The sequence below is a fragment of the Salvelinus alpinus genome, chromosome 6 (genome assembly GCF_045679555.1).
Source record: "Salvelinus alpinus chromosome 6, SLU_Salpinus.1, whole genome shotgun sequence".
In the NCBI taxonomy this organism is placed as follows: Eukaryota; Metazoa; Chordata; class Actinopteri; order Salmoniformes; family Salmonidae; genus Salvelinus; species Salvelinus alpinus.
This window is the reverse complement of record NC_092091.1, coordinates 68,887,981-68,949,682: the sequence shown is the minus strand read 5'-3', so window position 1 is coordinate 68,949,682 and position 61,702 is coordinate 68,887,981. Positions and strand designations below refer to the sequence as shown.

Genomic DNA, 61,702 nt, shown 5'->3' with positions numbered 1-61,702 from the left:
CCTCCGAGGCGTTTAGTTCTTTGGGGGGGAAATGAGTCCCTCTAACCTCTGGTAGACTAATGGTGCTTTCTGGTGCTGACATTCAGGTAAATACTCTTTAATTGTTTAGGTTATAAGCGCTTGTTGTATATAACCATCATTCATATTGTTTTTTTCAACCTTTTTTTAAACCAGGTAAGTCAGTGAGATTGACTTCTCTTTTTCAAGTTAAGAAAAGCAGCAATTCATATGAACGAATCATAATAATAATTATACTTCATTCATAACCATTCCTTCAACCATCATTTGTTAACTACGAAGAACCCAAAGCCCAGAATGGAACTTCAACTAAAAATCCCTGCTAGAAAAACAACCTCCCTGCCTTTCACCACCTGAGCGCACAATCAGATGAAATGGAGTGTTGAGGAGAAAGTGGTTTTACTTGTTAGTGACGGGTGATGTATTGATATGGCTTTGTCCCTGAGCTTTCAGTGATTACATTACTGTGGGTGCTCACTCATGTGTTACAGTGCAGCTGTCCAGGATCTACAGCAGTGAGTGACTTTGAGAACAATACAATATATCCCCAACAGCATAGGAGGGCCTACACACTACCCAGTACCATATTCATCAACTGCAATCTGGAATCAAATCCATTTCATTCATGTAGGTGAATCAAGTGAATGAAAAATTCTCCTTTCTCCATCTGCAGCTGATGTTAAAGAATTGGACCGGTGTAAATAAATTCCCAGCAGCACCCATTCCTAAGTGGCTTCTACCGTGCCTGTGTTGTCAGATCAATACAGGTGAGGGAGAGGAAGCCACTTTAGACTATTGAGATGCACCCCTAAGGGCCGGTTTCCCGGACACACATTAAACCTTGACTAAAAAGCATTTTCAATGGAAACTCTCAATTGAAATATTGTAGCTTTTTAGTCTAGGACTAGGCTTAATCGGTGTCTGAGAATCTGGACACTAATCTAATTAAGCATCGGATGTCACTGCCCTGGTCAGAAGGTAAACAAGGTCATGCCAGTCTGTTTGACCCACAGTGATGATGTAACACGAATGAGGAGGACTTATCAGGTGACATATGAGCCGAGGTGTCCTCCATTGAACCAAACATACTTGACTTGGCAGAGTTTCTATAAATATCGGGGTAAATCCTAACTTGTTCTTTCACTTAGTCAAGCATTGAGATCAATGGGCGACTAAGTTTTTAAAAAATGTACTGAAGAGGATGTTAGGATTCACCCCCCAGGTGAATATTATGAATATTGTGCGTCTTGCACTCCGTTGAGAACAACAATGCCCAGAGATTCCTGTGAAAGCTATCCTACAGTATGTCATGCTGCTATGCCCTGGGGTCCTGTGAGTCAATTGTGTGTACTTTTACCTATTCTGTGTGCTCACTGTGTGATGTCCTATCCACAACACTGCAGTCACTAGTGACGTCACTGCTTGCACCTCCGCGTAACTGCTTCAAGGCCACTATTCGCATAACTGACAGCATTAAGTCATTGGCTCTCGTGTTCATTTCAGGCTTTTTTCACATTTACTGTCATGATCTTGTCCAGGGAGTAGAACTGAATGATTTCCCCTTAGATAGGCCAGCTGCAATGTCAAAATTGGCTAAAATTGGCTTAGAAATCTGATTTTAAGCCTACCTCTAATCTTAACACATTGCTAACCCTAAATTGAGACTAAAAAGCATTTAGTTTTCATTTCCTGGTGTTCTTACTGTATGTCGCCCACCCCAGCATGCCCTCTCGTTTCCTCTAATTCTCTGTTCCTCTATTTTCTCTGTTCTCCATCTCTGTATCTCTTTTTATACTGCTAACACTACCTATTTTTATTTTGTCTCTCCCCCTTTCTCCTTTCTCTCTAATTATACCTTGTCTTTCTCTTCCTCTCACTCTCTCTCTCATTCACCTCTGCTCTCAGCGGCACTCCAGCCATCCCCTATCCTTGCCAAGTGCTATCTTGGGTCAGGACCACTTGCACACCATCCTCCATTTTGTCTCTGTCCTGCAGCAGACACTCAATTCTACAGTGTAGATCAGGAAAGTAGTGAAGGGGACACAAGCAGACAGTAAACACAGTTTCTCCAGCCCACTGACATAGAAACATTACACTCAAAGCGACTCATCCTGTGTCTCCTTAGAGAAGCAATGGGTTCCCATTGGTTCTGCGTGATTTAGTCGCTTTTCATCTAATTAGGTTCTGACGGCCGGACTTCCTGCTTTGCCGGGCAGAGCCGCTATTGTGCCAGTCACTGTTAGCTAAAGCTATGCTCCATTTCACGTGTCTCCTCTCCCCTGCATCTTATTCAGAAACACTTCATGAGGTGTGTTTGGACACCATCACCATCGCCGTATGCCTATCTCTATAAAGCATCTGTCAATGTGCACTCCCAATGTGCACTCCCAATGTGTGCTTCACTGATATTTCAATCAACGGGATGTTTCTATCCAGGGGAACATTTGATTATCTGCTTTTTGTGTGTGTGTGTGTGTGTGTGTGTGTGTGTGTGTGTGTGTGTGTGTGTGTGTGTGTGTGTGTGTGTGTGTGTGTGTGTGTGTGTGTGTGTGTGTGTGTGTGTGTGTGTGTGTGTGTGTGTGTGTGTGTGTGTGTGTGTGTGTGTGTGTGTGTGTGTGTGTGTGTGTCCAGCAGGGGAAGCGATGAAGGCTGCAATGTGCAGTCATGGGTAGTCACAGCACTGGGGTGGCAGACAATCCATACACACACCATATCTGTATCCCATCTTGTGATACCTCTCAATACGGTACATGATGTAGTTAAGGAGGAATGCATTAAGATACAGAGTTACTTCACCTATTTATAGTCCTGTGGAGAAATGCAAGTGGCATCTCTCTCGCTCTCTTTCTGTCTCTCACTTTCTCTTTCTTTCTTTCACTCTGCCGAAAACAACTTTTCTATCTTAAAAGCCCTAAACTCCAATAGATTTACAAAATCTATGACAAGGGTCGGCCAATGTTGTTCTGACCATGATTGAATTGGTGATGTTCTGGGAATCGTGTTGTAGGATTGTCCTTGTAGTAATGAAATATGAGATTGGTACATGATGTCTGTCTGGCCTGACGCACACACGCAGGCACACACACACACACACACACACACACACACACACACACACACACACACACACACAAATGCCCTGTTATGGAAGGCTTAATGTTCTGATGCCCGCCCTGTCTGTACCCTACTCTCAGCCTCCGTGATGTGACACACTGCCGCATATTATTACATATCATTGACCTCCATCTTAGGACTCACAGCGTCACTGGGCTGTCATCACTGTCAGCATCACTGTCCTCTATCCAGAGATGATGATGACACAACCGCACTGCGAAAGAGTCAGAGGCTCTCTCTCTCTTTCTCTCTTCCTCCCTCCCTGTCTCTCCTGGGTTTGGCCTTTGATCGTTGTGGATGTGTCTGGTATTCCAGGGAGTAGCAGCGGGAGAGGAAAAGGGAGTGGGGGAAGGAGTGAGGGAGGGAGGGAGATGGGGGAGAGATTTGGGAGCAGGAGACACATAGCCAACGAGCCGAACCAGGCAGGTGCCTGGTCTCCATGGCAACAACCGGCAACTGTTTCACGGAGGATTTAAAGATTTCTGAGTGACGTTAAGCAGAAACTGATGACAGGAGAAGGTCTTTGCTCTCTTTGTGTGTGTTCTCTGCATAGCGGGAGGAATTTAGTGTTGTTTTCACCATCTCATCATGAGTAGGATAAAAGCTGATTTTTAGAGCCCTTGTGCCTACAATGAATTAGGTCCTTACGTAATACAAGTCATATCACCGTCTCTCTCTAGTAATCTTTCTCTCTTGTTAGTCATTTTCCATCTTGTATGATACAATCTCAAAGGAGCACTGCAAATTCCCACTCTCCCTAAACAAGCTTGCTCACATCAATTGATCCTTCAGTCACAAAATTGACTTCTCCTTAATTTCCTCTCATCTCTCATCCTGCCCTCTGTGAGCTGCTCGTCTGGCCTGGATGTGTCAGATTGTAGGCCTCCTGGGCACCAGGTTACGTCACAGGCTGTGGTTGTGGTGACTGAGTTTATATCACAAAGCCTTGAATAAGACAGCTCCTCTAACCAGATGGCCTTTTTGTGTGTGTGTGTGTGTGTGTGTGTGTGTGTGTGTGTGTGTGTGTGTGTGTGTGTGTGTGTGTGTGTGTGTGTGTGTGTGTGTGTGTGTGTGTGTGTGTGTGTGTGTGTGTGTGTGTGTGTGTGTGTGTGTGTGTGAATTGCAAACTGACAAGGTTAATCTGATATGTCTCTCTTTGTGATGTCATCATCTTAATTAGAATATGAACAGGGGTCACAACCTTAGTGTTAGTGTACACTGATGACAGAGCAGACATGAGGCAGTAACAACATGCAAGACACTGGCTCATATAGACGCAACACAAAACAACAGGAGGGGAATAACCAGGAGGGTAATAACTGTAGCTAGGAGAACGATTTCTGTTAAAATAGTTCAATGTCTGGACTTTATTCACTGCATGTTTCGAGAGTCTGGCTGATTACAAATATAGCTGAAATTGAAATTAATAAGCTTTTTTCCAGCACTTGAATAAAAAGACTTGATTCATAATTAAATTAGTTGTGAATTGAATTGTACACCCTGGGGATTTTTCCATTTCAGTGTCCAACGTGGAAGCTATATTGACTGAAATAAAAATGAATTTGCCGTATATTCTGGTTTTGGTATCTTTGACATTTGATTCTACCTTTTACATTCACCTATCGTTTTTCTTGAGGTGAAAAAAGCTTTTAAATGTTATTAACCTTGACATGTCTTTGTGTCTTCTTGCAGAGGGTGAGCGAGAAGGTTGGGGGAGCAGAGGGGACTAAACATGATGATGACTTCACTGAAATGGAAAAGGCAAGAATTCTCTCTTTCTCTCTAAGAATCCTGTCTTTATTTCTCTAAGAATCCTCTCTTTCTACTTCTCTAAGAATCCTCTCTTTCTATTTCTCTAAGAATCCTCTCGTTCTATTTCTCTAAGAATCCTCTCGTTCTATTTCTCTAAGAATCCTCTCGTTCTACTTCTCTAAGAATCCTGTCTTTCTACTTCTCTAAGAATCCTGTCTTTATTTCTCTAAGAATCCTCTCTTTCTATTTCTCTAAGAATCCTCTCTTTCTATTTCTCTAAGAATCCTCTCTTTCTATTTCTCTAAGAATCCTCTCTTTCTATTTCTCTAAGAATCCTCTCTTTCTATTTCTCTAATAATTCTCTCTTTCTCTCTAAGAATCCTGTCTTTATTTCTCTAAGAATCCTCTCTTTCTACTTCTCTAAGAATCCTCTCTTTCTACTTCTCTAAGAATCCTCTCTTTCTATTTCTCTAAGAATCCTCTCTTTCTATTTCTCTAAGAATCCTCTCTTTCTATTTCTCTAAGAATCCTCTCTTTCTATTTCTCTAAGAATCCTCTCTTTCTATTTCTCTAATAATTCTCTCTTTCTCTCTAAGAATCCTGTCTTTATTTCTCTAAGAATCCTCTCTTTCTATTTCTCTAATAATTCTCTCTTTCTCTCTAAGAATCCTGTCTTTATTTCTCTAAGAATCCTCTCTTTCTACTTCTCTAAGAATCCTCTCTTTCTATTTCTCTAAGAATCCTCTCTTTCTATTTCTCTAAGAATCCTCTCTTTCTATTTCTCTAATAATTCTCTCTTTCTCTCTAAGAATCCTGTCTTTATTTCTCTAAGAATCCTCTCTTTCTACTTCTCTAAGAATCCTCTCTTTCTATTTCTCTAAGAATCCTCTCTTTCTATTTCTCTAAGAATCCTCTCTTTCTATTTCTCTAAGAATCCTCTCGTTCTATTTCTCTAAGAATCCTCTCTTTCTACTTCTCTAAGAATCCTCTCGTTCTACTTCTCTAAGAATCCTCTCTTTCTATTTCTCTAAGAATCCTCTCGTTCTATTTCTCTAAGAATCCTCTCTTTCTACTTCTCTAAGAATCCTCTCTTCTACTTCTCTAAGAATCCTCTCTTTCTACTTCTCTAAGAATCCTCTCTTTCTATTTCTCTAAGAATCCTCTCGTTCTATTTCTCTAAGAATCCTCTCGTTCTACTTCTCTAAGAATCCTCTCTTTCTATTTCTCTAAGAATCCTCTCGTTCTATTTCTCTAAGAATCCTCTCGTTCTATTTCTCTAAGAATCCTCTCGTTCTACTTCTCTAAGAATCCTCTCTTTCTACTTCTCTAAGAATCCTCTCTTTCTATTTCTCTAAGAATCCTCTCGTTCTATTTCTCTAAGAATCCTCTCTTTCTACTTCTCTAAGAATCCTCTCTTCTACTTCTCTAAGAATCCTCTCTTTCTATTTCTCTAAGAATCCTCTCGTTCTATTTCTCTAAGAATCCTCTCTTTCTATTTCTCTAAGAATCCTCTCTTTCTATTTCTCTAAGAATCCTCTCTTTCTATTTCTCTAAGAATCCTCTCTTTCTATTTCTCTAAGAATCCTCTCTTTCTATTTCTCTAATAATTCTCTCTTTCTCTCTAAGAATCCTGTCTTTATTTCTCTAAGAATCCTCTCTTTCTATTTCTCTAATAATTCTCTCTTTCTCTCTAAGAATCCTGTCTTTATTTCTCTAAGAATCCTCTCTTTCTACTTCTCTAAGAATCCTCTCTTTCTATTTCTCTAAGAATCCTCTCTTTCTATTTCTCTAAGAATCCTCTCTTTCTATTTCTCTAAGAATTCTCTCTTTCTATTTCTCTAATAATTCTCTCTTTCTCTCTAAGAATCCTGTCTTTCTACTTCTCTAAGAATCCTCTCTTTCTATTTCTCTAAGAATCCTCTCTTTCTATTTCTCTAAGAATCCTCTCTTTCTATTTCTCTAAGAATCCTCTCGTTCTATTTCTCTAAGAATCCTCTCGTTCTACTTCTCTAAGAATCCTCTCTTTCTACTTCTCTAAGAATCCTCTCTTTCTATTTCTCTAAGAATCCTCTCGTTCTATTTCTCTAAGAATCCTCTCTTTCTACTTCTCTAAGAATCCTCTCTTCTACTTCTCTAAGAATCCTCTCTTTCTACTTCTCTAAGAATCCTCTCTTTCTATTTCTCTAAGATTCCTCTCGTTCTATTTCTCTAAGAATCCTCTCGTTCTACTTCTCTAAGAATCCTCTCTTTCTATTTCTCTAAGAATCCTCTCGTTCTATTTCTCTAAGAATCCTCTCGTTCTATTTCTCTAAGAATCCTCTCGTTCTACTTCTCTAAGAATCCTCTCTTTCTACTTCTCTAAGAATCCTCTCTTTCTATTTCTCTAAGAATCCTCTCGTTCTATTTCTCTAAGAATCCTCTCTTTCTACTTCTCTAAGAATCCTCTCTTCTACTTCTCTAAGAATCCTCTCTTTCTACTTCTCTAAGAATCCTCTCTTTCTATTTCTCTAAGAATCCTCTCGTTCTATTTCTCTAAGAATCCTCTCGTTCTACTTCTCTAAGAATCCTCTCTTTCTACTTCTCTAAGAATCCTCTCTTTCTATTTCTCTAAGAATCCTCTCTTTCTACTTCTCTAAGAATCCTCTCTTTCTATTTCTCTAAGAATCCTCTCGTTCTACTTCTCTAAGAATCCTCTCTTTCTATTTCTCTAAGAATCCTCTCTTTCTATTTCTCTAAGAATCCTCTCGTTCTATTTCTCTAAGAATCCTCTCTTTCTACTTCTCTAAGAATCCTCTCTTCTACTTCTCTAAGAATCCTCTCGTTCTATTTCTCTAAGAATCCTCTCTTTCTACTTCTCTAAGAATCCTCTCTTCTACTTCTCTAAGAATCCTCTCTTTCTACTTCTCTAAGAATCCTCTCTTTCTATTTCTCTAAGAATCCTCTCGTTCTATTTCTCTAAGAATCCTCTCTTTCTACTTCTCTAAGAATCCTCTCTTCTACTTCTCTAAGAATCCTCTCTTTCTACTTCTCTAAGAATCCTCTCGTTCTATTTCTCTAAGAATCCTCTCTTTCTTCTTCTTCAATATTACAATGTTGTGATGAATGAGCCCATTCTCTCAAGCCTTGTTCATTTGTGTTAGAAACGATATCCTCACCACTCCATCTTCTATTCACTCCAAGGGGTTATCCCGTAGTCCTATTGTATTACATTATGCTGTGCACTGCACATGGACTTTTTTTTCCATAAAAGAGAGAAGTTTTTCTCAATTTAAATTAAAAATTCTTATGAAATTGCTTCTAGAAAGTGGGAAAATTAAGTGTGCGTGCATTGTGATTGGGGAGGGACCAAGCCATCATTCTGTAGTGTAGTCTCTTATTCTAGACAGCTGGGGAGGCTGCGTGGTGTATAGCAGAGCCATGTATTTAAATATAGGGCTCTGGTGTATAGTAGTGTGAGGTCTGTGTTGAAGAAGGCAGAGAACTGGCATATCTGACCAGCATCAATTGGGAACACAAAAGCAATCTTCACCAGCTGTCAGCTTTGCATGTTGTCTCTCCCTCCACCTCCACACTACAGAGTAAAGCCCCTTCATGTTCTGTCCAGGCATGTTGTCTCTCCCTCCACCACCACACTACAGAGTAAAGCCCCTTCATGTTCTGTCCAGGCATGTTGTCTCTCCCTCCACCTCCACACTACAGAGTAAAGCCCCTTCATGTTCTGTCCAGGCATGTTGTCTCTCCCTCCACCTCTACACTACAGAGTAAAGCCCCTTCATGTTCTGTCCAGGCATGTTGTCTCTCCCTCCACCACCACACTCCAGAGTAAAGCCCCTTCATGTTCTGTCCAGGCATGTTGTCTCTCCCTCCACCTCCACACTACAGAGTAAAGCCCCTTCATGTTCTGTCCAGGCATGTTGTCTCTCCCTCCACCTCCACACTACAGAGTAAAGCCCCTTCATGTTCTGTCCAGGCATGTTGTCTCTCCCTCCACCTCTACACTACAGAGTAAAGCCCCTTCATGTTCTGTCCAGGCATGTTGTCTCTCCCTCCACCTCCACACTACAGAGTAAAGCCCCTTCATGTTCTGTCCAGGCATGTTGTCTCTCCCTCCACCTCCACACTACAGAGTAAAGCCCCTTCATGTTCTGTCCAGGCATGTTGTCTCTCCCTCCACCACCACACTCCAGAGTAAAGCCCCTTCATGTTCTGTCCAGGCATGTTGTCTCTCCCTCCACCACCACACTACAGAGTAAAGCCCCTTCATATTTTGTCCAGGCATGTTGTCTCTCCCTCCACCACCACACTCCAGAGTAAAGCCCCTTCATGTTCTGTCCAGGCATGTTGTCTCTCCCTCCACCACCACACTACAGAGTAAAGCCCCTTCATGTTCTGTCCAGGCATGTTGTCTCTCCCTCCACCTCCACACTCCAGAGTAAAGCCCCTTCATGTTCTGTCCAGGCATGTTGTCTCTCCCTCCACCACCACACTACAGAGTAATGCCCCTTCATGTTCTGTCCAGGCATGTTGTCTCTCCCTCCACCACCACACTACAGAGTAAAGCCCCTTCATGTTCTGTCCAGGCATGTTGTCTCTCCCTCCACCACCACACTCCAGAGTAAAGCCCCTTCATGTTCTGTCCAGGCATGTTGTCTCTCCCTCCACCTCCACACTACAGAGTAAAGCCCCTTCATGTTCTGTCCAGGCATGTTGTCTCTCCCTCCACCACCACACTACAGAGTAAAGCCCCTTCATGTTCTGTCCAGGCATGTTGTCTCTCCCTCCACCTCCACACTACAGAGTAAAGCCCCTTCATGTTCTGTCCAGGCATGTTGTCTCTCCCTCCACCACCACACTACAGAGTAAAGCCCCTTCATGTTCTGTCCAGGCATGTTGTACAACATGACAGCCTCAAAGGAACCAAAGCCTTCCTCCTCCTTCTGTGTTTTCTTTCATTCTCTCCATCTTTTCTCCTTCTCTCTTCCTCCCCTACACCCCCCTCTCTCTTTTGTCTTTCTGTCTTAATCTCTCACTTCTCTCTCTCCTCCCTCTCTTTTCTGTCTTAATCTCTTTCTTCCCTCCCCCCCTCTCTTTTCTGTCTTTGTCATAATCTCTCTCTCCTTCTTTAAATTAAAAAAATTATATATATCTCTCTCTCTGTGTGGGTTGATAGAAGGTGGACACCACCAGTAGGGCGGTGATGGACATTATGACCAAGACCACAGAGTATCTGCAGCCCAACCCAGGTGAGAGACATGTACCTGGTCTCCGATGGCACCCTATCCCCTATATAGTGCACTACATTTGAACTGAGCCCTATGGACCCTGCTGAAAATAAATGCACTGTTTTGGTCAACCCTTTTTATAAATGTTTATTTAATTTAATCAATTATACACATGACAATACACCATAATCAAGCGCATGTTTAAAAAGTTAATTTGTATAACAAGTTTGATTGATTGAGTGATTCATGAATGAATTGTTTGCGTGTACAGCCTCCAGAGCCAAGATGACCATGATCAACTCCATGTCTAAGATGCGTGGCCAGGAGAAGGGTCTGGGCTACATCCAGACCGAGACCGTCCTGGGAGAGTCCATGCAGAAGTTTGGCAGGGAGCTCGGGGAAGAGTCCAACTTTGGTAAGTCACTATGGCCGTGTCAGAATACCGTACTTGCCTTCTAAATAGTAGGCTTTTGGGTATATGAAAATATAACGTTGTATAGGATGTGACATTTCTAAAATGTTGTATGGTTTAAATGCCAGGATGTTATACTCATTTATTCTTTTCATCAAGTAGAATTCACTGCACACTATTGAAGAGAATCATCTTGTTGCACCTGTTTGAACATGTTTGACAACAGCGCATTATCAGAATAGGGGACTCGCTCTACAAAAATGTACGAATGACGGGGAACAAACGCGATTGCGCATTTCATGCCTTCTCAGTATGGATGAGTAGTATGTTGAAATGATACTTGTTGCTTACTGCATACCTTTCTACTAAACAGTATGTAGTACTATTAGTACCCAGTATGTAGTTTTAGTTAGTAGTAGGCAAGACCGATTTCGATCACCGCCATTGTCTATTTATAATGGTGCTGATTGCTAGCCTGCCCCCACATTTGTTTGTGCGGTCTTGCCGACTCATAAGACCAAACAAACAATGGAGCGGGCTAGCTTAGCGCTCATAAACAACATCAATGTGCAAACTCCTCAACCTTTCTGGAGGAGATGGAGGAGTACATGTTGTTATATTCTGCCCCTGTGTGTTCCAGGCCTGGCTCTGATCGATGCTGGGGAGTCCATGCGTGAGCTGGGGGAGGTGAAGGACGCTCTAGACATGGAGGTCAAGCAGAACTTCCTGGACCCGCTGCAGACCCTCCACGACAAAGACCTCAAGGAGATTGCGGTGAGACTGGATTTATTCATTTTATTTGATATTTTATGCAACATTGAGACCCAGACAGGGGTGAAAGTAAGGCCGTCTGGTAATACAACATGCCCCAAAACTATAGGCTACTACACCACTATTTAACATTGCTGCAAGTCAGCCGTGAATTGACTGGAAACCGGGTGGTTTACGCTCCATATTGCTTTGTGGTTTGAGGAGAACACTTAAATTTTGTCAAGGCGGAGATGAGTGGCCGAGACCGAGGTGTGCATGGACAACAGTGGATTAATCAATTCAGGCTACAAGTGTAGGCCAAATGACAATGGCAGAACGTCATTACAATACACATAAGTGTTTTTGTAACAGATGTTTCTTTCAATTCATCAAATTGCGGGTGCACAGAGCACTGTTGGGGTTTGGATGCTGAAATAATTTTCTGAGTGGACGAATGTGCGCTGGTAGGCTACAGGAGCGCCTTGGTTAAGTGATTGTTTGACAATCAGATGAAAACATCATGACTGGTTGTGTTTATGCCACAATTAGAAGGCATATGCGGCGTGTCCATAAGGCTAGGGGAAGGTTTCCCTAAAGTAGCTTCTTTAAAAAAATAAGCTGTAGATTGTTTGAAATCGCATAGCCCACAGTCGAAGGGACCGCAATTTGGGCAAATACCAAATAGATGATTGTTGAGTTGCGACTATCAGTGAGAAGAAGAGAGACCCAGCCAGGCATATCGCAATATTTAAAAATGCAATTGCAGAAAAACTGATTGGAAAGCAAATGGCTATTGCTGTAAAGAGATGACAATGAAAATACTCAGCTGTCTTTTAGTTCGCTCAATTAAGTTATGAATTTTGATAACAGTAGCGGAGAACATCAGCCATATCCCCGGTGAGTCTGTATATTCACTGTCTTTGTCATTGGGTCAGTACCACTTTTGTTTGTTTTTGGACAAACATTTCTTCTTTCAGGTTGTATTTGTGTCTCCCCTTCCCATAGGGCGATTAGATGGATCAGAAAACATGGTTTTTATTGATCTGTTTGTCAGTGTCAGCAGAGTAGGCTACCCTGTCATTTTTGTAGTAGAAGTGTCTCGTACCCGGTAAGAAATAAAATCTACTTTCACCCCTGGACCCAGGAGTACTGCATAAAAAAAAAAGCCCTACGTACTAAATACAAGGATAACAAGAACAGTGCACTCGCATGACATCACAAGACAGACATAATAACAAAACTGCAAAACAGACATAACACAATAACAACACGGCAAGCTAGACACACCACCGTAATAACAACATGGCAAGCTAGACACAACACCCGAATAACAGCACGGCAAGCTAGACACAACACCCTAATAACAACATGGCAAGCTAGACACAACACCCTAATAACAGCACGGCAAGCTAGACACAACACCCTAATAACAGCACGGCAAGCTAGACACAACACCCTAATAACAACACGGTAAGCTAGACACAACACCCTAATAACAACACGGCAAGCTAGACACAACACCCTAATAACAACACGGTAAGCTAGACACAACACCCTAATAACAACACGGTAAGCTAGACACAACACCCTAATAACAACACGGCAAGCTAGACACAACACCCTAATAACAACACGGCAAGCTAGACACACCACCATAATAACAACACGGTAAGCTAGACACAACACCCTAATAACAACACGGCAAGCTAGACACACCACCATAATAACAACACGGTAAGCTAGACACAACACCCTAATAACAACACGGCAAGCTAGACACAACACTATAATAACAGCACGGCAAGCTAGACACACCACCATAATAACAACACGGCAAGCTAGACACAACACCCTAATAACAACACGGCAAGCTAGACACAACACCCTAATAACAGCACGGCAAGCTAGACACAACACCCTAATAACAACACGGCAAGCTAGACACAACACCCTAATAACAGCACGGCAAGCTAGACACAACACCCTAATAACAGCACGGCAAGCTAGACACAACACCCTAATAACAACACGGCAAGCTAGACACAACACTATAATAACAACACGGCAAGCTAGACACAACACCATAATAACAACACGGCAAGCTAGACACACCACCCTAATAACAACACGGCAAGCTAGACACACCACCCTAATAACAACACGGCAAGCTAGACACAACACCCTAATAACAACACGGCAAGCTAGACACAACACTATAATAACAACACGGCAAGCTAGACACAACACCATAATAACAACACGGCAAGCTAGACACAACACCCTAATAACAGCACGGCAAGCTAGACACAACACCCTAATAACAGCACGGCAAGCTAGACACAACACTATAATAACAACACGACAAGCTAGACACAACACCATAATAACAACACGGCAAGCTAGACACACCACCCTAATAACAACACGGCAAGCTAGACACAACACCCTAATAACAACACGGCAAGCTAGACACAACACCATAATAACAACACGGCAAGCTAGACACAACACTATAATAACAGCACGGCAAGCTAGACACAACACTATAATAACAGCACGGCAAGCTAGACACAACACCCTAATAACAACATGGCAAGCTAGACACAACACCCTAATAACAGCACGGCAAGCTAGACACAACACCCTAATAACAGCACGGCAAGCTAGACACAACACCCTAATAACAACACGGTAAGCTAGACACAACACCCTAATAACAACACGGCAAGCTAGACACAACACCCTAATAACAACACGGCAAGCTAGACACAACACCCTAATAACAACACGGTAAGCTAGACACAACACCCTAATAACAACACGGCAAGCTAGACACAACACCCTAATAACAACACGGCAAGCTAGACACAACACCCTAATAACAACACGGCAAGCTAGACACAACACCCTAATAACAACACGGCAAGCTAGACACAACACCCTAATAACAACACGGCAAGCTAGACACACCACCCTAATAACAACACGGCAAGCTAGACACAACACCCTAATAACAACACGGCAAGCTAGACACACCACCATAATAACAACACGGTAAGCTAGACACAACACCCTAATAACAACACGGCAAGCTAGACACAACACTATAATAACAGCACGGCAAGCTAGACACACCACCATAATAACAACACGGCAAGCTAGACACAACACCCTAATAACAACACGGCAAGCTAGACACAACACCCTAATAACAGCACGGCAAGCTAGACACAACACCCTAATAACAACACGGCAAGCTAGACACAACACCCTAATAACAACACGGCAAGCTAGACACAACACCCTAATAACAACACGGCAAGCTAGACACAACACTATAATAACAACACGGCAAGCTAGACACAACACCATAATAACAACACGGCAAGCTAGACACACCACCCTAATAACAACACGGCAAGCTAGACACACCACCCTAATAACAACACGGCAAGCTAGACACAACACCCTAATAACAACACGGCAAGCTAGACACAACACTATAATAACAACACGGCAAGCTAGACACAACACCATAATAACAACACGGCAAGCTAGACACAACACCCTAATAACAGCACGGCAAGCTAGACACAACACCCTAATAACAGCACGGCAAGCTAGACACAACACTATAATAACAACACGACAAGCTAGACACAACACCATAATAACAACACGGCAAGCTAGACACACCACCCTAATAACAACACGGCAAGCTAGACACACCACCCTAATAACAACACGGCAAGCTAGACACAACACCATAATAACAACACGGCAAGCTAGACACAACACTATAATAACAGCACGGCAAGCTAGACACAACACTATAATAACAGCACGGCAAGCTAGACACAACACCATAATAACAACACGGCAAGCTAGACACACCACCCTAATAACAACACGACAAGCTAGACACAACACCATAATAACAACACGACAAGCTAGACACAACACCACAATAACAACACGGCAAGCTAGACACAACACCATAATAACAACACGGCAAGCTAGACACACCACCCTAATAACAACACGACAAGCTAGACACAACACCATAATAACAACACGACAAGCTAGACACAACACCACAATAACAGCACGGCAAGCTAGACACAACACTATAATAACAACACGGCAAGCTAGACACACCACCCTAATAACAACACGACAAGCTAGACACAACACCATAATAACAACACGGCAAGCTAGACACACCACCCTAATAACAACACGACAAGCTAGACACAACACCATAATAACAACACGGCAAGCTAGACACACCACCCTAATAACAACACGACAAGCTAGACACAACACCATAATAACAACACGACAAGCTAGACACACCACCCTAATAACAACACGGCAAGCTAGACACACCACCCTAATAACAACACGGCAAGCTAGACACACCACCCTAATAACAACACGGCAAGCTAGACACACCACCCTAATAACAACACGGCAAGCTAGACACACCACCCTAATAACAGCACGGCAAGCTAGACACACCACCCTAATAACAGCACGGCAAGCTAGACACACCACCCTAATAACAACACGGCAAGCTAGACACACCACCCTAATAACAACACGGCAAGCTAGACACACCACCCTAATAACAACACGGCAAGCTAGACACACCACCCTAATAACAGCACGGCAAGCTAGACACACCACCCTAATAACAACACGGCAAGCTAGACACACCACCCTAATAACAGCACGGCAAGCTAGACACACCACCCTAATAACAGCACGGCAAGCTAGACACACCACCCTAATAACAGCACGGCAAGCTAGACACACCACCCTAATAACAACACGGCAAGCTAGACACACCACCCTAATAACAGCACGGCAAGCTAGACACACCACCGTAATAACAACAGGGCAAGCTAGACACACCACCCTAATAACAACACGGCAAGCTAGACACACCACCCTAATAACAACACGGCAAGCTAGACACACCACCATAATAACAACACGGTAAGCTAGACACAACACCCTAATAACAACACGACAAGCTAGACACAACACCCTAATAACAACACGGCAAGCTAGACACACCACCCTAATAACAACACGGCAAGCTAGACACACCACCCTAATAACAACACGGCAAGCTAGACACACCACCCTAATAACAACACGGCAAGCTAGACACACCACCATAATAACAACACGGTAAGCTAGACACACCACCCTAATAACAACACGGCAAGCTAGACACACCACCATAATAACAACACGGTAAGCTAGACAACACCATAATAACAACACGGCAAGCTAGACACACCACCATAATAACAACACGGTAAGCTAGACACAACACCCTAATAACAACACGACAAGCTAGACAACACCATAATAACAACACGACAAGCTAGACACAACACCCTAATAACAACACGGCAAGCTAGACAACACCATAATAACAACACGGCAAGCTAGACACAACACCCTAATAACAACACGGCAAGCTAGACAACACCCTAATAACAACACGGCAAGCTAGACAACACCCTAATAACAACACGGCAAGCTAGACAACACCATAATAACAACACGGCAAGCTAGACACACCACCCTAATAACAACACGGCAAGCTAGACATAACATGGTAAGCTAGACCGATGTACCGTCAATTTTCTATGTCATTAATGAGACACATTGGAACTCATTGCATACATTACAACATACAACTCAAATCCTAGTCACGTCGAAAGCAGACCAGGAAAATTCTAATTTTAAAAAATTGAACGGTAATGCCAAAGTTGCATCTTTATATGCACATAAATAAGTGGAGTAACAATCACTTCATCTAGACATTGACATCAGTGGGATAACTCCTAATGCTCAGTCAACTGCAGTTACTGCCCTGGAGGGAGAGGCAGCATGTTTACTCTCTCGTTGGAGTTGCCCAATGCAATTACATCCGTCTCCCTGCCAGACCACAGAATCAATACTCAGCTGATAAAGTTTAGATTCTCGGAGAGCTTCATTTAGACTTTTTTGTCCTAAGGGCAGAGGGAAAATCAACTCTGGCATACTAAAAGTTTATAATTAACTCTGAATAATCATATGCCTGAAGGTGTCTGATACGGGTAAGCATTAGTGAAGGCACCACCTTCAGATTATGTGGCTGGGAGCTCCAGTCATGTTGCTGGCATATGCCTGTCCAATCTGAGGTCAGGGGTTGTTTCAGGACTGGGCCATGAGTTGACTCACAGCCCTGAGCAAAACTGGGCCAAGCTGCGCTGGACCAGTACGGTTTGGGTTGGTACGATAGTGTGAAAAGGATGAAGTTGTCTGACCATTTGGAGTGATCCCTGTCTAACCTGTCACTCTTGTCACCCTTTCTTCCTTCCTTTTCCTTCCTCTCCTCGCAGCATCACCTGAAGAAACTGGAAGGCCGCCGTCTGGACTTCGACTACAAGAAGAAGCGTCAGGGCAAGGTGACGGACGACGAGATCAAACAGGCTCTGGAGAAGTTTGACGATACCAAGGAGATCGCTGAGCTCAGCATGTTCAACCTGTTGGAGAGTGATGTAAGGAATATGTTTCTACCGTTACTCCTACTTCCCACACAGGGTGTGTGTGTGTGTGTGTGTGTGTGTGTGTGTGTGTGTGTGTGTGTGTGTGTGTGTGTGTGTGTGTGTGTGTGTGTGTGTGTGTGTGTGTGTGTGTGTGTGTGTGTGTGTGTGTGTGTGTGTGAGATGACCCACCATTGACACATGAGCACCATGTTTTTCCTCCTGTACTGTAGGTTCAGTGTGAAGTGGTGAACTAGTTAGTAAATGCAAGTATACTGTTTACCTGTGGGTCTAAGCACTAAATATCTATATTCCTAGTAGTAGTAAGCAGTAGTAAGTAGTATTAGCAGTAGTAGTAGTAAGCAGCAGGTAGTAGTAGTAGGCAGGAGTAGTAAGCGGTAATAGTAGCAGCAGTGGTAGTAGCAGCAGTGGTAGTAGTAGTCGTCATGTCTTTACACTGCGTTTTCTGTCCATCACTGAGCACATGTACACGTTTGATGTTCAATAGTTGTATTTTTTCTCAGCAAACTGTGTCTGTCTATTCTCTAGTCTCTGTCCTCTTCTCTCCCTCCCTGTCTCTAGTCCAAGTCACTTCCCCCTCTGGCCAGCTGCAACCACGGCAACGGAGGGGGTCATGATTCAAAGCTCTTGTTCTACTTCTGTCAGTGGAAGAGCATCACAGGCTGACTTTGACTCACTGTGTATTGTCTGCATGTAACGTTGTGTTGTGTGGACTGGAGGTTCTCATCAAGGCAGTATCAGGGAACCTAGAGCCTCAGATATCAGATGAACAGGACTTCTATAGAGATTATAATAATTGTAATAACAGTTGAGCTCGACGTTCTATAATGGCTCCTCCACCCATCTATCCATCCAGTCTTTCTTGACCTTGTGTTGTCATATCAAAGTATCTGTACGTTAGCCAGTTGTCACGAACCAGCTCGTAGCCCGTAACAAAAAGGGAGACAACATGGAGCTCAAGGAATAGCAAAAATATGTTGATTAACTAAAGTAAACTAAACAAGTAACAATGGTGTGTGTAGTCAGTAGTGTAAGTGAGTGGTTGCGTGCATAAATGTGATAATGAGGGTTGTTGAAAGGTGCCAAAGCAAACAAACAAGACAGCCACAAAAATGCCACAACCAACAGAGAGTCTCCCCAATGAATGGGGGAGAGGTGTATTTATCCCCAGGACACACCGGAGCCCACCGACATCCTAATAAGGAAAACAAGAGCAAAGAGAAAGAATTCGGCAGACCGAGTGGGAGGGTCGTCACACAGTAAGGCGGATGTGTTCTGTGTTGACCTTGCAGTACCATACTGTAGTTTCTGTATGTTAGCCAGACCAGTGAGTCCGGATGTATACTGTAGGACTTGGGCCACGCCGCCCATATGTAACAGTCGTCCCGTTGGGCCTTTTGTGTTTTCGTCAGCAGATTGAACAGGTGAGCCAGCTAGCCGCACTGGTCCAAGCCCAGGTGGAGTACCATCGTCAGTGTGCTGAGATCCTCACCCAGCTGCAGTCCAAGATGGAGGACCGGTCAGTATTTATAATAATATATATATCATTATATATCATTATAATCTGTGTGTCTGTCTCCATGACCGGTCAGTACCGGCTGGAGGTACGGAGGATTTTTGCGAAATTACTGAAATTTACCCAAAGTTCACAGGTTTTTTATTTTGAAAACCTGGTTGGAGAAAAACCTGGGAATGTTGGGAAAGTTTCCGGAATTCTCGCAACCCTAGCAGAGAGTACGGGGGCCATACCAAACCAATCGTCTTCGGATCAAGAATTGAAACCGCCTGATTTATTCCTTTCCTGAATTCTCTGAGTTCGCCAGAAGTGAGATGGAATTGATCCCAATAACCCTTGACCCCAACCCTTAAGTATGCCGCAGAAATAGAATGAATAGATTCTATTAATTCTTTCAACGAGCGATGCGGCAGGGGGTGGGGGGGGTGGGGGATTGGGATCAACACCCTCTTCACTATTTGGGCTTGTTTCTGCAATGTATTATCCATAGGATAAGGGATTCCTCCAACAAGCCCAAGAAAGAGTTCATACCTAAGCCGCGTCAGTCCTTGGACCTCTCTAGTGAAAACCACAATGGAGCCATCCAAGGATCCAGGTCCCCAGGTGAGACTCTCCCCTCCTACCATGAAGCCAGACATCTCTCTCTCTCTCTCTACATCACTAGGTGTTATGAAATGTAATGTTATGTAGTATTTTAAACTGTATGTAACTGTCTTATGTTGCTGGACCCCAGGAAGAGTAGCTGCTGCCTTGGAAGGAACTAATGGGGATCCATAATAAATACAATCCATCCCTCTCTCTCTCCATCACTATCAATGTCTCTCTCTTCTCTCTCTTTTCCTTATGTCTATTTCTGTCTCTCTGTCTGTGTCTTCCCATCGTCTATCTATCTCCCCATCTCTACATTCATCCACTTATCAGGCAAATGAAAATATATACCTGTCTACTCTTTCTTCTCTTTTCCTTTCTGTTATTCCATCCAGCAACAAGGTCTCCAGGTGAGATAAGTCATCTGTCTGTTTGTCTATCTATCTGGCTGGCTGGCTGGCTAATCATCCTATCTTCACATCTCTTCATTTCTCAATCTCGTCATTTCTCCATAGTTTCATTTCTCCAACACTCCATCTCTCCATCCATCCACTTGTTCTAGCTGTGTGGCTTGCCTTTTCCTCCTTTGCGTTTGAATTTCTCTCCTTTTTGCAGCAAGGTCTCCAGGTAAACCAAGAGTGAACCCTGGAGAGATACCATAATATCACTCTGTCTATTTCTATCACTGTCTGTCTGTCTTTCTGTCTGTCCGTACGTCCGTCTCCGTCCATCTGTTTGGTGATTGTCCAAGCCATCTCTTCATTGCCATAATGCACCCATCCATCCATTTATCCAACTATGTCAATTGCAGTTAAACATAAATACCTCTTCTCTTTCTCCCACATTTGCTCTCTCTCTCTTTCTTCCTCTTTGCAGCAAGGTCTCCAGGTGAGCCTAGAGTGAATTCTGGAGAGATACGACAGAATATCTCTACTTTATCACTCTGTCTGTGTGTCCATATGAACGGTCTGTCTCTCGCTCTTTCCTGGACTGTCTTTCTGGCTCCAGTCTGTTTCCTGATTTCTCTCCTGTCTCTCTCTCTGTTTGTATTCCAAGTTTTTGTTGTCAGTATTCCGCTCTTTGTTTCTCTCTGTCTGCCTTTTTGTCTGCGCGTTTGTCTTTTCGATATGTTTATCAATCAATCGGCAAGACAAACCAACATTTTTACGTCTTTCTCTTCTCTGACTGGCCTTGTCTCCCTTTGTCTCTGTCTTTTTGTCTGTTAGTGTTGCACGATATACCGAAACTTCAATACTTTATCCATACTAGAACATGAAAAACGGTTCGATACAAGCATTTCTGTTACTTTCGGTACTTTTGTCAAATGTCTCTCAAGGATCAAGCACGTCTATCTGCGCCGCCGACCCCTTATTCTAGCGCGCACCGTGCCTTCTCCACCTACTCACTGCTAGCCTGCACTGGGAGTTTTCAGTTCATTGTTCGCCGGTAGGGCGTCCTGCCTGCTCCCTATGGTGAATGAGATGTGAACGAGAGGCTTGTAGAATCATGACTCTTACGAGTTTTCAGTTCATTGTTCGCCAGTAGGGGGTCTTGCGTGCTCAAATGAGCTAAATGAGTCGAAAGATTCAACATTTTTGACTGAACGAGTCAAATCTGTTCCCCTTCCATCTGGGACTTGTTTTATTGTACTGATCAACAACATTTGCATAGAAGTGGCTTCTTTAATAAAATGTGCTCTTTCTCTTTAACCGGTAATGATGTCGTTCACGAGGCAAAAAAACTAAGTCAAATTGATTGTATAATTGATTCATTAATCGATACATGGCTGTCTCTGAAAAATGTTGACTTAAAAAAGTTAGAATGATATTGAACTCAAAAGATGCCCAATGTTTGAACAGAGCAGTAGCTAAGTTTATCTGTCTGGATCAAGTGCCATTCTGTGGCTTTGGCTAATATGCCTTTTGATATCGAGTATTGTGATGGTGTTGAGTTTTCGTGATACAGTACTAAACCTGGTATCGATGTCAAAATTCTGGTATCGTGACAACACTACTGTCTGTTCAATATCAATCATATCATATCTATCAATCGATCACCTAAATATACATTCATTTTTCATTTTTATGCATTTCTCTCTTTGCCTTGTCTCCTTCTTTCTTCCTCCTCCGTCTGCCCTCCATCCCCCTTTCAGCAAGGTCTCCAGGTAAGAGCTTTACTCCAGAGATAATCTTATCTTTCTTTTACTATAGGAATAACCCTAACTTCTATTTAAGTCAAATTTTCACTTAGTTGAATTAACTTCATTTTCGCTCATCCATTGATGTCAATTGGAGTCGAAGTGAAGATTTGACCTTGTGGAAGTTAGGATTCACCCCCATCTTTCTGTCTATACCATAGACCTCTCCAGCCATACACTATAACTCTGCTTTCTCTTCTCTCCTTCTATCACTTTCCATCGGTCCACCGCTCAATCTCTCTCTTTCTCTCTTTCTTTCTTTCTTTCACACTCCCCATCCCTCCCTCTTTCTCTCTCTCTCTTTCTTTCACACTCCCCATCCCTCCCTCTTTCTCTCTCTCTTTCTTTCACTCTCCCCATCCCTCCCTCTTTCTTTCTCTCTCTCTCACCATCTCTCCATCCATCTCGCTCTCTCTCACTCTCTCTCTCTCTCATTCCAGCTCCCCTAGACCAGCCATCCTGCAGGGCGCTGTATGACTTCGACCCCGAGAACGAGGGCGAGCTGGGCTTCAAGGAGGGGGACATCATCACTCTCACCAACAAGATCGACGACAACTGGTACGAGGGTATGATCCACGGCAGCTCTGGATTTTTCCCCGTCAACTACGTGGATATCCTGGTGCCCCTGCCCTAAAGTCGTTGCCACGGCAACGGCGCATCAGCAACAGCAGTTTTCCCAGGCGACAAATCCTAATCCCTGCATCCCCTGCTCCCGCCACCCCCAAACATTCCCGGAAACCCACCCTTTCACTCCGCTAAAAATGGAGATCTAACTACAATGAAGATATGACGACGAAATCGTCTGTGGCGTGATCAACAACAGCATGGTGTCACACCAACGAGTGCTAACGAAACAGACTTGAAAAAAAAATATGGAAAAATAAGCAATGATGCCGTTTTGAATGCCATCGTGGACATTTACCATCAAACCAATAAAATGCTGTGGTTGTTTTTTCTTTTGTTTCCAAAAAGAGTGTTTCTCGGTTTTGTCCTCAGAAGTTTTTTTTTCCTTCAGGAGCTTCTACAGTTCCTCAATCCTTGTCTTTCCTGGCTTCATCTAGGTTTACATTGGCTGTGTGTCTTTCAAAATGGCCGTTACTATCCTTCTCTGTACTTTGTGGAAACTTCTAGACTAGCATAATTTCCTCATCGTCACATATTGTAGGCTACTATTTCTGGGCGGTTATCTGGTCCGTTAGATCACGTTTAGGTCATGTTTCACACTTTGTTAGACAATGTAGGTCAGGCATGTTTTAGTGTTTTATCTTATCAGATTTACTTCTTCTGAGTACGTTCAAGCTAAATATATGTTATTCCCGTTTGAAAAGGGTAGCCTTCTGTTTGCATGCATGGATTGTTTCCTAGAGAGACCGTGTCCATTTCATGCTAAACAACAGATTTATGTTTATGACGGATCCCTTCACGTTTGTCTCGTAATGGTTGCGGGCTTGGTCAAAGAGGTGGTTGGTAAAGAACTTGAAACCCTCTCAATCCCTGCGCTAAGGAGGGGATATCTTTTGATGTGTCTTTTCATACAGACCTAAACTGAGAGTGAGGTATGTAAGGATTCAGTGTGATTTAATCAAGGCACCATAGTTAGACCAAACTGGCCACCTATGCAGGAGGGTAGGCCTACAGCAGGGCTGAGTGGTGTCAATGGCAGATCTACTCGCTTTTCTATCCGAGGGTGTAGTTCGTTTGCAATCTACATGGTTTTGTTGGCATTCTATATCACACAAGTCCTCTGTGTGATTTAGGTATGTCTCATGATTACATCTAGTGTATTTGAGCCAATGGTTATAAATTGGTGATGAATATTTACGAAAACAAAAGACTAAATTGTGTAGTTGAATTGTTTTCTAAGTGGCGTATAAGCAAAAACTGGAACCGTTTCCATAATATGAAATAATGTTAAAAAATCTTCTCAATGTGTATTTTACCAATGACGTGGAAATATTTGTGAAAATGGTTGCTGTATTGTGCTATTTCATATAGGAGTTTACCGCTTATCGGACTTAGCCTTATTTTCTTCAACCGTTGGCGAAGTTGTTTTCACTGTATCAGAATGTCCTTTAAGTCAGATAGACAAATAACACTATATTGAAGACTATAAGTCATGGAATCTGATAGGACTAGCTTTAGCTGACAATGCTCACAGACAAATACTGTATTACGAGGCCAATGGAATACACAAGCAATGCTGTCTCAATCAGAAAAGGGAACATTTTATAAAAAGTGAAAACGGTGGCATATTTAATTCAAGGATACTAACATCAATAACCAGATGCAAATTCCCCTACCCCTTTGTATCTTACACTTTGTCTAAATGTTGTCAGGCAATCTAGGCAACTTCTCTCTGTCAGGAGTCTAGGTCTGAAATAACCCATTCATACTGTATGTGTACCTCTTACTGGTCCATACTGTGTGTCTGTTTACTGAAGGGTCATGGGATCCTTAGTCCCTGTCCCTGGTTGATTGTCCTTCCCTTGTCATATCCCAGGAATGAATATGTGTTGTGTAACAATACACAATATAAGGTACCAAAGCAACAGACTGTTGCATATAATCATCATCATTTGGTGGGAACAAGTGTGTATTAATATGCATGTGTGAGTTGGAAATGTGTTTTTTGCATATCCCACTCCCCCTGAAACACCCTGGGAGAGTGGGGTCACGGCCAGAGTCTACTAAAGCAATTGGATACTACTGTACACTCAACTCTGGCCTCTGGATCTGTCTAGGTTTTCTCCAGCATTTTGAGGACTTCATTCACAGTGGTTTTCCCTTCTGCAAATCCAATGTGAAACTGTATGTGTGTAACAGACAGGGCAATAAGTGTTTCACCTATTTATCATTGTTGTGTGACTGGGTGGATGTGGTTTGGTTGGGCCGAGGTTGGTATGTGTTTTGTGAAGGGAGAAGGGGTTGTATGCGCATCAGGTGGTTTGGTCTACTGTGGTTTGTATTTATGAAGTGTACATTTCAATTTTTTCTGTCAGTATTATTTTTCCTTCATTGAAATCCTCCTGGGTGTATATTTGATAAAGGACCGATACAGTATAGCGCAATGATACTATTGTTGAAGCTGAACCAACCGAAAACCCATCTATAGCGTTATTTTTTTTTTAAAGGGAAGCACAACTTGAAACGGTCTCGTTTGTTGGCAGAATAAGCAGATTCAGCTTGGAACTGGCTGTGCGTTCAAGTTTTTTTTAAAGGCTATATATTTCCTTCATTTTCTTTTCTCTATCTTTTTTTAAACAATTATCGTGTGTATCTTTGCCCTCAATGAGGACTGTACAGCTTTTCAGTGATTTTGTTTTCACCGTGTGTCTGTGTGTAGTAGCGCATCTACGGTATCGTATTTTATTTTTGTAACTGTGATAAAGTACATGCATATATATATACAGTAATTATATAGAACTATTGTGATGGGAGGGATTATTTGTGCTGCAGACAATTGTCGTTTTTGGATTCTTTGTTTGTTTTGGTTTCATCCCTTGCACCGGATTACAAGACAATATGCTTGATGTTAAAAATGACAAAAATATCTCAATGTAATTTATTCAAATAAACAACAAGGTTAGAATTGTTTGTTGTTGTTGTCTCTCTGTTGAGAAGGAGAAGTTGGTCTGGAAGGAACGTCTCTTTCTATAGAAGATCTGAAGGATATTCTCCTCCAGTGCGTTTTGAGAAGGCAGCAAGGAGAGAGGATCAATGTAAGAAAGACCTTGAGAAAGATCAATAACAATTGCAACCTCCACTAGTGCCGCCAGGTGGTGCGGTGATGGTCCAGTTCTGGGGAAAGCGTCATGAAGAGGATATAGCTGTGGCCAAGGCCTCACACGTACTTTAACAGCTGATTACCACTAGATGGTGCAGACAACCATCAAAATGATGCACAGATTTGACTTATGGTGTTATTGTGCGTGTGCGTAAAAAGTGGGTGGCGACTTGGTGGAGTAAAGCTGTTACAGAATAGGCAGGGATGGGCAAAAAAATACAATTACAAAATACCATAAAGATCAATGTATCAACATAAACTACAAAATACTTGTATTTTGAAATCAAATACATTTGCAAGTAGCTGGCCTGAACAGCATCAACATTCTCAGTAACGGTTACAGAAACGTTTTACTATGACTGTGATGTTGTTGATCTACCTTAATGCACTGATTGTAAGTCACTCTGGATAAGAGTGTATGCTAAATGACAAATGTATATATGAAAATGAACAACAAAGCACACTGGGTATTATTATTGGCCTTGTTTCAGGGTCATGTCTAGAAGGGATACAGTTTAACCTAATTCTCCCAACCTGCTAGTTAATTATCCTAACCTGTTGCATAAAGTTTCCTAAACCTGCTACGAATTAGTCAATTTTGACAAAAGCTGTATCATATCTAGACAAACCTTGTTTTGGGGCCGTAGCCATTATAATACTGATTTGCACATTTTTCCATAGACATTTATATTTAGTTAATTTAGCAGACGCTCTTATTACACCATAGTGCCATCAGACTTCTGATATCAATGCATGGTGAAAGGGGGCCACAAAATGGTATAGAAAATGAGTTGTCATATTCAAGTTCAAACCCTGAAATATTGGAAGGTGGAAAGTGTACAATCAGGTTTGAACAATAAATATATAAATCTACTCTTATCCTCATTAATCATGGAACTCTACGACAACAGTCCAGTCGTCGTGAACCGTGCGCCAGATTCCAGGTTAAACCTGCTACGTGTGGTCTGAGTTCCATAATGATTCAAATAGGCTACTTGTCCCAAGTAATCGCACAATGTTATCCTAATATGATCCACTAATGCTAACGACCCCCAGGGACAACTACAGGGGCTTGAGGAAAGAAAAGTAAACGGAAATGGAATGATGCAAAATGTAGGCTACAAATTGAAGAAAACGAACACTAAAATGACAGTTATAAATGTACGTGGGTATTACTGATGGTGGCTCCCGATAGTGGCTAATATTTAACATGATACAAATTGTAAACTAAAACGGAGAAGATCCCGGGCATATAATTCAAACATTCTAAAGCACATACATCAACTCAGCAGGTTCAGCCCTCCAGAAACCTTTACCTTGGGTCTCCAAATATCATACACGCAAATTTTGAGCGCAGGCAATGAAAATTCGGAATAACAGCACAGCTATTCATAGCCTACTTCACTGTGGAAAAGGTGCCGCAATACATGTCATGTTGATATGATTTTCAGTTTGCTTCCATATGACTGGTTTCACATTAGTCTACAGGGATCATAAGGAAAAATTCTCTAAAACAATTGCTATGTGTATTTACAACCCCCTTTTCCAAATGGATTTCTCATTTACTAGCTTATAAATGTATAAATTACAGTGCATGGAGAATGCTGTTATTTCTATAGGGAAAAATAAAGTAGATGCTTTTTTTCCCATTTGGAACCGGCAGGATCGCCCGACCTTATTCATGGTTTCCTCACATCTAAAGGTGTTGGAATTAAGGCCTAGATTCAATCAGATCAAGCGGTGACTGACGATAGCAGAAACCCGCATAGTTCAAGGTCAGAAAAGGCATAGAGAGAAAACTGCATAAAAAGGGAATTCCATTCCATTTACAGCTTAAAACAGGTTGAAAACGTCCTTTTTCTAACTTTGAACAATCAATCAATTAAATGTATTTATAAAGCCCTTTTTATATCAGCCGATGTCACAAAGTGCTGTACAGAAACCCAGCCTAAAACTCCAAACAGCAAGCACTGCAGATGTTGAAGCATGGTGGCTAGGAAAAACTCCCTAGAAAGGCCAGTCCAGGCTCTGGCCAGTCCTCTTCTGGCTGTGCAGGGTGGAGATTATAACAGAACATGGCCAAGATGTTCAAACATTCATAAATGACCAGCAGGATCAGATAATAATAATCACAGTGGTTGTAGAGGGTGCAACAGGTCAGCACCTCAGAAGTAAATGTCAGTTGGCTTTTCATAGCCTCTCATTCAGAGTTAGAGACAGCATGTGCGGTAGAGAGAGAGTCCAAAACAGCAGGTCCGGGACAAGGTAGCACATCCAGTGAACAGGTCAGGTTTACATAGCCGCAGGCAGAACAGTTGAAACTGGAGCAGCAGCATGACCAGGTGGACTGGGGACAGCAAGGAGTCATCAGGACAGGTAGGCCTGAGCCATGGTCCGAGGGCTCAGGTCCTCTGAGAAAAGAGAGAGAGAAGGAGAGAAAGAGAGGGATAAAGAAAGAGAGAGAATTAGAGGGAAGCATACTTAAATTCACACAGGACACCGGATAAGACAGGAGAAATACTCCAGATATAACAGACCTACCCTAGCCCCCCGACACATAAACTATTGCAGCATAAATACTGGAGGCTGAGACCGGAGGGGTCAGGAGACACTGTGGCCCTGTCCGATAGCCCCCGGACAGAGTCAAACAGGCAGGATATAACCCCACCTACTTTGCCAAAGCACAGCCCCCACACCACTAGAGAGATATCTTCAACCACCAACCTACTACCCTGAGACAAGGCAGAGTATAGCCCACGAAGATCTCCCCCACGGCTGAACCCGGACAGGAAGATCACGTCAGTGACTCAACCCACTCAAGTGACGCACCCCTCCTAGGGATGGCATGGAAGAGCACCAGTAAGCCAGTGACTCAGCCCCCGTAATAGGGTTAGAGGCAGAGACAGCAAGGGCGGTTCGTCGCTCCAGTGCCTTTCCGTTCACCTTCACACCCCTGGGCCAGACTACACTCAATCATAGGACCTACTGAAGAGATGAGTCTTCAATAAAGACTTAAAGGTTGAGACCGAGTCTGCGTCTCTCACATGGATAGGCAGACCATTCCATAAAAATTGAGCTCTATAGGAGAAAGCCGTGCCTCCAGCTGTTTGCTTAGAAATTCAAGGGACAAAAAGCAGGCCTGCATCTTGTGACCGTAGCATACGTGTAGGTATGTACGGCAGGACCAAATCGGAAAGATAGGTAAGAGCAAGCCCATGTAATGCTTTATAGGTTAATAGTTACAACCTTGAAATCAGCCCTAGCCTTAACAGGAAGCCAGTGTAGAGAGGCTAGCACTGGAGTAATATGATGAAATGTTTTGGTTGGTTCTAGTCAAGATTCTAGCAGCCGTGTTTAGTACTAATTTAAGTTTATTTAGTGCTTTATCTGGCTAGCCAGAAAGCAGAGCATTGCAGTAGTCTAATCTAGAAAGGACAAAAGCATGGATTAATTTTTCTGCATAATTTTTGGACAGAAAGTTTGAGATTTTTTGCAATGTTACGTGGATGGAAAAAAGCTGCCCTTGAAACAGTCTTGAGATGTTCGTCAAAAGAGATATCAGGGTCCAGAGTAACGCCAAGGTCCTTCACAGTTTTATTTGAGACGACTGTACAACCATCAAGATTAATTGTCAGATCCAACAGAAGATATCTTTGTTTCTTGGGACCTAAAACTAGTATCTCTGTTTTGTTCGAGTTTAAAAGTAAAACGTTTGCCGCCATCCACTTCCTTATGTCTGAAACACAGGCTTCCAGGGAGGGAAATTTTGGGGCTTCACCATGTTTCATCGAAATGTACAGCTGTGTATCGTCCACATAGCAGTGAAAGTTAACATTATGTTTCCGAATGACATCATCAAGAGGTAAAATATGTAGTGTAAACAATAGTGGTCCTAAAACGGAACCTTGAGGAACACCGCAATTTACAGTTGATTTGTCAGAGGACAAACCATCCACAGAGAGAAACTGATGTCTTTCCAACAGATCAGATCTAAACCAGGCAGAACTTGTCCGTGTAGACCAATTTGGGTTCCAATCTCTTCCAAAAATGTGGTCATCGATGGTATCAAAAGCAGCACTAAGGTCTAGGAGCACGAGGACAGACGCAGAGCCTTGGACTAATGCCATTAAAAGGTAATTTACCACCTTAACGAGTGCAGTCAGTGCTATGATGGGGTCTAAAACCAGACTGAAGTGTTTCTTATACATTGTTTGTCTTCAGGAAGGCAGTGAGTTGCGGTGCAACAGCTTTTTCTAAAATGTTTGAGAGGAATGGGAGATTCGATATAGGCCAATAGTTTTTTTTTTTTTCTGGGGCAAGGTTTGGCTTTTTCAAGAGGCTTTATTACTGCCACTTTTAGTGAGTTTGGTACACATCCGGTGGATAGGGAGCCGTTTATTATGTTCAACATAGGAGGGCCAAGCACAGGAAGCAGCTCTTTCAGTAGTTTAGTTGGAATAGGGTCCAGTATGCTGTTTGAAGGTTTAGAGGCCATGACTATTTTCATCAATGTGTCAAGAAATATAGTATTTAAAAAACTTGAGTGTCTCCCTTGATCCTAGGTCCTGGCAGTGTTGTGCAGACTCAGGACAGCTGAGCTTTGTGGAGAAATACACAGATTTAAAGAGGAGTCTGTTTGCTTTCTAATGATCATTATCTTTTTGTCAAATAAGTTAATGAATTTATCACTGCTGAAGTGAAAGCTATCCTCTCTTGGTGGAATGATGCTTTTTAGTTAGCTTTGCGACAGCATCAAAAATACATTTTGGATTGTCCTTATTCTCCTCAATTAAGTTGGAAAAACAGGATGATCGAGCAGCAGTGAGGGCTCTTCGATACTGCACAGTACTGTTTTTCCAAGATAGTCGGAAGACTTCCAGTTTGGTGTAACGTCATTTCCGTTCTAATTTTCTGGGAGCTTGCTTCAGGGCTCGGGTATTTTCTGTATACCAGGGAGCTAGTTTCTTATGACAAATGATTTTTGTTTTTAGGGGTGCGACTGCATCTAGGGCATTACGCAAGGTTAAATTAACTTCCTCAGATAGGTGGTTAACCGATTGTTGTACTCTGACGTTCTTGGGTAGGTGGAGGGAGTCTGGAAGGGCATCTTGGAATCTTTGGGTTGTCTGAGAATTTATAGCAGGGCTTTTGATGATTCTTGGTTGGGGTCTGAGCAGATTATTTGTTGCAATTGCAAATTTTATAAAATGGTGGTCCGATAATCCAGGATTATGAGGAAAAACATTAAGATCCACAATATTTATTCCACGGAACAAAACTAGGTCCAGAGTATGACTGTGGCAGTGAGTAGGTCCGGAGACATGTTGGACAAAACCCACTGAGTCGACGATGGCTCCGAAAGCCTTTTGGAGTGGGTTTGTGGACTTTTCCATGTGAATGTTAAAGTCACCAAAAATGTGAATATTATCTGCCATGACTACAAGGTCCGATAGAATTCAGGGAACTCAGTGAGGAACGCCGTATACGGCCCAGGAGGTCTATAACAGTAGCTATAAAAAGTGATTGAGTAGGCTGCATAGATTTCATGACTAGAAGCTCAAAAGACGAAAACGCAGTCTTTTTTTTGTAAATTGAAATTTGGTATCGTAAATGTTAGCAACACCTCCGCCTTTGCAGGATGCACTGGGGATATGGTCACTAGTGTAACCAGGAGGAGAGGCCTCATTTATCACAGAAAATGCATCAGGCTTAAGCCATGTTCCAGTCAGGCCAATCACATCAAGATTATGATCAGTGGTTCATTGACTATAACTGCCTTGGAAGTGAGGGATCTAATATTAAGTAGCCCTATTTTGAGATGTGAGATATCACAATCTCTTTCAATAATTAGAGGAATGGAGGAGGTCTTAATTCCAGTGAGATTTCTAAGGCGAACACCGCCAAGTTTAGTTTTGCCCAACCTAGATCGAGGCACAGACATGATCTCAATGGGGATAGCTGAGCTGACTACACTGACTCCTCTAAACTGTCAGGGTGGCTAACAGTCTACTGCCTGGCCTGCACCCTATTTCATTGTGGAGCTAGAGCCCTGTCTATGTTCATAGATAAGATGAGAGCACCCCTCCAGCTAGGATGGAGTCCGTCACTCCTCAGCAGGCCAGGCTTGGTCCTGTTTGTAGGTGAGTACCAGAAAGAGGGCAAATTATCTACAAATTCTATCTTTTGGAAGGGGCAGAAAACAATTTTCAACCAGCGATTGAGTTGTAGAGCTCATCACTCCCCCTAACTGGGAGGGGGCCAGAGACAATTACTCGATGCCGACACATCTTTCTAGCTGATTTACACGCTGAAGCTATGTTGCGCTTGGTGACCTCTGACTGTTTCATCCTAACATCGTTGGTGCCGACGTGGATAACAATATCCCTATACTCTCTACACTCGCCAGTTTTAGCCTTAGCCAGCACCATCTTCAGATTAGCCTTAATGTCGGTAGCCCTGCCCCCTGGTAAACAGTGTATGATCGCTGGATGATTCTTTTTAAGTCTAATGCTGTGGGTAATGGAGTCACCAATGACTAGGGTTTTCAATTCGTCAGAGTTAATGGTGGGAGGCTTCGGCATCTCAGACCCCGTAACGGGAGGAGTAGAGACAAGAGAAGGCTCGGCCTCTGATTTCGACTCGTTGCTTAATGGGGAGAACCAGAACCGGTTGAAAGTTTCTTTCGGCTGAATGACCGACACCGGTTGAGCATTCCTACAGCATTCCCTTCCAGAAGCCATGAGAAAATTGTCCGGCTGCAGGGACTGTGCGAGGGGATTTATACTACTATCTGTACTTATTGGTGGCACAGACGCTGTTTCATCCTTTCCTACACATAAATGACCATTGCCTAACGATTGCGTCTGAAGCTGGGCGTGCAGCACGGCTATCCTCACCATAAGGCGATCGTTCTCCTGCGTATTATGAGTACAGCGACTGCAATTAGAAGGCATAATGTTAATGTTACTACTTAGCTTCGGCTGGTGGAGGTCCTGTAGAACCATGTCCAGATAAAGCATCCGGGGTGAAAAAGTTGAATGAAAAAAGTTGACAGAGGGAATTTAAAAAATATATAAAACCGTAATTAAAAAGTAAAAACCGTAAAGTTGGCAGGTAGCAAAGTAACGCTAGCAACAAAACGCACAGCAGCACGTAAACAAGTCCACAAGTTGTGACTGGAAATGCCTTGTGTATGAGGTATCAGACCTCAGGCTGTCTTTTGGAGGTATCAGGCCTCAGGTTGCATTCTGGAGGTATCAGAACCCAGGTTGATGGTCTTCTGGAGGTATCAGGCCTCAGGTTGGTTGTCTTCTGGAGGTATCAGGCCTCAGGTTGTCTTCTGGAGGTATCAGGTCTCAGGTTGTCTTCTGGAGGTACAGTATCAGGCCTCAGGTTGTCTTCTGGAAGTATCAGGCCTCAGGTTGCCTTCTGGAGGTATCAGGCCTCAAGTTGGTTGTCTTCTGGAGGTATCAGGCCTCAGGTTGGTTGTCTTCTGGAGGTGTCAGAACCCAGGTTGGTTGTCTTCTGGAGGTATCAGGCCTCAGGTTGGTTGTCTTCTGGAGATATCAGGCCTCAGGTTGGTTGTCTTCTGGAGATATCAGAACCCAGGTTGGTTGTCTTCTGGAGGTATCAGGCCCCAGGTTGGTTGTCTTCTGGAGGTATCAGGCCTCAGGTTGGTTGTCTTCTGGAGGTGTCAGAACCCAGGTTGGTTGCATTCTGGGGGTATCAGGCCTCAGGTTGGTTGTCTTCTGGAGGTATCAGGCCTCAGGTTGTCTTCTGGAGGTATCAGGTCTCAGGTTGTCTTCTGGAGGTACAGTATCAGGCCTCAGGTTGTCTTCTGGAAGTATCAGGCCTCAGGTTGCCTTCTGGGGGTATCAGGCCTCAAGTTGGTTGTCTTCTGGAGGTATCAGGCCTCAGGTTGGTTGTCTTCTGGAGATATCAGGCCTCAGGTTGGTTGTCTTCTGGAGGTGTCAGAACCCAGGTTGGTTGTCTTCTGGAGGTATCAGGCCCCAGGTTGGTTGTCTTCTGGAGGTATCAGGCCTCAGGTTGGTTGTCTTCTGGAGGTGTCAGAACCCAGGTTGGTTGCATTCTGGAGGTATCAGGCCTCAGGTTGGTTGTCTTCTGGAGGTATCAGGCCTCAGGTTGTCTTCTGGAGGTATCAGGTCTCAGGTTGTCTTCTGGAGGTACAGTATCAGGCCTCAGGTTGTCTTCTGGAAGTATCAGGCCTCAGGTTGCCTTCTGGGGGTATCAGGCCTCAAGTTGGTTGTCTTCTGGAGGTATCAGGCCTCAGGTTGGTTGTCTTCTGGAGGTGTCAGAACCCAGGTTGGTTGTCTTCTGGAGGTATCAGGCCTCAGGTTGGTTGCCTTCTGGAGATATCAGGCCTCAGGTTGGTTGTCTTCTGGAGATATCAGGCCTCAGGTTGGTTGTCTTCTGGAGATATCAGAACCCAGGTTGGTTGTCTTCTGGAGGTATCAGGCCCCAGGTTGGTTGTCTTCTGGAGGTATCAGGCCTCAGGTTGGTTGTCTTCTGGAGGTGTCAGAACCCAGGTTGGTTGCATTCTGGAGGTATCAGGCCTCAGGTTGGTTGTCTTCTGGAGGTATCAGGCCTCAGGTTGGTTGTCTTCTGGAAGTATCAGGTCTCAGGTTGTCTTCTGGAAGTATCAGGTCTCAGGTTGTCTTCTGGAAGTATCAGGTCTCAGGTTGTCTTCTGGAGGTATCAGGTCTCAGGTTGGTTGTCTTCTGGAAGTATCAGGTCTCAGGTTGTCTTCTGGAGGTATCAGGCCTCAGGTTGGTTGTCTTCTGGAAGTATCAGGCCTCAGGTTGTCTTCTGGAGGTATCAGGCCTCAGGTTGGTTGTCTTCTGGAAGTATCAGGTCTCAGGTTGTCTTCTGGAGGTATCAGGTCTCAGGTTGGTTGTCTTCTGGAAGTATCAGGTCCCAGGTTGTCTTCTGGAAGTATCAGGTCTCAGGTTGTCTTCTGGAGGTATCATGTCTCAGGTTGTCTTCTGGAGGTAGCAGGTCTCAGGTTGTCTTCTGGAGGTATCAGGTCTCAGGTTGTCTTCTGGAAGTATCAGGCCTCAGGTTGTCTTCTGGAGGTACAGTATCAGGCCTCAGGTTGTCTTCTGGAAGTATCAGTCCTCAGGTTGTCTTCTGGAGGTATCAGGCCTCAGGTTGTCTTCTGGAGGTGTCAGAACCCAGGTTGTCTTCTGGAGGTATCAGGTCTCAGGTTGTCTTTTGGAGGTACAGTATCAGGCCTCAGGTTGTCTTCTGGAAGTATCAGGCCTCAGGTTACCTTCTGGAGGTATCAGATCCCAGGTTGGTTGTCTTCTGGAGGTATCAGGTCTCAGGTTGTCTTCTGGAAGTATCAGGCCTCAGGTTGTCTTCTGGAGGTACAGTATCAGGCCTCAGGTTGTCTTCTGGAAGTATCAGTCCTCAGGTTGTCTTCTGGAGGTATCAGGCCTCAGGTTGTCTTCTGGAGGTGTCAGAACCCAGGTTGTCTTCTGGAGGTATCAGGTCTCAGGTTGTCTTCTGGAGGTACAGTATCAGGCCTCAGGTTGTCTTCTGGAAGTATCAGGCCTCAGGTTGGCGTCTGGAGGTGTCAGATCCCAGGTTGGTTGTCTTCTGGAGGTATCAGAACCCAGGTTGGTTGTCTTCTGGAGGTATCAGGCCTCAGGTTGGTTGTCTTCTGGAGGTGTCAGAACCCAGGTTGGTTGTCTTCTGGGGGTATCAGGCCTCAGGTTGGTTGTCTTCTGGAGATATCAGGCCTCAGGTTGGTTGTCTTCTGGAGGTATCAGGCCTCAGGTTGGTTGTCTTCTGGAGGTATCAGAACTCAGGTTGGTTGTCTTCTGGAAGTATCAGGTCTCAGGTTGTCTTCTGGAAGTATCAGGTCTCAGGTTGGTTGTCTTCTGGAGGTATCAGGCCTCAGGTTGGTTGTCTTCTGGAAGTATCAGGTCTCAGGTTGTCTTCTGGAGGTATCAGGCCTCAGGTTGGTTGTCTTCTGGAAGTATCAGGTCTCAGGTTGTCTTCTGGAGGTATCAGGTCTCAGGTTGGTTGTCTTCTGGAAGTATCAGGTCTCAGGTTGTCTTCTGGAGGTATCAGGTCTCAGGTTGGTTGTCTTCTGGAAGTATCAGGTCCCAGGTTGTCTTCTGGAGGTATCAGGTCTCAGGTTGTCTTCTGGAAGTATCAGGTCTCAGGTTGTCTTCTGGAGGTATCAGGTTGGTTGTCTTCTGGAAGTATCAGGTCTCAGGTTGTCTTCTGGAGGTATCAGGTCTCAGGTTGGTTGTCTTCTGGAAGTATCAGGTCCCAGGTTGTCTTCTGGAGGTATCAGGTCTCAGGTTGTCTTCTGGAAGTATCAGGCCTCAGGTTATCTTCTGGAGGTATCAGGTCTCAGGTTGTCTTCTGGAGGTATCAGGTCTCAGGTTGTCTTCTGGAAGTATCAGGCCTCAGGTTGTCTTCTGGAGGTACAGTATCAGGCCTCAGGTTGTCTTCTGGAAGTATCAGTCCTCAGGTTGTCTTCTGGAGGTATCAGGCCTCAGGTTGTCTTCTGGAGGTACAGTATCAGGCCTCAGGGCAAAGTGATATGGAATACCTGACAGAATGACAAAGTGAGGAAAGATCAGAGGCTTGTCACTAACACCACAATAAACACACATGAAACTCCAAAATATGTTTTCACAGTAACGTGTAGGCTCCTCCTGTTTTCTATTGAAGCCAGTTGCTCAGTTTCAAGCCACAGCCAATCACAGCCAATGTCAGTGACAGGTGAGCAACATGTGAGCTTGTTTGATCTACAGTGTATTGACATATGTGTTTGGGGGGTTATAGCAACCAGATGATTGATAGTTGTCGTTGTAGTGTGTGGCATCGCTATGGTCCCCACCCACAGTCTGTCATCAGCCCACCAGGCTCTCCCTCTTCTTCTTTCCATCTGGAGGTTTCCAGGTCTCCATGTCGCTCAAGCAAATACACACCCTCTCCAACCGCAAACACACACCCATACACATACATGTACATGTAACTACTCATACATGCATGCATGTGCGTGCACACACACACACACACACACACACACACACACACACACACACACACACACACACACACACACACACACACACACACACACACACACACACACACACACACACACACACACACACACACACACACACACACACACACACACACACACGAACACTCCCTTGACACAGACCCATCCAAACAGTAGGCCTACCCTACAGCACTGAGTCATCTTGCTATAGTCTTTCAATGTCACTGAAGCATATCACCACACACACCCACACACCTCTCAGTGTGTGCTGGCCCTCTGCCAGGTGTCTGTCAGTCTGTCACAGAGCTGATCACCGCAAATATAGACACAGCCTGGCACTGTGGCACGCCACTGTTTGACCTGATCTGCAAACACTGATACACAGTGGGCAACGGCATAACCAACAATGTTGTCCTATTGGAGCAGGAATGTCAACATGTAGCCTGTTGTATGTTTGTCTAGAGAATTCTTTGGATACAGGTGGAGGATTTGTTAGGGATGTACATGGACTATGTTTGTACACTCGCCTACCGTTTAGAAATTGAAAGATCTCCGTTCTATTGCTCAGCTGTAATCTATCAGAGTTGTTCCATTGATCTGGTCTAATGGACCCTACCCATGTATGAGTCATGAGTAGGATCCATGACCAACTGAACTGACCAGAAAAAAGGTCCTAGGTATAGGCATCACCGGAGGTTGGTGGCACCTTAAATGGGGAGGACGGGCTCATCGTAATGCCTGGAACAGAATAAATTGAATGGTATCGAATGTGTTTGATGCCGTTTCATTTGCTCCATTCCAGCCATTATTATGAGCCGTCCTTCCCTCAGAAGCCTCCTGTGGTAGGCCTAGTTTTCCCTGGCTCACACACATCTAAGAGCTGTCCCACACACACATTTCTCACATAAACACAGACTCCACAAGCACACACACACACACCCCTCACTCTCCCAGGTAGTGATGACGCTGGCGCCACCCCCCCACCACCATCCCAGCTGTGAGCCGGCCACAGGAGGAGATGTGATGGGGGGGACACAGACAGACAGGCAATCCAGTATAAAGCATTCCACAGGCCCACTAGTCCTCTTGGTGGGTGGTCCAGGCCCCTGTATTGGACCAATCGCCATAGAGACAGCTCAGCTACCTTTGAACTCACTTAAATATTACACTGAACAAAAATATAAGTCCAACATGTAAAGTGTTGGTCCCATGTTTCATGAGCTGAAATAAAAGATACCAGAAATGTTCCATACTAAATTTTCTCTAAAATGTTATGCACAAATTTGTTTACATCCCTGTTAGTGAGAATTTCTTAGATAATCCAAGCCAAGATAATCCATCCACCTGACAGGTGTGGCATATCAAGAAGCTGATTAAACAGCATGATCATTACACAGATGCACCTTGTGCTGGGGAGAATAAAAGACCCATTTAAAATGTGCAGTTTTGTCACACCACATAATGCCAAAGTTTTGAGGGAGCATGCAATTGGAATGCTGAATGCAGGAATGTCCACCAGAGCTGTTGCCAGAGAACTTAATTGTTAATTTCTCTACCATAAACTGCCTCGAATATCATTTTAGAGAATTTGGCAGTACGTCCAACCGGCCTCACAACCACAGACCACGTGTAACCACGCCAGCCCAGGACCTCCACATCCGGCCCACCCACTGAGGAGTATTTCTGTCTGTAATGAAGCCCTTTTGTTGGGAAATTTTTTTTCTGATTGACTGGGCCTGGCTCCCCAATAGGTGGGCCTGGCAACCAAGTTAGTGGGCTTATGCCCTCCAAGGCCCACCCGTGGCTGCGCCCCTGCCCAGTCACGCGAAATCCATAGATTTGGGCCTTTCCTTATACGAACTGTAACTCAGTAAAATCTTTGAAATTGTTGCATGTTGCATTTATATTTTTGTTCAGTATAAATCACAGAAATTATAGTTTGCTGACTCTACTCTTGCATCCAGAAATGAGGCGTTCTGATTTAAATGGAATTCATAAGACAGTTGAAGTTGTAAAAACAACCAGGAGCAATGGCTAAGTTTTGCAATGGCTATGAAACTATAGACGAGGAAGCTGCCTGGCACTTTGTCTGCATTAAAGGCCTACTCCATTTGAAGAACAACAATAATAATGTATCTAGCTTTCTGCATTAAAGGCCTACTCCATTTGAAGAACAACAATAATAATGTATCTAGCTTTCTGCATTAAAGGCCTACTCCATTTGAAGAACAACAATAATAATGTATCTAGCTTTCTGCATTAAAGGCCTACTCCATTTGAAGAACAACAATAATAATGTATCTAGCTTTCTGCATTAAAGGCCTACTCCTTCATTTGAAAAACAAACAGCACTAATTTGAATGATCAAAAACGACTGTAAAATAACGGACTGGGCCTTTAAGAGACAAGGTTATGCAGTGGCCCAGCCAACTACGGCAAGGAGAGGCTGGCACGGCGGTCGGCGCTATAACACTTCATCATATTTGGCATCTGAATCACACACGGTGGCAGCCTGCTTTTCACACTGTGCAACCCCAGATCACAGTAGACCGCAAGACTGCCGTCCATACCACCTGCAGACATGTCCAACATTTTTCTACATGCTCAATAATGCCCAACCATCAGCCATACACATGCACACCGCATACACACGCAAGCACACACACCAGTATAAATCAAAGGCCATTCTCTGGTTCTAGCGAAGTATGAGGGGGGAGGGGCCCCAAGACAGGAGAGGTAGTCAGATAAAAGGGAAGTAAGTGTAAGAGAGAGACAGAGTGAGAGAGAGAGAGAGAGAGAGAGAGAGAGAGAGAGAGAGAGAGAGAGAGAGAGAGAGAGAGAGAGAGAGAGAGAGAGAGAGAGAGAGAGAGAGAGAGAGAGAGAGAGAGAGAGAGAGAGAGAGAGATACAGACACAGTGAGCATAGTCTTGCTATTGAGAGAGGCCGCCGTAGGCAGACCTGGCTCTCAAGAGAAGACAGGCTATGTGCACACTGCCCACAAAATGAGGTGGAAACTGAACTGCACTTCCTAACCTCCTGACAAATGTATGACCATATTAGAGACACATATTTCCCTCAGATTACACAGATCCACAAAGAATTTGAAAACAAAACCAATTATGATAAACTACCATATCTGTTTATTTATTTTCCCTTTTGCACTTTAACTATTTGCACATCTTTACAACACTGTATATTGCCATAATATGACATTTGAAATGTCTCTATTCCATTGGAACTTTAGTGAGTGTAATGTTTACTGTTCGTTTTATATTGTTTGTTTCACTTTTGTTTATTATCTCTTTCACTTGCTTTGGCAATGTTAACATATGTTTCCCATGCCAATAAAGCCCTTGAATTGAATTGAGAAAAAAAGAGAGAAAGAGAGAGAGAGAGAGAGAGAGAGAGAGAGCTAGACTAACCAATATAGAGAGAAAACGACTACCTCTCTAAGGCAACTCTCAGTGTGCCAGTGTGTGTCGTTACATGTTTTCCTCCGGCATTGGTGCATAGTTTCTCTATTCAGCATAGAAAGCCCGGCTCTCAACACCAGACAGGCCAGGCTTATACCCCGTCTGTCAGCTACCGCTCACACAGCCAGTGAAGGGAGATGACAAATGAGGCGGTAAGACGGGTCAGACGGCTACAGGGAAGAGAGAAGAAGGGAGAAAGGGAGGGAGAGAGAGACAGTGGGTGTTATAGGAGGCCTTGGCAGCTGGTTCTCAGGAAAGTTGATGTGTTTGTGTGTGTCTTGGCACGTGTGCATGCTCCGTGGCTGTGTGTGTTCACACGTGTGTTCCATGTCTGTATGTGTGTGTGCTAACCACACCATGGGGGTGCAGCATGCAGGGTGTCTGACACCACGTTACGTCTGGCAGCCCTTCAAGATAGTGGACGTTCCCTGGCTGGTGTTTCCGGACCGGGATTCAGATCTCAACATGTGTCCTGTCTCCCTGTGATGCCGTCAGTCAGGCTTACACAGGAATCTGTCAGGGGGAGGTAGGAGGATGGGGAGGGGGACAGAAGGAAAGAGGCACCCTGAGGTGCTGTCCTATAGAGGACTCAAGAAAACACAAAAACCTCATACTATACTGTGTTTGTAATATGAATAGAAAATATACATCCATACGAATTAGATTTCCATTGGCAGTTAGTCCCCTTATTTGGACTATTTATTTTAAAATGGCAAATCCTTCAGTTTACAAATCTGGCCTGTAAAAAGATGATGTAAAAAGAGCTTTATAAATACATTTGATTTATTGAACTGTATTTAAATACAATAAAAGCTACACATTTCCAAGCTCACACAAGTTAGATGTGTAGTTGGTGGAAGGGCAGGACAAACAGAGTATCAAACAGAGTTCTCCTGGTGCTGGGTTAAGGGCCGCCGCACGGCATGCAAAGTAGCTCAGTGGGAGAGCATCTGGAGTGCAAATACACAACTCAATTCAAATACAGTCAGTAGCAAACACCCATAAAGCGGACATACACACAGAGAACCAGGTTATCATACCATTATAATGTGTATCAACCATCCTTTTATATAGAGTCTTGTCTAATATGCTGGGGTCAAGCTAATTCATCTAATTAACCAATCAGCTGAGGGGCATGGTAGCAGAACAATTCAGGGCTGCGTTCAGCAGGGCACAACGTTGAGGAACATTCACACATAGAAATATGTAATGTAGAATGGACATGCCTATCTTCCATTGATAGTATACTGTACAGAACACACATGAGCAGTGCGTACAAACTCTAGTCTTAAGGCCTATAATGATCACTCATCTTAGGTCTTTGAAGATTTGAAAATGTCAACATTTCAGTTTTACAAACATAGTCATCATGTTCATATTTGAAAATGTATTACTACTTACTTTCCCTCTGACCTTTCTGTTTGTATGTATCTACCTCCACACAGGTCGACAGATCACTTCCCATAGACGGGTTGGCAGACAAAGTCAGGAAAATGATGCGCGCATCGATGGGGCCAGAAGCTGTGCGTTGTTATGATTCTGAACGGTCAGATAGCTAGCAGCAATGACAAGAAGCTGCCACGTAGGGAATCGTAGGTGGATCGTTCGGTTCAGCTAGTTTTGCCTTGTTCTTGTTGCCATGTCTTGTTTTGAGGTGTTTTTGACTGATTTCATGTCAATGCTAATATGGCTAAAATTAGCTAGCTAGCTAACCAACAACTGTAACGATGTATTTGAGACAGCAAATGCTCATTGTGCAAATATATGTATGTTTTCAATAAACATTTGGAGACTAAATATAGTTTACATGTTGTCAACAATCTAAGCCAAGCCTGTTTTTACCCATAGTTGTGCAAGCATCGGTTTCGTTGCTAAACAATCAACCGGTTGGTCTGTAAGGCACTTGGCTTGAATAACGAGTTTAGACCAGATTTCAATGGCACAGTCAGTCAGTGACTCAACTAAGTCATCTTTTGCTTATGGCAAAGACCTTGACATTGGACTAATTTGTCAAGCTACAGTGAATTGTCACTAAAGCCTTGTTCAAATTGGCAGTTTGAAGTAACTCAAATCCTATTTATTTGGCTCTCTGATTCGAATCTGTTCTTTTTTCTGCATTCTGAAAAGCCAAAAAGTACATAGAATTAGATATTTCAAGCCACACTTCAAACCCCCTTCGTAGGTGGACAAGAACATGTGGTAGCTAACTAGCTTGTTAATTGTTTACAAACAAATTTGTGAATGTGTACTCCCTGTTCACTCATGACTGCATGGCCAGGCACGACTCCAACACCATCATCAAGTTTGCCGATGACACAACAGTGGTAGGCCTGATCACCGACAACGATGAGACATCCAATAGGGAGGAGGTCAGAGGCCTGGCCGTGTGGTGCCAGGACAACAACCTCTCCCTCAACGTGATCAAGACAAAGGAGATGATTGTGGACTACAGGAGAAGGAGGACCGAGCACGCCCCCATTCTCATCGACAGGGCTGTAGTGGAGCAGGTTGAGAGCTTCAGGTTCCTTGGTGTCTACATCACCAACAAACCATCATGATCCAAACACACTAAGACAGTCATGAAGAGGGCACGACAAAGCCTATTCCCCCTCAGGAGACTGAAAAGATTTGGCATGGGTCCTCAGATCCTCAAAAGGTTCTACAGATGCACCATCGAGAGCATCCTGACTGGTTGCATCACTGCTTGGTATGGCAACTGCTCGGACTCTGACCCCAAGGCACTACAGATGGTAGTGTGTACGGCACAGTACATCACTGGGGCCAAGCTTCCTGCCATCCAGGACCTCTATGCCAGGCGGTGTCAGAGGAAGGCCCTAAAATTTGTCTAAGACTCCAGCCACCCTAGTCATAAACTGTTCTTTCCGCTATCGCAAGCGGTACCGGAGCGCCAAGTCTAGGTCCAAAAAGCTTCTTAACAGCTTCTACCTCCAAGCCATAAGACTCCTGAATAGCTAATCAAAGGGCTACCCAGACCCCTCTTTTACGCTGCTGCTACTCTCTGTTTATTATCTATGCATAGTCACTTTAACTCTACCTACATATACATATTACCTCAATTACCTGGACTAACCGGTGCCCCCGCACATGGACTCTGTACCGGTACCTCCTGTATATAGCCTCGCTATTGTTATTTTACTGCTGCTGTTTAATTATGTGTTACTTTTATTTTCTATTTTTACGTATACATTTTTTTACTTAACACTTATTTTTCTTAAAACTGCATTGTTGGTTAAGGGCTTGTAAGTAAGCATTTCACTGTATGGTCTACACCTGTTGTATTCGGCGCGTGTGACAAATACAATTTGATTTGATTTGATTAGAAAGCTAAACATCTACCTAGCTAGTTAGTTGACTGCTGTGGCTAGCCAAAAGGGACTTGTTTTGAAAGTTGGATCATGTAATCCTTTGGGGCTCCCGAGTGGTGCAGCAGTCTAAGGCACTGCATCTCAGTGCAAGAGGTGTCACTATAGTCCCTGGTTCAATTCCAGGCTGTCTCACACCTGGCTGTGATTGGGAGTCCCATAGGGTGGTGCACAATTGGCCCAGTGTCATCCTGGTTTGGCCCAGGGTAGGCTGTCATTGTAAATAAGAATTTGTTCTTAACTGACTTGCCTAGTTAAATAAATGTAAAAATCCTTTGAGGCTATAAACATGTTCTTACCCTATGCTTTTTGAACGTTCAAAGGAACTGGGAAATGTCCATGGCATTTTTGTCGCCTTGTTGTTACAGAACTTCCTAGTGATAGGAACCACGAGTACCACCACCAATCAGCCTACACCACTGCACACACACACATCATTACTATGACAACTAGCGTAGCCATGTCAGCAAATGACTGCTGTCTGAACACACACAAAACTGATCTGATTGCTGTTTGGACAGTCAGTAGTCCAAAACTGATTTGAACATTAAGGCCTGCAGTATGAACAAGGCTTTAGTGTTTCGGGGCTGAGCCCAGCAATGAGTTTCGGTGAGAAAGTGCAGGGACGTTTCCCCTCAGAGCTAGCTAGTGGAACCAGTCCTCTGTTGGGTCCCATTCTCCTACGGTAATCCAACAGGGAGTTACACCCTTAGAGAAGCATTGTGCTGTGGTGAAAGCTCCCTCTACGCATGACCGATCCGTCGGATCGAACACACACACACACATCCAGACTATCAGACACGCACATACACACACTCACACATGGTTTCCCCTGGCCCTTCATGTCCAACACAACCATAGTAACCAGAGAAAGGAAAGGTTACTTTAGTTGTCAGGTTATTCAAATACAGCAGGTCGAGCATCTAAGTACTTACCTCAAGCCCCCAACCAACCAAAACACCACAACACCTTAGCAGGCGGTGCCGCATGTAAAGCTGGAGGTGAGTCCTTCCTGGGTCAGAGGTCAGCATTGTGACATGTGGAGTGGTGATCCATAATGACATGTTGACCGACAAGACGGGAACTCCTCAGTCGTTCATTTTGTGTCAAAACAGTGACGATTATGTTTGTAACATCATCCACCTTACCTGAGTCCTGAATACCTGCATCAGCTCCCTGAACTAAGGCTTAGGCTTTAGCTCAGCGGGCTAACACAGTGTTATGGTGTGCAGAAGACCCAGGTTTGAAACCCAGTTGGTCACAGTTGCACTCCTGTGGTTTACATTTATGGCAATAGTTTGATTATATAAGTTATATAAAGGAAACCGCAATCTAAATAGTCCATAAACTCCCATAAAAAAAACACACAAAGAACTGGAAGGTAACAAATGGAGTAGCCAGACAACTCAACTCCGTATCAATAGAAAAAGGATAATACACCTGCACCTGCAAGCAAAGAGTAATGAGTTGGTGCCTGTTGAGGGAGATTATCGACATTGTTGGGTCACTTCCTACTGTATGTGTGTTTCCTCCACAATGGGCTCACCTTTTCACCCCTGGTGCAGATATCCTTGCCAGACACAAGCCCAAGGCACCTCCAACCATTTAGGAAGGCCCCATAGTAGTTGTCTTACAAAGTGCCTGAGGAATCCGCAATTATGGCATGTACATATGATGTTAATGTAACAGATATCAATGAAACAATATACGTTCTATCTGTCTGTTTTAAATGGGTTAATCTATGTTTGGAAAGAGTCACATTAAATTAATTCAAAACAACACGGGATCCAAATTGTGGTGTAATTAGCCGCGTTATGCCTCCAACAGTGATCTTTAGGGCAACCTACCCACAATGAGAATAAAATGTAGCTTACAAGTACCTGAATGCCTGCACACAAGATGTGGCTTGTGTTGGCTCTTTGCCTTAAGTACAGATAATCCACAAGTGTCAGTGATTGAGGAGGTTCAAATCCCACAGCAACAGACGTGCAGGTGGCACTGGAAAGAAACGTCATACCAGGAGCTTTTTTTAAGACCTCTCCCTTCAAATACTTACCATTCGGAATGCAGAGCTACAGACCAGAGCGAGCTCCCCCTGACAAACCGAGCTGCAGAGGAATTTGAGACTGACAAGCTGCTAATGCATAACACACACATTTTAAGACACAGGCACGCACACCAGCAAATACACACATACACAGGTCATGTTTTTGCCACTGTAGACTGTTTTGCAGTGCATCCTGTTTGAATGGTCATGGCGAACTCCCAGCCAAGTCACAGAGATCAGCCAGGTCACCCGTGATAAAAGTCAGTATTTGACGTCCATCCATGTCTGAGGACGTCAAGAGATGACGTGGAAACCAGCCTCTAGGGGCAACAGTGAGCGCTGTTTCCTTCAAGTAGGTTTCGGTTTTGCTAGGGAGTTGTGGATGGGGATGGTGGATGGGCATTAAAAAAAAGTAACCTTTATTTAACTAGGCAAGTCAGTTAGAAACAATTTCATATTTACAATGACGGCCTACCGGGGAACAGTGGGTTAACTGCCTTGTTCAGGGGTAGAACAACAGATTTTTACATTTACATTTAAGTCATTTAGCAGACGCTCTTATCCAGAGCGACTTACAAATTGGTGCATTCACCTTATGATATCCAGTGGAACAACCACTTTACAATAGTGCATCTAACTCTTTTAAGGGGGGGGGGGGTTAGAAGGATTACTTTATCCTATCCTAGGTATTCCTTAAAGAGGTGGGGTTTCAGGTGTCTCCGGAAGGTGGTGATTGACTCCGCTGACCTGGCGTCGTGAGGGAGTTTGTTCCACCATTGGGGTGCCAGAGCAGCGAACAGTTTTGACTGGGCTGAGCGGGAACTGTACTTCCTCAGAGGTAGGGAGGCGAGCAGGCCAGAGGTGGATGAACGCAGTGCCCTTGTTTGGGTGTAGGGCCTGATCAGAGCCTGAAGGTACGGGGGTGCCGTTCCCCTCACAGCTCCGTAGGCAAGCACCATGGTCTTGTAGCGGATGCGAGCTTCAACTGGAAGCCAGTGGAGAGAGCGGAGGAGCGGGGTGACGTGAGAGAACTTGGGAAAGTTGAACACCAGACGGGCTGCGGCGTTCTGGATGAGTTGTAGGGGTTTAATGGCACAGGCAGGGAGCCCAGCCAACAGCGAGTTGCAGTAATCCAGACGGGAGATGACAAGTGCCTGGATTAGGACCTGCGCCGCTTCCTGCGTGAGGCAGGGTCGTACTCTGCGAATGTTGTAGAGCATGAACCTACAGGAACGGGTCACCGCCTTGATGTTAGTTGAGAACGACAGGGTGTTGTCCAGGATCACGCCAAGGTTCTTAGCACTCTGGGAGGAGGACACAATGGAGTTGTCAACCGTGATGGCGAGATCATGGAACGGGCAGTCCTTCCCCGGGAGGAAGAGCAGCTCCGTCTTGCCGAGGTTCAGCTTGAGGTGGTGATCCGTCATCCACACTGATATGTCTGCCAGACATGCAGAGATGCGATTCACCACCTGGTTATCAGAGGGGGGAAAGGAGAAGATTAATTGTGTGTCGTCTGCATAGCAATGATAGGAGAGACCATGTGAGGATATGACAGAGCCAAGTGACTTGGTGTATAGCGAGAATAGGAGAGGGCCTAGAACAGAGCCCTGGGGGACACCAGTGGTGAGAGCACGTGGTGCGGAGACAGATTCTCGCCACGCCACCTGGTAGGAGCGACCTGTCAGGTAGGACGCAATCCAAGCGTGGGCCGCGCCGGAGATGCCCAGCTCGGAGAGGGTGGAGAGGAGGAGTTAGGAGGAGGAGGAGGAGGAGTTTACCTTGTTACCTTAACCATTCGGAGTTAATGCCTAACCTTAACATTTCGGAGTTAATGCCCTCACCTTAAAAATGTGGAGTTAAGGCCTAAACTTAACCTTAAACCCTTTGAAATTTGACGTTTGCAACAACATCGAAATTAAACGTTTGAGAAACATGGATGAACGTCTAATTCGGACGTGACACTGTGAGAGCTAGTTGCAGAGATAGCTGCATCAGTCCTGTTGAGAGTTTGAGGATGTATCTAGAGTCTATACATTATGACTCACAACATGTCTTCCCCACACAAAATAAATTGTTTTATTGGTCACAGACACCAGATAGGTGCAGTGAAACATGCAACAATGGGATTTGATGCCTGACCTTAGATCAGATTATAATCATGTTTATTACGACAATAAATGGCTTTATGTAACCTCAGGCTACCTTAGAGTCTGTTCTGAGATCAGTATAAAGATGCAGTAGATATCATACACCGATGGTTGATCTCGAGGAACTGAAACCTCAAAAGCTACAGTAAATATTTTGACAGTGTGTCTTGTCAAGTGTGTTGCTATCAACACACAAGTCTTGCTGTGAGGAAGCATCTGAAGTAATGACAGACAACAACAGCAAACCTATTCAGGTCCCTACTTTGGCAAAGTCAAAGAAAGAAAGGCTAGAAGAAGCCATTGCAAGAGCAATAAACTACAGGTGTAGGATCTTAATTTGAATAGTATTGTCGCAGCAAAAGAATCCTGCAGCAACAGGATTTGAACATTTAGTCCATAATGTTGCTTGATCGGTGGCCAAAATTAGGCTACATGAAAAGCGCAACACTGTCAATATGACCTTGTGTTATTGCGAGTTTTCAGTGAATTTATGTAAATCAAGCTCATTTGCGTTTCCTGTGGTGCAGGAAATTTCTCAGCAACAAAATAGTGATCAAATTAGGATCCTACATCTGCATAGCCTACCTGTAATGTGAATAAACATGGAGGTTTGTTATCACTGCTATTGACTTTTTTAAGAATATAATTATGAGTGGCTTACTGTGACTGAGAATTGGCATTAGTTTGCACATAAACACCTGTTGATTAAAAATGTACATATCATTGAATGAGTGTTATATTTCTCATAGCGCCTATCTGTTTTTCTAAGCAGTACTTACCAGTGGGGCTTATTATACAAACATGTTGTGATATCAAATAATTGAACAATTTCAACATCGGATCATCATGACAGACGTGTGAATACGGAGCCAGAGTCCTTTCCTCAGTCTGTAGGGCTTTAAAGACATGTCAAGGTTTGACAGCTGTGAAAACACAGCACTGTGTTCACAGATCTAAATGGAAACCTGATGAATACCTGTATCTTCCTGCTTAGGAATTGTGGGGATTTAAGTAGCGGTTGAAAAGCTTGTCAGGAACTGACAAACAAAGATGTAATTGTACACAACCGGAGAGTTGCAACACTTTTGACCAAAGAACCAATTACGGGTTGTGTTAGTAGTTTATACCGTTGTAATAAAAATGTTCACATACAGTACCAGTCAAAAGTTTAGACACACTGACTGATTCAAGAGTTTTCCTTTATTTTACTATTTATGATTCCATATGTGTTAGTTCATAGTTGTGATGTCTTCACTATTATTCTACAATGTAGAAAATAGTACAAATAAAGAAAAACCCTTGAATGAATAGGTGTGTCCAAACTTTTGACTGGTGCTGTATGTTAAGTTGTGGTGATAAGAGATTATGTCTTATCACCAAGCAGCTGAAATATTTGTTTGGTTACATCTTATTAAACATTAAGCATATCATATCAGGTGTTTGAAGGACCCATGTGTTGCCTGAAGTGCTAACTCACTGGGCAAAAACTGCTTGAATCAACGTTGTTTCCACGTAATTGTACTTCCACGAAGGCAGAGACTCAATTTCATGGGAAGCCACTCTTCCTCTCCTCCCTCCTGTGCTCACCCCTCCCTCCATCCCCTCCGTCTGCTCTGCCCTGTCAGAAACCCAGACGATGAAGAGATAAATCCGTCCTAATGAACTAGAACAGAATAAGGAGTGTGTTACAGCTTCTCCGGTGCTGAACACTTACATGTGTCTCTATTGTGAAACATGAGCCTCCATTCAGGTGCAGGTAAGGGGAAAAATGCTGATGTGAGGGTGGGGAGCCCGAGCCAGTCACTGTGGTTGTGGCAAGCGGAGGCATTAACAAGGTGTTGACACACATGGATCCAAACAGAGGCGTCAGTGATGCACGGACTGACATCTGCAATCAGGCATGGCCTTAATTGTGGGCTACACCACGAGATAGTTAAAGAGAGCTGGATATACTGTCTCTATAGGGTCGGAGTTAAACTCAGAGAGAGAGAGAGAGAGAGAGAGAGAGAGAGAGAGAGAGAGAGAGAGAGAGAGAGAGAGAGAGAGAGAGAGAGAGAGAGAGAGAGAGAGAGAGTGAGAGGAGAGAGAGAGATCGAGAGAGAGGGAGAGAGATAGAGACCAACTAAGAGAAAGGCAAGAAGGAATGTATGTTTTTTGTATTATTAGGATGGTGACAGAGTGCAAGCAGAGTATTAAAAACTCTAGCGATGCAGAAATGTCATCACACTACAATCACAATTGTCATGGGAGAGCAACATTGCATAAAACTCTTCATATTAGGTGAGACTGTCATAGTGACAATAGCCTCTATACCTGGCTGTATTTTCTGTCCCAGGGATACTCACACAGTGAATTAACGGCGGTGGTGGGCCCTGGGCTGCACGCAGCTTCAGTTATGTAAACCGACCCAGCCTGGGAGCCAGTCAACCGTCCACGGGACTTTGCATCAAGACCAGGCCCCATCCAGCTGCAATGCAAACAAGACTGAAGCCCTACTGCTCCTGGGTGTACTGGTTGTGTCAGCATACAAACACACACAGGGTGAACAACAGACACATGTGGGCAAACACACACTGTACGCAGAGTATGTGAACATAATTCGATCAAATACACACACTAATACACATAAGCACAGAGACGACAGATACAAATAGTTACCTCATACAAAAAGTAGAACCAACACAATATTTTTTACAAGTATGATATCTAAACAAACAAGATAGCCATAAGTGACACATAAGTGGAATAAATTGCCTAGTCAGGAATTAGCCTAATATTTAAATCTACATTTTTTCGAAGTAAAATATTTTTGTGCGTATAGGCACTCAAATATTGTATTTAAAAAAAGTTTAGATTTAAATTTTAGGCTAATTCCTGACTCGGAAATGTATTACATTCATGTATTACATTTTAATGAAGTAACATCAGAACTGGTGTCTGCTAGTGTATAGTTAGTTATCTTGTTTTTATTGTGCATAATATGCTGCGACCCTAATCAAAAAGTATTTAATAACCCAAAATAACAAAACGGAGCTATATGTTGTTGTAACATTTCAACTTAAAAAACGTGTACGTTTGAATGCAGCATTGCTGTATGGTGCACTTAAAATGTATTGTAGTTGAGTAGCCAGCCTAGGCTATTTCTCAAATGTTGCTGTAATAGGCCTACATCTATCTCCGTTGCATGGTGTTTTGTTTTTTAGTTATTCATTGTCAAGATTTAAAAACCGAAGCCAGACTGCAACATTGTAGTAGCCTATCTAGGATTGTGGCATGTGTCTGTACACTTTCCTTCCGCTGCGCGCTGTAAATGGGACACACGAAAGCATTAAGTTAAAGTTAAATTCACTGATGAGAGCGCATCGGGCTGTAATGGTAAGTAGATGACTCAACTGTTGACTCGTTTATTCTCGCTTGTGTGTACTATTTGGCCCGCGGGGCCTTGTGTTTGACACCTATGCGCTAGCCTGCTAGCCACGTTTTGACTGATTTGGGATCATTGCCCTTGCTGGTTTGATTGTATTGATATTCCCAGATTTAGTTACAGTCATCCGTTTTTGTTAAACATATTGAAGTAGTGCATCCCGAATGGGTGGAGGCTGCAAAAAATGTACCAGGCCAGCAGTGATACTGATAGCAATATTTTTGGGACTACCAAGACGTATTGGTGAATTATATTAATAATGCATCCATCTATTCTGCCAGCAATGCCTCACTGTACGACTTGGATTTTTTTGTAAAATATAAACTGTTTTTAAAACCTCCTATAAAGTTTGTTTTGAAGCATAAACTGGGATTTTTATATTTTTTTACTGATTTGACTGTTTGTTTCATATCTGCAAAGTAGGTTTCACAACACTGTCAGTTACACTTTAACTTGTGGCATATCTTACATAAAATCCACCTCAGTGATCACATGAGAACCCTCTCTTCCAACCTCAGGGACCCTAACCACCATGAAGACCAGGCTGAAGAGGTCCTCACCCAGTCCCCGACCATAGCCATTGTTCCCAACCATTAGCGTGGCAAACACCAACCCCAAATAACCCACCTGTACACGGCCAGCAAATGGTTAAAGCAAAGCGCTGACATTCAAATTGCTTGATTTGTTTCTCTTTGTTTGCAGAGAGCCGTTTCTCCCTGTCAGCCGGAGTGCTAGTATAGAGACTTGCGCTCTTCATTTGCGTTGGATGGTTATTGCGACGCGGCACAGCTGGACAGATTAATTCCACGACCAGACAGTGGTCATATGCCTCTCTGGGTTGCAGTGATGCGCAACTGGACGCAGATGGCGGACGGAAGGCGTCCGCGTCCTCTCGAAGTTGCACCAATGCGTAGCTACAGGCCTCTTTGCTGTGGGGTCCTTTATGTGTCCACTCATGCTGAACTAAAGCACTCTTCAAAATTGACATGAGGAATAGGTTTGAAACTAAAGTTTGTTTTTAAAATAAATATTTGCATAGAAATAAACGTTAATTATAATCGATTTAACAATTCACATTTCCTGTTGCTGCAGGATTATTTTCCTGCTTTAGCAAACTGCAAAAATCTGTAAGCTACCTTGAGAAACAAGTTCCTATCTAAATACACTTCACTTCTGTAACAATAACTTGAAAGCAGACCTAAAACCACTTGGTCTAGTTTTGATATTGTCAATTGAGAATCACTCTTGCCCACTAAAACCTCAACTTTTCTTTCCTTGTCATGTCCCTATCATTTAGTTGAATAATTAAAACATGAGTAGCCAAGATTTCAGCTTTCAGATTTAGTAGAAAATGTTGATACTAAGTCCTATCATAATTCTCAATCATAAACAAGATTTTAATCAAATATTAAAACAACTGGTGCTATTGTGCGTGAGGGCCATGTGACGAGGCGTTCATAAACTATGGAAAATATGAGCTGGTGCTCATCCCCCACACGAATGTCTGTTAAATTAGTCGATCCTATTGTTCACGACCGTGGAGCATGAGGTACAGGCTTATGTGAAAAAAGGTGAGGTCCAATGCAGATACTGTTTAACTTGTTCACCTGTCATCAGAATAGAGTATGTATCATTAACCATGTACAATAACCAGGCATCTTGTTAGATCTATCTATACTAGCTCATACATCTAACATATCCATTAGGTATGAAAAGCAACTTTTTTGAATTTCTAAAACATAAAGATCTTTACACTAAACGCAACACTATTGAAAGTTAGTGCTGGGCAAACCCATACTGTCATCCATCTTTGAATGTATTTTCCAAATGTTAAAGGTCCATTACAATTTAAAATAGGCCATTATGCATAGAGTACAGAATTAATTTGCATCATTAAAAACACCTGATCTTTCCAAAATTTGCATCACATGATCAAACTATTCTCTCCCTATCTATGAATGGCTATGACTGACACACACAAACAGCCCAACAGGCAGTGAGTGGATGGTGTATTTGCATGTCACGATCTCCTCTCACTGGGTATCCAGACGGGGGTGTCAGCCGGCTTTGCATGCACTAAACACACACACCCCCGTTTTACATACAGCTTCAATGGAGGACCCTGGAGCCAGTGTGTGGCATCTCACAACTTGCCTTAGATTATCAATAAACGTGCAGTGCTTTTTATCATCTAACTCCTATTTCTATCATTGCAGACAATGACAACAATAAGCAATGTTGATCAGACGATCATGGACTATTTATGACACCAGCTGACCTATTTTTTTACCCATAAAGCATCACTCACATATGATAGATACATAAACAGTTGTTGTTAACTGACACAGCTTTTGAATATTGAATTAAACATTGTACAATGTACAGACCATTCTCCAGATAAACAGAAAAGGGCCAAATAAGTTTTCTTCCATAGACCAGTCATTTCACTTGAGGCTCACTAGGACTTACTTGAAACATGTGATATCAATATCTCTGACTTCCCTAGTGAAATAAAATACAAATATTGTATATTCAATAGAATTATATAATATTGAACCCATCAATACGCAGATTATGAATGTCTGTCATCACAGGAGCCTTGCCTCAATGCTGGCACGGGGCCAAGAAGCGGCCATTGTGAGATGCCCCGGATAATTCCTTCGGGCGCTAGGGATTACCTGGAAATGACAGCTATGTGGAGTCTTACGGGAACCCAGGGCGTATTCACCTCTGTGGTGATGACACCTCATGGTGTAAGGCCCTTAGCTCCAGAGCCTACAGACCAGGGGACCCACAGCCCCAGCCCACCCCAGGAGGCAGGGCCTTTCATCGGGCTGTTGTCTGGGGGAAGCCTCCCTCCCTCCACCTCTCTGGATCTGACACTAGCACTTTGTGTAACTCTGTTAGTGTTGAGTGCTGGGAGAGTGCAGCAGGGCTTTTCCCATTCTGTTTGCTTAAAAGATTGAGTTAGTTAACCCTAGCACTCTGGAGTAGACTGGGACTCATCGTCACATACCAAAAGGGCTGTTGAGAGGAGTGAGTGAGGTACTGTTGTTGGCGCTGGTCAAATGGCAAAATGTTTTGTCATCAAGTTGATAACAAGCGTATCTAATAGCCGTGTATCTCAGTGAAGTGAAATGCCAATCAATATTATGGTCATAACACATAGTCATATTGTACAAACACAAAAAGACTTGTAAAAGCTCTACCATACAAACAAAGGAAGAATAGTGAAATTATCTTCAAATAATGATACTGCCATATTTTCAGGACAATGAATTAACAACAATATACTTTTTTTTTTTAATTACTCGTAATTTTGATTTTATGTTTGTCCCTCATTCTCAGGTTATGTCCAGGAGTGTGCTGCCTGCATGGCCTTGCTTTGCATGCATAAAATCACAGGGCAGGTTCTGTCTGGACAACATTTACATCTCTTAACACAGCTGGGCCCGGCTAACCACTGGGCCAAAACAAACAAGGAAACGCAGAAGAACAACAATCCCCAGGTTAAATCACCACTAAAGAGGCCTTTTAGTGTTCAGCATCAAAACAACAAGGGTCCATTTTGGACCTTTTCAAATCAACTTGAGGTGTAACTTTAGAGCTGTATTTGAATGGTTGGAAGGAAAGACAGTTTATTCATTGGTCACAGGGTTTGAAAAGTACCTTAATAGAACATATTGGACAGCTGTAGTGCGATGCTGAGATCATCTGATTCATTTATTTACTGAAATCTGGTTAAATTGGAATGAACTAAAAACAGAGAATATACTTTTTTTTTATGTTTCGTAATTTCAATCGTTTACTATCTTATACATGTTACTGAAAAGTCAGTGCTGCTCTACATCCAATATTTACAGCAACAAAAAAGTAGTCCTAAATATACACTTTTAAAAAACTGCCAGTGGCATTACATATATTTTAAAACACATGAACAATAAACCCTTATCCATTTTACTGAGGTGAGTCAGTCCCTGGGTGGGGGTGTGGCTCAGGTAGCTGCAGAGGAGGTAGTCGAGACCTCAGGTAACTCACTGACACTCTCACACACACAACTGGAAGAACGTGTTTACAGTCACTGTATTCTCTCATCTCTACCTGACGAGACTATCCTGGATATATAGAAAACTGGGAACGCAAACCATCTTTATTTGTTGAACTGCTGATTTTTGGACTCGAGGACTGAGTTTTTGAGGACTGTGAGTTTTTGAAGAAGGAATGTTGAAACCTTCCTTTCTAGTAAATATTTTATTGCTCTTCTCTCCCTGCGTCTGCTACTGTTCCTGTCGATGACATACTGCACTTTTGGACAACCTTAGAACGACCTAGACCATTAACTTTGCAAGTTAGTCCGTTCTGTTTTTGGACATTTACGAACTACACTCAACCATGCCGGTGGTCAAAGTGGAGAAAGACACTTCTGAGATCTCCCCGCCTGCTCCCAACCCCCCTCATACGACCACAACAGTGTCGGACGAACCGTCAAGGGGCCGCCGCAGGAAGAGACCCCTCCAGCGAGGGAAGCCCCCCTACAGCTACATCGCCCTCATCTCCATGGCGATAGCCAACTCGCCCAACCATAAGCTGACCCTGGGCGGCATCTACAAGTTCATCACGGAGCGGTTCCCCTTCTACCAAGACAACTCCAAGAAGTGGCAGAACTCCATCCGCCACAACCTGACCCTCAACGACTGCTTCATCAAGATCCCTAGGGAGCCAGGGAGGCCCGGGAAGGGTAACTACTGGGCCCTGGACCCCAACGCAGAAGACATGTTCGAGAGCGGCAGCTTCCTCCGGCGCAGGAAGAGGTTCAAGCGCTGTGACTTTACGACCTACACGTCATATGTACATGAGTCCCCTGTCTTCTCGCCTGTCCAGATCGCTCGCTCGACCTACTCCAGCTCCGTCTACGGCTCCAATATGGCGGTGAGTCCCCCGTACGGCCAGCATGGTCAGCTACCCTCTGCCTACTACCCATCTTCCTCGCCCCCCGGGTTCGGTCCTCACTGCCAGTCCCACTCCCGCATGTTCAGCATCAACACAATCATAGGGCACCCCTCCGGGGGTCAGGGGCCCGAGATGATGCAGCAGCCCAGCCGGAGCTTCAGTCCAGATGGAGGCCCCGCTGGGGGCCCCAGCCACTGTAACCTTGGAGCCCCAGCCTTCCAGGCCCAGTCATGTGGAGGGGCCATGCTGTCCCGCTCCTCGGTCCATGTGGGGTTTCCCTACTCGGGCCCCAACGGACACCACCACCATCCACACCACCACCCACCTCAGCACTCCTACAGCCAGGGACACAGCCAGGGGTATGGAGGGTCAGGGCGTCTCCACTCCCACTCCTCACCCCACATGGCTGGAGATGCTGTGGAGCATTATGGGAGAGTGTCCCCGGGACAGTTGGGCTCGTTGGTCCAGTATAATGGTGCAGGTACCACCAGCACTGGAGCCTACCTAAGACACCCCACGTACTCGGGGAACATGGATAGGTTTGTGTCTGCCATCTGAGGAACTGTCTTCAAAGAATTATGCATTGGGTTGGTTTTTGGAAGGAACAGTTCCAGAGGACTTTTCCGTTTCAGTTGGCGGCTATGTGAGAGACACTGGTGTTAGTGGGATGGCATGAATGAAAAAGAAAAGACTAAAGGACATAAAATGAACAGGATTTTTCCGTCATGTTTTGGTGTGTTATTTTGACTTGAATCAATGTGCATGTTTTGAGATATAAAATGTCATTAATTCAGTAACTGTGACAAATATGATATGGACTGCAATACAATGTATACACGCTCAAGTATCAAGTGCAATGCTCAGGACACTACATTGTTAAATATACATTCATGTTCAAATCCATATCATGATGCACCATAATGTGTGTACAGTTGAGATTTGAATCTAAAGGTTAAAGTATGTGTCTGGACTTGTATCACTTTGTAGCTTCATTGAGTGTATCTCAAAAGCCTGAATGAGGTTTTGCAGTTCGTTTTCTTTACTCTGGTGAAAATCTGTGGTTGCAAAAGCTCAATTTTCATGAGTTGAATGTGTGCAGGGTCTTTTTTTATGTAATTGTCTAAATATATTTGTAATACAATTTAAACTGTGTAAATTATTGTTTCATTTTGTGCATTTGATAAAGATTTTTTGAAAAAAATGCTTAAAAAGTATTTTGTGCCTTTTTTTTTATTAAGGAATCATAGTTGAATTACATTAATTTAAGCAAAACAACATAATTACTTCAAGGATAAATGTATCATTGAATAAAATATGCAGATGCCTGTAGTGCAAGTTGTGACAAAAGGAGTTTCAATGGTAGAAATCAAAACTCTTGGTTTGGATCCACTTAACACTTTAATCATTGTTCTAATTAAAGTGCAACAATTGGAAATGGTCATGCAAGGAGTTATGGGAATGTTTCACGTTTTTATTACTCGCATCTACAGGTCAGGATACACAAAATGAAATGCTTACTTGCAGGTTCCTTCTCGACAATGCAACAACTATAAGAAACAATAAACGATAAGAACAGGAATATAAAGTAAATGGCTCAGTAGAATAGAATAAACATTTTAGCAGAAGCATAATAATAGAATGTGTCACTGAAAAGTCCATCATTCTGTAGATTTACAGCTAAAGGAATGTAATAGAAATGCATACAGCTTAGAGAAGAGCAAAAGTAAAAGAGCTCTTCAATGCATAAACTTCATGCTTCATGACATTAACAAAAAGACTGCTTCCTTCATTCCTTGCCAGAAACAGGCACTTAAGACATTTCAGACTGCATCTTTTGTGCAGCTCATTCCTCCCCTCCATCATTTCAGCTCAGTTGGACATGAAGTGTGTCTGGAGCCATAGAACTATCAGTCACTGTGAACGGCAGGCACAAGTGTCATGTCATCAGTGTACAGATGTAGGATCTTAATTTGATCACCCTGTTGCAGGAGAAACAAAAACTTGTGGTGTATTTGAGGTTTAAAAATGCTTCTGAAGTCTGACATTTCAAAGCGGATATTACAGACATGCAATTTTTTTAAATGAACCCCTACAAAAATATCCATTAATTACAATCCACATAATAATTCACATTTCCTGTTACTGCAATATTATTTTCCTGCTCTAGCAACCTGGCTAAAATTAGGATCCTACATCTGTAGCGCACACTCAGACAGAAAGCCTGGCCTAATCTTCGCTAAAGAACCAGCAATCAGCAAATGAATTCACTTGTAACCTGATATTTTAACTCAGTACACTACGTGTTCAGTGGTGTCAGGTAAAACATGTGTGTGGCTCAGACAGTCTATTGTCTAAATATACTTTACACTCAGGACAACAAGACTTAAAAGGGAGGAAGAGAAGGAAAAAACTGTTTTATGCCATCGTTATGAGGTCATTTCAGATCAGCTACATTTGAAGTCGGAAGTTTACTTAAACCTTAGCCAAATACATTTAAACTCAGTTTTCCACAATTCCTGACATTTAATCCAAGTAAAAATGTCCTGTCTTAGGTCAGTTAGGATCACCACTTTATTTTAAGAATGTGAAATGTCAGAATAATAGTAGAGAGAATGATTTATTTCAGCTTTTATTTCTTTCGTCACATTCCCAGCGGGGCAGAAGTTTGCATACACTCAATTAGTATAAAAGATACAAGTGTTATGCATGGAATTATAGATTAACTTCTCCTTAATGCAACCGCTGTGTCAGATTTCAAAAAGGCTTTACGGCCAAAGCACCCCTATCGATTATGTTAGGTCAGCACCTAGCCACAGAAAAACATACAGCCATTTTCCAAAGGAGAGGTGTCACAAAAGTCAGAAATAGCATTATAAATATTCACTTACCTTTGATGATCTTCATCGGAATGCACTCCCAGGAATCCCAGTTCCACAATAAATGTTTGTTTTGTTCGATAAAGTCCATCATTTATGTCCAAATAGCTCCTTTTTGTTCGCGCGTTTAGCCCAGTAATCCAAATGCTCAATGCACGATCGCTTAGTTCAGAAGAAAAGTCAAAAAAGTTATATTACAGTTCGTAGAAACATTTCAAACGATGTATAGAATCAATCTTTAGGATGTTTTTATCATAAATCTTCAATAATGTTTCAACCGGACAATTCCTTTGTCTTTAGAAAGGAAAAAGAACGCAGCTAACTCTCATGGCTCAAACAGCTCTTATTCTCTCCCCTTCACAGTAGAAGCCTGAAACAAGGTTCTAAAGACTGTTGACATCTAGTGGAAGCCTTAGGAAGTGCAATATGACCCCATAGACACTGTATATCGATAGGCAATAACTTGAAAAACTACAAACCTCAGATTTCCCACTTCCTGGTTGGATTTATTTCTCAGGTTTTTGCCTGCCATATGAGTTCTGTTATACTCACAGACATCATTCAAACAGTTTTAGAAATTTCAGAGTGTTTTCATCCAAATCTACTAATTATATGCATATTCTAGCTTTTGGGCCTGAGTAGCAGGCAGTTTACTCTGGGCACCTTATTATCCAAGCTACTCAATACTGCCCCCCAGTCCCAAAGAAGTTTTAATTGTCCTGTTTTAAGATGAATTTGTCTCCCAGTGTCTGTTGGAAAGCAGACAGAACCAGGTTTTTCTCTAGGATTTTGCCTGTGCTTAGCTCTATTACGTTTATTTTTATCCTAAAAAACCCTCCCTAGTTCTTGCAGATGACAAGCATACCCATAACATAATGCAGCCACCACCATGCTTTAAAATATGAAGATTGCTAATGTAATGTGTAATGTGTTGTGTTGGATTTGCCACAAACATAACCCTTTAAATTCAGGACATAAAGTTAATTTCTTTGCGCATTTCTTGCAGTTTTACTTTTAGTGCCTTATTGCAAACAGGATGCATGTTTTGGAATATTTTTATTCTTTACAGGCTTCCTTCTTTTCACTGTTATTTAGGTTAGTGTTGTGGAGTAACTACAATGTTGTTGACCCAGCCTCAGTTTTCTCCTATCACAGCCATTAAACTCTGTTTTAAAGTCACAATTAGCCTCATGGTGAAATCCTTGAGCAGTTTCTTTCCTCTCCTGCAACTGAGTAAGGAAGGACACCTGTATCTTTGTAGTGACTGAGTGTATTGATACACCATCCAAAGTGTAATTACTAACTTCACCATGCTCAAAGGGATATTCTGCTTTATGTTTTTTTACCCATCGTCCAATAGGTTCCCTTCTTTGTGAGGCATTGGAAAACCTTCCTGGTGTGTGTGGTTCAAACCATGTTTCAAATTCACGCTCGACTGAGGGACCTTACAGATAATTCTATGTATGGGGTACAGAGATTAGGTAGTCATGAAAAATGTTAAACACTATTACTGCACATAGAGTCCATGCAACTTAAGACTTGTTAAGCAAATATTTACTCCTGAACTTATTTAAGCTTGCCCTAACAAAGGTCTTGAATACTTATTGACTCAAGACATTTCAGCTTGTCATTTTAATTTGTAAACATTTCTAAAAACATAATTCCACTTTGCCATTATGTGGTATTGTGTGTAGGCCAGTGAAACATCTCAACGTAATCAATTTTAAAATCAGACTAAAACAACAAAATGTGGAAAATGGCAAGGGGTGTGAATACTTTGAAGGCTCTGTACCGACATGTAGTTGTTGATAGACACATTGACTATATTCATCATGCATTACGTGAATCTAAATGGGTGAAGTTAGTCTAAATAAATCTGCAGATAAGTTTTACTAATTTAAGTTATCAAATATCAAGTCCTTTTGACAATACAAATTCTAATCTCCTACTGGTAATCAAATATAAAGTCAATTTCACAAATCCACCTGGATAGACTGTGGGATACGTTCCTTGGAGCCGACAGCAACTCACGTCTTAGGTATTTGTTTCAACTATTTGAGAACAGTGATGACAGCACGTGGTTTGGAGACGGTGTATATAAAAATAAAATCAGTCGTATTGAAAAGCAGCTAAGCAGAAACGACGAGGAGCACGGCAGACAGAAAATGATTTAGATGACATTTCACAGAACAACATCAAGAAATGACCTACTTGTCAAATAGGATTTTACTTGTCGAAAGATTTATGAAACCGTTGTAATACATCATTGATTTTGCCAACCACCAATTAAGCTATAACTGCATGCTCTTTCAACACGTAACAAGGAGGCCTCTGTAGTTGTCAGTGGGCTAACAAATTATAAATAATTGAAAAATATATATCTTTGGAGATGTTCGTTTTTTTACCCCCAAAATGAATTCCACTTCACAT

General features: G+C 43.2%; 2 protein-coding genes across 10 annotated transcripts; both read left to right on the top strand.

The window, feature by feature from the left end:
* Positions 1 to 4,818: 4,818 nt before the first annotated feature.
* Positions 4,819 to 25,730, top strand: sh3gl2a (SH3 domain containing GRB2 like 2a, endophilin A1). 9 transcript variants are annotated; one of them, XM_071407633.1, is made up of 12 exons: positions 4,819 to 4,893; positions 10,055 to 10,127; positions 10,378 to 10,521; positions 11,159 to 11,292; positions 17,673 to 17,831; positions 19,250 to 19,356; positions 19,844 to 19,956; positions 20,337 to 20,351; positions 20,557 to 20,568; positions 20,818 to 20,829; positions 22,094 to 22,105; positions 22,579 to 25,730. In XM_071407633.1, exons 1-12 carry the CDS (start codon positions 4,885 to 4,887, stop codon positions 22,770 to 22,772), a joined length of 984 nt encoding a protein of 327 aa, XP_071263734.1. In that variant the 5' UTR covers positions 4,819 to 4,884; the 3' UTR covers positions 22,773 to 25,730. The 9 variants fall into 9 exon arrangements, with proteins under 9 accessions (XP_071263734.1, XP_071263736.1, XP_071263735.1 ...); XM_071407635.1 differs by lacking the exon at positions 20,337 to 20,351; XM_071407634.1 differs by lacking the exon at positions 20,818 to 20,829.
* Positions 25,731 to 55,429: 29,699 nt separating this feature from the next.
* On the top strand, positions 55,430 to 57,835 carry foxe1 (forkhead box E1). The gene has a single exon (XM_071407629.1). The coding sequence runs from the start codon at positions 55,839 to 55,841 to the stop codon at positions 56,952 to 56,954; it is 1,116 nt and encodes a 371-aa protein (XP_071263730.1). The 5' UTR covers positions 55,430 to 55,838; the 3' UTR covers positions 56,955 to 57,835.
* Positions 57,836 to 61,702: the final 3,867 nt, after the last annotated feature.

What these genes read in the sequence shown, in the direction of transcription:
- sh3gl2a (XM_071407630.1), top strand. An exon ending in GTATCTGCAGCCCAACCCAG is followed by an intron (nt 10,128 to 10,377) that starts GTGAGAGACATG and finishes TTGCGTGTACAG; the next exon opens with CCTCCAGAGCCAAGATGACC. An exon ending in CAGTCCAAGATGGAGGACCG is followed by an intron (nt 19,357 to 19,843) that starts GTCAGTATTTAT and finishes TATTATCCATAG; the next exon opens with GATAAGGGATTCCTCCAACA.
- foxe1 (XM_071407629.1), top strand. Translation starts at nt 55,839, where the DNA reads ATGCCGGTGGTCAAAGTGGAGAAAGACACTTCTGAGATCTCCCCGCCT.